The 60948-nt window shown below is 43.6% G+C and overlaps 1 protein-coding gene across 3 annotated transcripts; it reads left to right on the forward strand.

Moving 5' to 3' along the window:
- Nucleotides 1–13936: 13936 nt before the first annotated feature.
- Nucleotides 13937–59816, forward strand: LOC130307658 (tight junction protein ZO-2-like). 3 transcript variants are annotated; one of them, XM_056552186.1, is made up of 10 exons: nucleotides 13937–14057; nucleotides 14226–14321; nucleotides 38156–38209; nucleotides 43977–44101; nucleotides 45696–45798; nucleotides 46103–46784; nucleotides 46882–46985; nucleotides 53377–53530; nucleotides 54078–54141; nucleotides 59690–59816. In XM_056552186.1, the coding sequence occupies exons 2-9, from the start codon at nucleotides 14298–14300 to the stop codon at nucleotides 54128–54130; spliced, it is 1299 nt and encodes a 432-aa protein (XP_056408161.1). In that variant the 5' UTR covers nucleotides 13937–14057; nucleotides 14226–14297; the 3' UTR covers nucleotides 54131–54141; nucleotides 59690–59816. The 3 variants fall into 3 exon arrangements, with proteins under 3 accessions (XP_056408161.1, XP_056408160.1, XP_056408159.1); XM_056552185.1 differs by lacking the exon at nucleotides 13937–14057 and having other exon boundaries at nucleotides 14067–14321; XM_056552184.1 differs by lacking the exons at nucleotides 13937–14057; nucleotides 14226–14321 and adding an exon at nucleotides 28392–28530.
- Nucleotides 59817–60948: the final 1132 nt, after the last annotated feature.

Consider the following 60948-nt stretch of genomic DNA (forward strand, 5'->3'; position numbering starts at 1 on the left):
TGTTTGAATATATTTAGGGGGAGGGGGTCTGGTCTAGGATCTGATGCTAATATAGAAGGTCTAGATATATTCAGGGAGTCTGATACTTATATAGGGGGACTGGCCTAGGGTCGGATACTAATATAGGATGTATGGATATATTTAGGAGGTCTGAATATATTTAAGGGGTTTGGATATATTTAGAGGGTCAGATACATAATCTAATATAGGAGGTCTATATCTATTTAGGGGTCTGGATGTATTTAGAGGGTCAGATACATAATGTAATATAGGAGGTCTATATCTATTTAGGGGTCTTGATATATTTAGAGGGTCAGATACATAATCTAATATAGGAGGTGTATATCTATTTAGGGGTCTGGATGTATTTAGAGGGTCAGATATATAATCTAATTGTCACGATTCGGCTGGCAGGTGGTGGATCCTCTGTGCCAGAGAGGGATTGGCGTGGACCGTGCTGGTGGACCGGTTCTAAGTTGCTACTGGTATTCACCAGAGCCCGCCGCAAAGCGGGATGGTCTTGCAGCGGCGGTAGCAACCAGGTCGTATCCACCAGCAACGGCTCAACCTCTCTGACTGCTGAAGATAGGCGCGGTACAAGGGAGTAGACAAGAGCAAGGTCGGACGTAGCAGAAGGTCGGGGCAGGCAGCAAGGATCGTAGTCAGGGGCAACGGCAGGAGGTCTGGAACACAGGCTAGGAACACACAAGGAAACGCTTTCACTGGCACAATGGCAACAAGATCCGGCGAGGGAGTGCAGGGGAAGTGAGGTATAAATAGGGAGTGCACAGGTGAACACACTAATTAAGCTAACTGCGCCAATCAGTGGCGCAGTGGCCCTTTAAATTGCAGAGACCCGGCGCACGTGCGCCCTAGGGAGCGGGGCCGTGCGCGCCGGGACAAGACCGACGGAGAGCGAGTCAGGTACGGGAGCCGGGATGCGCATCGCGAGCGGGCGCCTCCCGCATCGCGAATCGCATCCCGGCTGGGAGAGGTATCGCAACGCACCCGGTCAGCAGGTCTGACCGGGGCGCTGCAATTGCGAGGATGTTGCGAGCGCTCCGGGGAGGAGCAGGGACCCGGAGCGCTCGGCGTAACAGTACCCCCCCCTTGGGTCTCCCCCTCTTCTTGGAGCCTGAGAACCTGAGGACAAGACTTTTGTCTAGGATGTTGTCCTCAGGTTCCCAGGATCTCTCTTCTGGACCACAGCCTTCCCAATCCACCAAGAAAAATTTTTTTCCTCTGACCGTCTTGGAGGCCAGAATCTCCTTCACGGAGAAGACGTCAGAAGAACCGGAAACAGGAGTGGGAGAAACAAGTTTGGGAGAAAAGCGGTTAATGATGAGTGGTTTAAGGAGAGAGACATGGAAGGCATTGGGAATACGGAGAGAAGGAGGAAGAAGGAGTTTGTAAGAGACAGGATTAATCTGGCACAAGACTTTGAAAGGACCAAGATAGCGTGGTCCCAGTTTGTAACTGGGGACACGAAAGCGGACATATTTAGCGGAGAGCCATACCTTGTCTCCAGGAGCAAAAATGGGGGGAGTTCTTCTTTTCTTATCGGCAAACCTTTTCATGCGGGATGAAGCCTGTAAAAGAGAATTTTGGGTCTCTTTCCATATGGTGGAAAGATCACGAGTCACTTCATCCACAGCGGGCAAACCAGAGGGCAAGGGAGTAGGGAGGGGGGGAAGAGGGTGACGGCCGTACACCACGAAAAATGGGGACTTAGCAGAAGATTCTGAGACTCTGAAGTTGTATGAGAATTCGGCCCATGGTAGAAGATCTGCCCAGTCATCCTGGCGGGAGGAAACAAAATGCCGTAAATAGTCACCCAGGACCTGGTTAATTCTTTCTACTTGCCCATTGGATTGGGGATGATAAGAAGAAGAGAAGTTTAATTTAATCTTGAGCTGTTTACAGAGGGCCCTCCAGAATTTAGACACGAATTGGACGCCTCTATCCGAGACGATCTGCGTGGGCAAACCGTGAAGACGAAAAATGTGTACAAAAAATTGTTTTGCCAACTGAGGCGCTGAAGGAAGACCAGGAAGAGGAATAAAATGTGCCATCTTGGAAAATCGATCAACGACCACCCAAACAACAGTGTTGCCACGGGATGGGGGTAAGTCTGTAATAAAGTCCATACCAATCAGTGACCAAGGCTGTTCGGGGACAGGCAGAGGATGAAGGAGACCAGCAGGTTTCTGGCGAGGAGTCTTATCCCAGGCACAGACCGTACAGGCCCGCACAAAATCAACAACATCCGTCTCCAGAGTCGGCCACCAATAGAAACGAGAGATGAGTTGCAAGGATTTTTTGATGCCCGCATGGCCTGCGAGGTGGGAGGAGTGTCCCCATTTGAGAATCCCGAGACGTTGGCGTGGAGAAACGAAGGTCTTCCCTGGAGGAGTTTGCCTGATGGAGGCTGGAGAAGTGGAGATCAGACAGTCAGGAGGAATGATGTGTTGCGGAGAGACCTCTACTTCCGAGGCATCCGAGGAACGAGAGAGGGCATCGGCCCTAATGTTCTTGTCGGCAGGGCGAAAGTGAATTTCAAAGTTAAAACGGGCAAAGAACAACGACCACCTGGCCTGGCGAGGGTTCAGCCGTTGGGCAGACTGGAGATAGGAGAGATTCTTGTGATCGGTGTATATGATAACAGGAAATTTTGATCCCTCCAGCAGATGCCTCCATTCCTCAAGCGCCAATTTAATGGCCAGTAATTCTCGATCCCCGATGGAGTAGTCTCTCTCCGCCGGAGAGAAGGTCCTAGAAAAAAACCCACAAGTAACAGCATGCCCGGAAGAATTTTTTTGTAGAAGGATAGCTCCAGCTCCCACTGAGGAGGCATCTACCTCCAATAGGAAGGGTTTGGATGGGTCAGGTCTGGAGAGCACGGGAGCAGAAGAAAAGGTAGACTTGAGACGTTTAAATGCGTCTTCCGCTTGGGAAGACCAGGACTTGGGATTGGCATTTTTCTTGGTTAAAGCCACGATGGGAGCCACAATAGTGGAAAAGTGTGGAATAAATTGTCTGTAATAATTGGCGAACCCCAAAAAACGTTGGATAGCACGGAGTCCGGAGGGGCGTGGCCAATCTAAGACGGCAGAGAGTTTATCTGGGTCCATTTGTAATCCCTGGCCAGAGACCAAGTGTCACGATGCCGGCTGGCAGGTAGTGGATCCTCTGTGCCGGAGAGGGATTGGCGTGGACCGTGCTAGTGGATCGGTTCTAAGTCACTACTGGTTTTCACCAGAGCCCGCCGCAAAGCGGGATGGTCTTGCTGCGGCGGTAGTGACCAGGTCGTATCCACTAGCAACGGCTCACCTCTCTGGCTGCTGAAGATAGGCGCGGTACAAGGGAGTAGACAGAAGCAAGGTCGGACGTAGCAGAAGGTCGGGGCAGGCAGCAAGGATCGTAGTCAGGGGCAACGGCAGGAGGTCTGGAACACAGGCTAGGAACACACAAGGAAACGCTTTCACTGGCACGATGGCAACAAGATCCGGCAAGGAAGTGCAAGGGAAGTGAGGTGATATAGGGAAGTGCACAGGTGATCAGACTAATTGGAACCACTGCGCCAATCAGCGGCGCAGTGGCCCTTTAAATCGCAAAGACCCGGCGCGCGCGCGCCCTAAGGAGCGGGGCCGCGCGCGCCGGGACAGGACCGACGGAGAGCGAGTCAGGTACGGGAGCCGGGGTGCGCATCGCGAGCGGGCGCTACCCGCATCGCGAATCGCATCCTGGCTGGAGGCAGTATCGCAGCGCCCCGGGTCAGTGGATCTGACCGGAGCGCTGCAGTGAGGAGAGTGTAGCGAGCGCTCCGGGGAGGAGCGGGGACCCGGAGCGCTCGGCGTAACAGTACCCCCCCCCTTGGGTCTCCCCCTCTTCTTAGAGCCTGAGAACCTGAGGAGCAGACTTTTGTCCAGGATATTGTCCTCAGGTTCCCAGGATCTCTCTTCTGGACCACAACCCTCCCAATCCACTAAAAAAAAGGTTTTCCCTCTGACCTTTTTAGATGCCAGAATCTCTTTGACGGAGAAGATGTCCGAGGAGCCGGAAACAGGAGTGGGAGGAACAGATTTGGGAGAGAAACGGTTGATGATGAGTGGTTTAAGAAGAGAAACGTGAAAGGCATTAGGAATACGAAGAGAAGGAGGAAGAAGAAGTTTGTAAGAGACAGGATTAATCTGGCACAAAATTTTGAAAGGACCAAGATAGCGTGGTCCCAACTTGTAGCTAGGGACACGGAAGCGGACATATTTAGCGGAGAGCCATACCTTGTCTCCAGGGGAAAAAATGGGAGGAGCTCTTCTTTTCTTATCCGCGAACTTCTTCATGCGTGATGAAGCCTGTAAGAGAGAATTTTGGGTCTCTCTCCATATGATGGAAAGGTCACGAGAAATTTCATCCACAGCGGGCAGACCAGAGGGCAAGGGGGTAGGGAGGGGGGGAAGAGGGTGACGGCCGTACACCACGAAAAATGGGGATTTGGAGGAAGATTCAGAGACTCTGAAGTTATACGAGAATTCGGCCCATGGAAGGAGATCTGCCCAGTCATCCTGGCGGGAGGAAACAAAATGTCGTAAATAATCACCCAAGACCTGGTTAATTCTTTCTACTTGTCCATTGGATTGGGGATGATATGCAGAAGAAAAATTTAATTTAATCTTGAGTTGTTTACAGAGAGCCCTCCAGAATTTAGACACGAATTGGACGCCTCTATCCGAGACGATCTGTGTAGGCAACCCGTGAAGACGAAAAATGTGTACAAAAAATTGTTTAGCCAACTGAGGCGCTGAAGGAAGACCAGGAAAAGGGATGAAATGTGCCATTTTGGAGAAACGATCAACGACCACCCAAATAACAGTGTTGCCACGGGAAGGGGGTAAATCAGTAATAAAATCCATACCAATCAGAGACCAAGGCTGTTCGGGGACAGGCAGGGGATGAAGAAAACCAGCGGGCTTCTGGCGAGGAGTCTTATCCCGGGCACAGATAGTGCAGGCTCGCACAAAGTCCACAACATCCGTCTCCAGAGTCGGCCACCAATAGAAGCGGGAGATGAGTTGCACAGATTTCTTGATGCCCACATGACCTGCGAGATGGGAGGAGTGACCCCATTTGAGGATTCCGAGGCGTTGGCGTGGAGAAACAAAGGTCTTTCCTGGAGGAGTTTGCCTGATGGAGGCTGGAGAGGTGGAAATCAGGCAGTCAGGAGGAATGATGTGTTGCGGAGAGAGTTCAACTTCCGAAGCATCCGAGGAACGAGAGAGAGCATCGGCCCTAATGTTCTTATCGGCAGGCCGAAAGTGAATTTCAAAATTAAATCGGGCAAAGAACAGAGACCACCGGGCCTGGCGAGGATTCAGCCGTTGGGCAGACTGGAGGTAGGAGAGGTTCTTGTGATCGGTGTAAATAATAACTGGAAATCTTGATCCCTCCAGCAGATGCCTCCATTCCTCAAGTGCTAATTTGATGGCTAGAAGCTCTCGATCCCCGATGGAGTAGTTCCTCTCCGCCGGAGAGAAGGTCCTAGAAAAAAAACCACAAGTGACAGCATGCCCGGAAGAATTTTTTTGTAGAAGAACAGCTCCAGCTCCCACTGAGGAGGCATCAACCTCCAATAGGAAGGGTTTGGAAGGGTCAGGTCTGGAGAGCACGGGAGCCGAAGAAAAGGCAGACTTGAGTCGTTTAAAGGCGTCTTCCGCTTGAGGAGGCCAAGACTTGGGATCGGCATTTTTTTTGGTTAAAGCCACGATAGGGGCCACAACGGTAGAAAAATGTGGAATAAATTGCCTGTAATAATTGGCGAACCCCAAAAAGCGTTGGATAGCACGGAGTCCGGAGGGGCGTGGCCAATCTAAGACGGCAGAGAGTTTGTCTGGATCCATTTGTAGTCCCTGGCCAGAGACCAAGTATCCTAGAAAAGGAAGAGATTGGCATTCAAACAGACATTTCTCAATTTTGGCATAGAGTTGATTGTCACGAAGTCTCTGAAGAACCATACGGACATGCTGGCGGTGTTCTTCTAGATTGGCAGAAAAAATCAGGATATCGTCCAGATATACAACAACACAGGAGTATAAAAGATCACGAAAAATTTCATTAACAAAGTCTTGAAAGACGGCAGGGGCGTTGCACAGGCCAAAGGGCATGACCAGATACTCAAAGTGTCCATCTCTGGTGTTAAATGCCGTTTTCCATTCATCCCCCTCTCTGATGCGGATGAGATTATAAGCACCTCTTCAGTCCAGTTTAGTAAAGATGTGGGCACCTTGGAGGCGATCAAAGAGTTCAGAGATGAGGGGTAGGGGGTAGCGGTTCTTAACCGTGATTTTATTAAGACCGCGGTAGTCAATGCAAGGACGTAGGGAGCCATCTTTTTTGGACACAAAGAAAAATCCGGCTCCGGCAGGAGAGGAGGATTTACGAATAAAGCCCTTTTTTAAATTTTCCTGGACGTATTCAGACATGGCAAGAGTCTCTGGGGCGGACAGAGGATAAATTCTGCCCCGGGGTGGAGTAGTGCCCGGGAGGAGGTCGATAGGACAATCATAAGGCCTGTGAGGAGGTAGAGTCTCAGCTTGTTTTTTGCAAAAAACATCCGCAAAGTCCATATAGGCCTTAGGGAGACCGGTTACTGGAGGAACCACAGAGTCACGGCAAGGGTTACTGGGAACCGGTTTTAGACAGTCCTTGGAACAAGAGGGCCCCCAACTCTTGATCTCCCCAGTGGACCAATCCAGGGTTGGGGAATGAAGTTGAAGCCAGGGAAGTCCAAGGAGAATTTCAGAAGTGCAATTGGGGAGGACCAAAAGTTCAATCCTCTCGTGATGAGATCCGATGCACATTAGAAGGGGCTCCGTGCGGAAACGTATGGTACAGTCCAATCTTTCATTGTTTACACAATTGATGTAAAGGGGTCTGGCGAGACTGGTCACTGGGATGTTGAACCTGTTGACGAGAGAGGCCAAAATAAAATTTCCTGCAGATCCAGAGTCCAAGAAGGCCATAGTAGAGAAGGAGAAGGCAGAGGCAGACATCCGCACAGGCACAGTAAGACGTGGAGAAGCAGAGTAGACATCAAGGACTGTCTCACCCTTGTGCGGAGTCAGCGTACGTCTTTCCAGGCGGGGAGGACGGATAGGACAATCCCTCAGGAAGTGTTCGGTACTAGCACAGTACAGGCAGAGATTCTCCATGCGGCGTCGTGTCCTCTCTTGAGGTGTCAGGCGAGACCGGTCGACCTGCATAGCCTCCACGGCGGGAGGCACAGGAACGGATTGCAGGGGATCAGAGGAGAGAGGAGCCGAGGAGAAGAAACGCCTCGTGCGAACAGAGTCCATATCTTGGCGGAGCTCCTGACGCCTTTCGGAAAAACGCATGTCAATGCGAGTGGCTAGGTGAATGAGTTCATGTAGATTAGCAGGGATTTCTCGTGCGGCCAGAACATCTTTAATGTTGCTGGATAGGCCTTTTTTAAAGGTCGCGCAGAGGGCCTCATTATTCCAGGATAATTCTGAAGCAAGAGTACGGAATTGTACGGCATACTCGCCAACGGAAGAATTACCCTGGACCAGGTTCAACAGGGCAGTCTCAGCAGAAGAGGCTCGGGCAGGTTCCTCAAAGACACTTCGGATTTCCGAGAAGAAGGAGTGTACAGAGGCAGTGACGGGGTCATTGCGGTCCCAGAGCGGTGTGGCCCAAGACAGGGCTTTTCCAGACAGAAGGCTGACTACGAAAGCCACCTTAGACCTTTCAGTGGGAAACTGGTCCGACATCATCTCCAGGTGCAGGGAACATTGGGAAAGAAAGCCACGGCAAAACTTAGAGTCCCCATCAAATTTATCCGGCAAGGATAGGCGTAGACCAGGAGCGGCCACTCGCTGCGGAGGGGGTGCAGGAGCTGGCGGAGGAGATGATTGCTGAAGCTGTGGTAGTAACTGCTGTAGCATAACGGTCAGTTGAGACAGCTGTTGGCCTTGTTGCGCTATCTGTTGTGACTGCTGGGCGACCACCGTGGTGAGGTCAGCGACAACTGGCAGAGGAACTTCAGCGGGATCCATGGCCGGATCTACTGTCACGATGCCGGCTGGCAGGTAGTGGATCCTCTGTGCCGGAGAGGGATTGGCGTGGACCGTGCTAGTGGATCGGTTCTAAGTCACTACTGGTTTTCACCAGAGCCCGCCGCAAAGCGGGATGGTCTTGCTGCGGCGGTAGTGACCAGGTCGTATCCACTAGCAACGGCTCACCTCTCTGGCTGCTGAAGATAGGCGCGGTACAAGGGAGTAGACAGAAGCAAGGTCGGACGTAGCAGAAGGTCGGGGCAGGCAGCAAGGATCGTAGTCAGGGGCAACAGCAGGAGGTCTGGAACACAGGCTAGGAACACACAAGGAAACGCTTTCACTGGCACGATGGCAACAAGATCCGGCAAGGAAGTGCAAGGGAAGTGAGGTGATATAGGGAAGTGCACAGGTGATCAGACTAATTGGAACCACTGCGCCAATCAGCAGCGCAGTGGCCCTTTAAATCGCAAAGACCCGGCGCGCGCGCGCCCTAAGGAGCGGGGCCGCACGCGCCGGGACAGGACCGACGGAGAGCGAGTCAGGTACGGGAGCCGGGGTGCGCATCGCGAGCGGGCGCTACCCGCATCGCGAATCGCATCCCGGCTGGAGGCAGTATCGCAGCGCCCCGGGTCAGTGGATCTGACCGGAGCGCTGCAGTGAGGAGAGTGTAGCGAGCGCTCCGGGGAGGAGCGGGGACCCGGAGCGCTCGGCGTAACACCAAGTATCCTAGGAAAGGAAGAGATTGACATTCAAACAGACATTTCTCCATTTTGGCATAAAGTTGATTGTCTCGCAGTCTCTGAAGAACCATGCGGACATGCTGGCGGTGTTCTTCTAAGTTGGCAGAAAAAATCAGAATATCGTCCAGATAAACCACAACACAAGAATATAAGAGATCACGAAAAATTTCATTAACAAAGTCTTGGAAGACGGCAGGGGCGTTGCACAGGCCAAAGGGCATGACCAGATACTCAAAGTGTCCATCTCTGGTGTTAAATGCAGTCTTCCATTCGTCCCCCTTCCTGATGCGGATGAGATTATAAGCACCTCTTAAGTCCAGTTTGGTAAAGATGTGGGCACCTTGAAGGCGATCAAAGAGTTCTGAGATAAGAGGTAGGGGGTAGCGGTTCTTTACCGTGATTTTATTAAGTCCGCGGTAATCAATGCAAGGACGTAGGGAGCCATCTTTTTTGGACACAAAGAAAAATCCAGCTCCGGCAGGAGAGGAGGATTTGCGGATAAACCCCTTTTTTAAATTTTCCTGGATGTATTCAGACATAGCACGAGTCTCTGGAGCAGACAGAGGATAAATTCTGCCCCGGGGTGGAGTAGTACCCGGGAGGAGGTCAATAGGACAGTCATAAGGCCTGTGAGGAGGTAAAGTCTCAGCTTGCTTTTTGCAAAATACGTCAGCATAGTCCATATAAGCCTTAGGGAGACCGGTTACAGAGGGAACCACAGGGTCACGGCAGGGAGTACTGGGAACCGGTTTAAGACAGTCCTTGAAACAAGAAGTACCCCAGCTCTTGATTTCTCCTGTGGACCAATCAAGGGTTGGGGAATGGCGTTGAAGCCACGGTAATCCAAGAAGAATTTCGGAAGTGCAGTTGGAGAGGACCAAAAACTCAATTTTTTCGTGATGAGGTCCGATGCACATTAGGAGAGGTTCCGTGCGGTAACGCACGGTACAGTCCAATCTTTCATTGTTAACACAATTGATGTAGAGGGGTCTGGCGAGACTGGTCACCGGGATGTTGAACCTGTTGATGAGAGAGGCCAAAATAAAATTTCCTGCAGATCCGGAATCCAAGAAGGCCATAGTAGAGAAGGAGAAGGTAGAGGAAGATATCCGCACAAGCACAGTAAGGCGTGGAGAAGCAGAGTTGACATCAAGAACTGTCTCACCTTTGTGCGGAGTCAGCGTACGTCTTTCCAGGCAGGGAGGACGGATAGGACAATCCTTCAGGAAGTGTTCGGTACCGGCACAGTACAGGCACAGATTCTCCATGCGGCGTCGTGTCCTCTCTTGAGGTGTCAAGCGAGACTGGTCAACTTGCATAGCCTCCACGGCGGGAGGCACAGGAACGGATTGCAGAGGACCAGAGGAGAGAGGAGCCGGGGAGAAAAAACGCCTAGTGCGAACAAAGTCCATATCCTGGCGGAGCTCCTGACGCCTTTCGGAAAAACGCATGTCAATGCGGGTGGCCAGATGAATAAGTTCATGCAGGTTAGCAGGAATTTCTCGTGCGGCCAGAACATCTTTAATGTTGCTGGATAGGCCTTTTTTAAAGGTCGCGCAGAGGGCCTCATTATTCCAGGATAATTCGGAGGCAAGAGTACGGAATTGGATGGCGTACTCGCCAACAGAAGAATTACCCTGGACCAGGTTCAGCAGGGCAGTCTCAGCAGAAGAGGCTCGGGCAGGTTCCTCAAAGACACTTCGAATCTCCGTGAAGAAGGAGTGTACAGAGGCAGTGACGGGGTCATTGCGGTCCCAGAGCGGTGTGGCCCATGACAGAGCTTTCCCAGACAGAAGGCTGACTACGAAAGCCACCTTAGACCTTTCAGTAGGAAACTGGTCCGACATCATCTCCAAGTGCAGGGAACATTGTGAAAGAAAGCCGCGGCAAAACTTAGAGTCCCCATCAAATTTATCCGGCAAGGATAATCGTAGGCCGGAAGCGGCCACTCGCTGCGGAGGAGGTGCAGGAGCTGGCGGAGGAGATGATTGCTGAAGCTGTGGTAGTAGCTGCTGTAGCATCACGGTCAGTTGAGACAGCTGGTGGCCTTGTTGCGCTATCTGTTGCGACTGCTGGGCGACCACCGTGGTGAGGTCGGCGACAACTGGCAGTGGGACTTCAGCGGGATCCATGGCCGGATCTACTGTCACGATTCGGCTGGCAGGTGGTGGATCCTCTGTGCCAGAGAGGGATTGGCGTGGACCGTGCTGGTGGACCGGTTCTAAGTTGCTACTGGTATTCACCAGAGCCCGCCGCAAAGCAGGATGGTCTTGCAGCGGCGGTAGCAAACCAGGTCGTATCCACCAGCAACGGCTCAACCTCTCTGACTGCTGAAGATAGGCGCGGTACAAGGGAGTAGACAAGAGCAAGGTCGGACGTAGCAGAAGGTCGGGGCAGGCAGCAAGGATCGTAGTCAGGGGCAACGCCAGGAGGTCTGGAACACAGGCTAGGAACACACAAGGAAACGCTTTCACTGGCACAATGGCAACAAGATCCGGCGAGGGAGTGCAGGGGAAGTGAGGTATAAATAGGGAGTGCACAGGTGAACACACTAATTAAACTAACTGCGCCAATCAGTGGCGCAGTGGCCCTTTAAATTGCAGAGACCCGGCGCGCGCGCGCCCTAGGGAGCGGGGCCGCGCGCGCCGGGACAAGACCGACGGAGAGCGAGTCAGGTACGGGAGCCGGGATGCGCATCGCGAGCGGGCGCCTCCCGCATCGCGAATCGCATCCCGGCTGGGAGAGGTATCGCAGCGCACCCGGTCAGCAGGTCTGACCGGGGCGCTGCAATTGCGAGGATGTTGCAAGCGCTCCGGGGAGGAGCGGGGACCCGGAGCGCTCGGCGTAACACTAATATAGGAGGTCTATATCTATTTAGGTTCTGGATGTATTTAGAGGGTCAGATACATAATCTAATATAGGAGGTCTATATCTATTTAGGGGTCTGGATGTATTTAGAGGGTCAGATATATAATCTAATATAGGAGGTCTATATCTATTTAGGGGTCTGGATGTATTTAGAGGGTCAGATACATAATATAATATAGAAGGTCTATATCTATTTAGGGTCTGGATGTATTTAGAGGGTCAGATACATAATCTAATATAGGATGTCTATATCTATTTAGGGGTCTGAATATATTTATAGGGTCAGTTACATAATCTAATATAGGAGGTCTATATCTATTTAGGGGTCTGAATATATTTAGAGGGTCAGATACATAATGTAATATAGGATGTCTATATCTATTTAGGGTCTGGATGTATTTAGAGGGTCAGATACATAATGTAATATAGGAGGTCTATATCTATTTAGGGGTCTGAATATATTTAGAGGGTCAGATACATAATGTAATATAGGATGTCTATATCTATTTAGGGTCTGGATGTATTTAGAAGGTCAGATACATAATGTAATATAGGAGGTCTATATCTATTTAGGGGTCTGGATGTATTTAGAGGGTCAGATACATAATGTAATATAGGATCTCTAGATCTATTTAGGGTCTGGAGGCATTTAGAAGGTCAGATACATAATCTAATATAGGATGTCTATATCTATTTAGGGTCTGGACATATTTAGAGGGTCAGATACATAATCTAATATAGGAGGTCTATATCTATTTAGGGTCTGGATGTATTTAGAGGGTCAGATACATAATCTAATATAGGAGGTCTATATCTATTTAGGGTCTGGACATATTTAGAGGGTCAGATACATAATCTAATATAGGAGGTCTATATCTATTTAGGGTCTGGACATATTTAGAGGGTCAGATACATAATCTAATATAGGAGGTGTATATCTATTTAGGGGTCTGAACATATTTAGAGGGTCAGATGCATAATCTAATATAGGAGGTCTATATCTATTTAGGGTCTGGATGTATTTAGAGGGTGAGATACATAATCTAATATAGGATGTCTATATCTATTTAGGGGTCTGAACATATTTAGAGGGTCAGATACATAATCTAATATAGGATGTCTATATCTATTTAGGGGTCTGGACATATTTAGAGGGTCAGATACATAATCTAATATAGGAGGTCTATATCTATTTAGGGTCTGGATGTATTTAGAGGGTCAGATACATAATCTAATATAGGATGTCTATATCTATTTAGGGTCTGGATGTATTTAGAGGGTCAGATACATAATCTAATATAGGAGGTCTATATCTATTTAGGGTCTGGATGTATTTAGAGGGTCAGATACATAATCTAATATAGGATGTCTATATCTATTTAGGGTCTGGATGTATTTAGAGGGTCAGATACATAATCTAATATAGGAGGTCTATATCTATTTAGGGTCTGGACATATTTAGAAGGTCAGATACATAATCTAATATAGGATGTCTATATCTATTTAGGGTCTGGATGTATTTAGAGGGTCAGATACATAATCTAATATAGGAGGTCTATATCTATTTAGGGTCTGGATGTATTTAGAGGGTCAGATACATAATGTAATATAGGATGTCTATATCTATTTAGGGTCTGGACATATTTAGAAGGTCAGATACATAATCTAATATAGGATGTCTATATCTATTTAGGGTCTGGATGTATTTAGAGGGTCAGATACATAATCTAATATAGGAGGTCTATATCTATTTAGGGTCTGGATGTATTTAGAGGGTCAGATACATAATCTAATATAGAAGGTCTATATCTATTTAGGGTCTGGATGTATTTAGAGGGTCAGATACATAATCTAATATAGAAGGTCTATATCTATTTAGGGTCTGGATGTATTTAGAGGGTCAGATACATAATGTAATATAGGAGGTCTATATCTATTTAGGGTCTGGATGTATTTAGAGGGTCAGATACATAATGTAATATAGAAGGTCTATATCTATTTAGGGTCTGGATGTATTTAGAAGGTCAGATACATAATCTAATATAGGAGGTCTATATCTATTTAGGGTCTGAATATATTTAGAAGGTCAGATACATAATGTAATATAGGAGGTCTATATCTATTTAGGGTCTGGAGTCCGATACACCCTGTGTGTAGGGCTCAGCCTGGAGACATATCAGGGGTAGGAAAGTAATAGGACGGAGTTATGAGGAAAGTTGTGTGGATGAGACGAGGAAAGTTGTGTGAATGAGACTCTTTGCTGTGGGCTGTGCACCCGTCCCCTCCTCCTCCGCCCCGCAGCCTGACTTCCCACACTCTCCCTTGGGTTGTTGCCGCCTGTGAGTGAGCGCTGGAACTCGGATCGTATTACAGAGCTGAGGTGAGCACGTCAGACCTGGCGGAGAGCTGGGCAGGGCAGGTGGGTGGCAGCTCCACAAGGAGCAAAGGGCTGCCCGCTCCAGCCTTCCTGCTCTCCGATAGGACAGGGGCGGCGCCGAGCTTCCTTCCCTCCACACCCTTGGCTGAGTCCTCTCTCCTGTACACACAGGTGCCGGACAAGGAGTTGTTCTGAGGGTGGAACTGGATTGTACCGAGCCCCGCCGGATCCCCTGCTTCTAAAATGGCTGTCAGATCTCACTTCCAGGTAAGGCACAATCTGGGTCACCATCGTGGTATTCCTGCTGATCGCTGTGCCTCTACCTGGCCACATGACAGGTCCCGAGCCCCAGGCACAGCATTATAGACGGGGCGAAATACCCGACCTCCGGGGCTGGTGTTCAGGTACTAGGACCTCCGGGGCTGGTGTTCAGGTTCTAGGACCTCTTATGGCCAGTCTTAAGGTAGGAGGACCTCTTATGGCAGGTCTTCAGGTACCAGGACCCCTTATGGCTGGTTTTCAGGTACCAGGACCTCTTATGGCTAGCCTTCAGGTACCAGGACCTCTTATGGCTGGCCTTCAGGTACCAGGACCTCCTATGGCTGGCCTTCAGGTACCAGGACCTCCTATGGCTGGCCTTCAGGTACCAGGACCTCCTATGGCTGGCCTTCAGGTACCAGGACCTCCTATGCCTGGTCTTCAGGTACCAGGACCTCCTATGGCTGGCCTTCAGGTACTAGGACCTTTTATATGGCCGGTCTTCAGGCACCTCTTATGGCCAGTCTTAAGGTACGAGGACCTCTTATGGCAGGTCTTCAGGTACCAGGACCTCCTATGGCTGGCCTTCAGGTACCAGGACCTCCTATGGCTGGTTTTCAGGTACCAGGACCTCTTATGGCTAGCCTTCAGGTACCAGGACCTCTTATGGCTGATCTTCAGGTACCAGGACCTCCTATGGCTGGCCTTCAGGTACCAGGACCTCCTATGGCTGGCCTTCAGGTACCAGGACCTCCTATGGCTGGCCTTCAGGTACCAGGACCTCCTATGGCTGGCCTTCAGGTACCAGGACCTCCTATGGCTGGCCTTCAGGTACCAGGACCTCCTATGGCTGGCCTTCAGGTACCAGGACCTCCTATGGCTGGTCATCAGGTACCAGGACCTCCTATGGCTGGTCATCCAGGTACCAGGACCTCCTATGGCTGGTCATCCAGGTACCAGGACCTCCTATGGCTGGTCATCCAGGTACCAGGACCTCCTATGGCTGGTCATCCAGGTACCAGGACCTCCTATGGCTGGTCATCCAGGTACCAGGACCTCCTATGGCTGGTCATCCAGGTACCAGGACCTCCTATGGCTGGTCATCCAGGTACCAGGACCTCCTATGGCTGGTCATCCAGGTACCAGGACCTCCTATGGCTGGTCATCCAGGTACCAGGACCTCCTATGGCTGGTCATCCAGGTACCAGGACCTCCTATGGCTGGTCATCCAGGTACCAGGACCTCCTATGGCTGGTCATCCAGGTACCAGGACCTCCTATGGCTGGTCATCCAGGTACCAGGACCTCCTATGGCTGGTCATCCAGGTACCAGGACCTCCTATGGCTGGTCATCAGGTACCAGGACCTCCTATGGCTGGTCATCAGGTACCAGGACCTCCTATGGCTGGTCATCAGGTACCAGGACCTCCTATGGCTGGCCATCAGGTACCAGGACCTCCTATGGCTGGCCATCAGGTACCAGGACCTCCTATGGCTGGCCTTCAGGTACCAGGACCTCCTATGGCTGGCCTTCAGGTACCAGGACCTCCTATGGCTGGCCTTCAGGTACCAGGACCTCCTATGGCTGGCCTTCAGGTACCATCACCTCCTATGGCTGGCCTTCAGGTACCAGGACCTCCTATGGCTGGCCATCAGGTACCAGGACCTCCTATGGCTGGCCTTCAGGTACCAGGACCTCCTATGGCTGGCCTTCAGGTACCAGGACCTCCTATGGCTGGCCTTCAGGTACCAGGACCTCCTATGGCTGGCCTTCAGGTACCAGGACCTCCTATGGCTGGCCTTCAGGTACCAGGACCTCCTATGGCTGGCCTTCAGGTACCAGGACCTCCTATGGCTGGCCTTCAGGTACCAGGACCTCCTATGGCTGGCCTTCAGGTACCAGGACCTCCTATGGCTGGCCTTCAGGTACCAGGACCTCCTATGGCTGGCCTTCAGGTACCAGGACCTCCTATGGCTGGCCTTCAGGTACCAGGACCTCCTATGGCTGGCCTTCAGGTACCAGGACCTCCTATGGCTGGCCTTCAGGTACCAGGACCTCCTATGCCTGGCCTTCAGGTACCAGGACCTCCTATGGCTGGCCTTCAGGTACTAGGACCTTTTATATGGCCGGTCTTCAGGCACCTCTTATGGCCGGTCTTAAGGTACGAGGACCTCTTATGGCAGGTCTTCAGGTACCAGGACCTCCTATGGCTGGCCATCAGGTACCAGGACCTCCTATGGCTGGCCATCAGGTACCAGGACCTCCTATGGCTGGTCATCAGGTACCAGGACCTCCTATGGCTGGTCATCAGGTACCAGGACCTCCTATGGCTGGTCATCAGGTACCAGGACCTCCTATGGCTGGTCATCAGGTACCAGGACCTCCTATGGCTGGTCATCAGGTACCAGGACCTCCTATGGCTGGTCATCAGGTACCAGGACCTCCTATGGCTGGTCATCAGGTACCAGGACCTCCTATGGCTGGTCATCAGGTACCAGGACCTCCTATGGCTGGCCATCAGGTACCAGGACCTCCTATGGCTGGCCTTCAGGTACCAGGACCTCCTATGGCTGGCCTTCAGGTACCATCACCTCCTATGGCTGGCCTTCAGGTACCAGGACCTCCTATGGCTGGCCTTCAGGTACCAGGACCTCCTATGGCTGGCCTTCAGGTACCAGGACCTCTTATGGCTGGCCTTCAGGTACCAGGACCTCTTATGGCTGGCCTTCAGGTACCAGGACCTCCTATGGCTGGCCTTCAGGTACCAGGACCTCCTATGGCTGGCCTTCAGGTACCAGGACCTCCTATGGCTGGCCTTCAGGTACCAGGACCTCCTATGGCTGGCCTTCAGGTACCAGGACCTCCTATGGCTGGCCTTCAGGTACCAGGACCTCCTATGCCTGGCCTTCAGGTACCAGGACCTCCTATGGCTGGCCTTCAGGTACTAGGACCTTTTATATGGCCGGTCTTCAGGCACCTCTTATGGCCAGTCTTAAGGTACGAGGACCTCTTATGGCCGGTCTTAAGGTACGAGGACCTCTTATGGCCGGTCTTAAGGTACGAGGACCTCTTATGGCCGGTCTTAAGGTACGAGGACCTCTTATGGCTGGCCATCAGGTACCAGGACCTCCTATGGCTGGCCATCAGGTACCAGGACCTCCTATGGCTGGCCATCAGGTACCAGGACCTCCTATGGCTGGCCTTCAGGTACCAGGACCTCCTATGGCTGGCCTTCAGGTACCAGGACCTCCTATGGCTGGCCTTCAGGTACCAGGACCTCCTATGGCTGGCCTTCAGGTACCAGGACCTCCTATGGCTGGCCTTCAGGTACCAGTGTCTTCTGCCAGGAAACAGGACCCTGCACTCCTGTCACCCCTTCAAGGTGTAGCACTCTTCATAGGTTAAAGTTAAAGATATAGAAGGAGATTTATCAAGCTCCGTGGTAGATTTATTTATTTTTGCGTAAAAAAAAAGTTGCACATACTTGCGCATGTGTGACTTTTGTACACATGCTGCAACTTCTAGATTTTTGCTTATTCCAAAGCACATTTCTGAAATCTGGTCACATAGTTTTTTTTTGTGTGTTTTTTTAGAGTTATTAATTTGCAGTGGTCGTGTATTTATCAAATGCAATAGTCGCTATTTATGGAGAGAAAAAGTCGCATCTCAACATTGCAACACTAGCTGTCACGCCCCCTCCCATAGGCTTGCTTTGAGGGGGCGGAGCGTGATGTTAAAAAATGCTTAAGCTGGTTTCCCGGGTTTTGCTTACGTGCGATTTATTTATCAAGGTTATGCGACTATTTGATAAATAGGTCTCATGTAAGCAAAAGTGACTTAAAAATTTTTTTTTTCATATGAAAGCCATACGTTAGAAAAGAATGATAAATCTCCTTCATAGAGTTTCTGTTCCTGTTTTGTGTTATAACTTTTGCTTTTAGATTCCTGAAGTTTTAGTTTGAAGTTTTGTAGATAAAGTATAAAAAGAGAAAAATCTGTAGAATATGTGGATGTTCCCGTCAAGTTATTTGTACAGATAATACCTGGTACCTGTCACAGGTCTATGGTATCATCCCACACCTGTGAAGCTGTTTGGACTGCACTCCTCACTAGTGTGTCAATGCTGATATCATAATATGCACTACAAGCCTCAGCACACCCTAAAGAACCAGAGGTTGTCCAGAGACACACTCAGCGATAGGCATGTCCCATGCCATCATCCTACATGACTGTTTATTCCCCCACAAGCTGTGCTCTGTGGTTTAATGTCCAATGGACCATAGCGCCCCCCAATTCAGAGGTTTGTCAGAAGCTGTAATATGCATGTGATTGATATTGGTCGTACCTGCATATTGCAGATTAGATTACACTGATGTGTATTGGGGCAGTTTGACTGTCCCTTGAGCAATAAGTCCGATCTTTTGGTCCATTAGAAGAGGAGACAGCTGGCAGTAGAATGAGAATATCGCCATAATATAACATCCAATAAGTTTATAGACATTACAGCTAGAGATGAGCAAATTTACAGTAAATTCGATTCGTCACAAACTTCTCGGCTCGGCAGTTGATGCCTTTTCCTGCATAAATTAGTTCAGCGTTCAGGTGCTCCCGTGGGCTGGAAAAGGTGGATACAGTCCTAGAAGACTCTTTCCTAGGAATGTATCCACCTTTTCCAGCCCACCGGAGCACCTGAAGGCTGAACTAATTTACGCAGGATAAGTCATCAACTGCCGAGCCGAGAAGTTCGTGACGAATCGAATTTACTTTAAGTTCGCTCCTCTCTAATTACAGCGCGTGCACCATATTTAGGACCACGTGACATACAGTCATGGCCGTAAATGTTGGCACCCCTGAAATTTCTCAGGGGGGAAAGAATTGCAAGAAAGAATTGCAGTAACACGAGTTTTGCTATACACATGTTTATTCCCTTTGTGTGTATTGGAACTAAACCGAAAAAGGGAGGGAAAAAAAGCAAATTGGACATAATGTCACACCAAACTCCAAAAATGGGCTGGACAAAATTATCAGCATCCTTTCAAAATTGTGTAAAAATAAGATTGTTTCAAGCATGTGATGCTCCTTTAAACTCGCCTGGGGCAAGTAACAGGTGTGGGCAATATAAAAATCACACCTTAAAGCAGATAAAAAGGAGAGAAGTTCACTTAGTCTTTGCATTGTGTGTCTGTGTGCGCCATACTAAGCATGGACAACAGAAAGAGAAGAAGAGAACTGTCTGAGGACTTGAGAACCAAAATTGTGGAAAAATATCAACAATCTCAAGGTCCATCTCCAGGATCTAGATTTGCCTTTGTCCACAGTGCACAAAATTATCAAGAAGTTTGCAACCCTTGGCAATGTAGCTAATCTCCCTGGGCGTGGATGGAAGAGAAAAATCGATGAAAGATGTTAATGCAGGATAGTCGGTATGGTAGATAAGCAGCCCCAAACAAGTTCCAAATATATTCAAGCTGTCCTGCAGGCTCAGGGAGCATCAGTGTCAATGCAAACTATCCGTCGACATTTAAATGAAATGAAATGAAATGCTATGGCAGGAGACCCAGGAGGACCCCACTGCTGACACAAAGACATAAAAAAGCAAGACTACATTTTGCCAAAATGAACTTGAAGGGAACCAATCATCAGATTTTACCCTATAGAACGCTTGGTAAAGCGTTATGTAGGGTAAAATCTTTATTTTCACCATTCCCGGGGGACGCTCCTGCCCCCAGGGATGGTGAAGATATGAAGTTATAAACTAGTCACCGCCGCCGCCGTAAGTAGTCACCTGGGCGGGGAGCTCTTCTCATCTACTCCCGTTCTTCGTCCGGCAGCGACGCCCCCTCCGCTTGATTGATGGGCCGCGTCATCACTCTGCTCTGTCTGTTCAGTGAGCGGAACGATGACGCGGCCCATCAATCAAGCAGAGGGGGCGTCGCTGCCGGCCGAAGAACGGGAGTAGGTGAGAAGAGCTCCCCGCCCAGGTGACTACTTATGGCGGCGGCGGTGACTAGTTTATAACTTCATATCTTCACCATCCCTGGGGGCAGGAGCATCCCCCGGGAATGGTGAGGACAACAATTTTACCCTATATAACGCTTTGCCAAGCATTATATAGGGTAAAATCTGATGATTGGTTCCCTTTGAGTAAGCCAAAATCCTTCTGGGAAAATGTCTTGTGGACAGATGAGACCAAGATAGAGTTTTTTGGTAAAACACATCATTCTACTGTTTACTGAAAATAGAATGAGGCCTACAAAGAAAAGAACACATTACCTACAGTGAAATATGATGGAGGTTCAATGATGTTTTGGAGTTGTTCTGCTGAATCTGGCACTGGGTGCCTTGAATGTGTGCAAGGCATCATGAAATCTGAGGATTACCAATGGATTTTGGGTTGCACTGTACAGCCCAGTGTCAGAAAGCTGGGTTTTCATCCGAGATCTTCCAGCAGGACAATGACCCCAAACATACGTCACAAAACACCCAGAAATGGATGGCAACAAAGCGCTGGAGAGTTCTGAAGTGGCCAGCAATGAGTCCAGATCTAAATCCCATTAAACACCTGTGGAGAGATCTTAAAATTGCTGTTTGGAAAAGGTGCCCTTTCAATAATAGAGAACTGGAGCAGTTTGCAAAGGAAGAATGGTCCAACATTCCGGCTGAGAGGTGTAAGAAGCTTATTGATGGTTATAGGAAGCGACTGATTTCAGTTATTTTTTCCAAAGGGTGTGCAACCAAATATTAAGTTAAGGGTGCCAATAATTTTGTCCAGACCATTTTTGGAGTTTGGTGTGACATTATGTCCAATTTGCACACAAAGGGAATAAACAAAGAAATACTTAATTTTCTTGAAAATTTTCATGGGTGCCAACATTTACGACTATGACTGTAGTAGCCAATAGAAATAACTGTTGTCCGAAAAAGCGTTTGCTGGACATCTGCTTTAGGTATGGCCAGTATAGAAGACAACATGTCACTGTTTCGGGACACCGAACCACCGGCAAGTCTTCATGCAGCTGGGGTTTAGTGTTCCAAAACTGCCTCTATGAAGTTGTGTTCGGGCAATCTTATTTATTTTAAACATTTTATCAGAGATGACTCATACACAACATCTCCAGGCACGTGCTGAGAAGAGTGCACTTCATTTCATTACTCATGCGCTATGAATGAAGCGAGTTGTACTGTCCATTTCTTCAGTACTAAAATGTAGTGACCAGTTCCCTTTTAAATAGGGACTACCTAACAATATTTTGTTTTCCACCACAAATATTGAAGTTGCTTTGCTATAATCCCACAGTTTTTAGCACAACTGGCATTCCATTATGTAGTCCTTACCCATTCTGGACATAAAGATGGGAAGGACCGGCCAATTACCCCCCCCTTTTCTGTCTGGTATCAGCTTTATTATCTCAGTAGCTGCTGCTCATGGATGACTTTGCTGAAAAACTGGCAAGCATAAAGATCTGACCAACTTTTGACAAGTGCCAAATTATGGCTAGCTGAGTATCTTCAAAGCATAAGACCTTGTGCTGCGAGAAGCGAAGGCTAGCCCATATGGTCCAATTTCACAGAAGAGCTAGTTATTCCGGCTATAACGGAAAGGTGCCAACACACACAGGTTGCTGCATATGGAGCTGCGTAGCCAAAGACTGGTCACTGTGCCCATACTAATATATGTCCACTCGGGGAATTGCCTATAATAGTTATGTGAGAATCTGGACTAGATCATAAAGCAATGGAAGAAGGTGAAGGACTGGTCTGATTAATGTTTATATGTTTAATGTTTTCTTATACGTTATGTGGATGATGTCACTTTTCTGGGGAAAAGGTAGCGCCAGGATGCAATTTGAGAAAAAGGCAAGCTGGCGGAGGCAGCAAATCCAATTTATGAAGACAATATTCTCCAACTTATTGGACATAAAAGATCTGCTGCTAATATATTGGTGCCAGATACCACAGGACACTCACATATGTCGTGTGGAGTCCAGTGGGTCAGAGCTGTGTTGGTGGCACAAGGGGGGGCATTCACAGTATTAGGCAGGTGGTGTGACTGTTGACTTGTTATACAGGGGTGCTTGAAAGCTTGTGAACCCTTCAGAATTTTTTAAAGGGGAACTTCAGTGGAAAACAGTTTTTTTTTTTTTTTTTTTCTTTTTTCTACAGATCAGCGCATCGGTAGATCACGGCATCTGAGGGGTTAATGGCGGACATCAGCGCGATCGCTGATGTCCGCCATTACCGGCGGGTCCGGTCATGCATGACGCGAGCACCGCTCCGACGCTCGCTGTCATGTACAGGACATAAATGTACGTCCTGGTGCCCGAAGTACCTCCGCACTAGGACATACATATACGTCTGTGGTCATTAAGGGGTTAAATAAAACAGGTTGTTCACCCTCACCTGACTCTAAAGTCACCTTCAAATTATCTGGCGTTCCTAAGGGTGTGTTCACACATTCAGGTTTTTAATTGCAATTATTAAATACAAAGCCAGAAATGGATTTGATAAGAGGAGGCTCCCTCTTTCCCTTTATACATGTCCTCCATGTCTGATCTGTTCCTGGCTTTGTATTCAATAATTGCAATTAAATGCCTTAACGTGTGAACACAGCCTAAAGGTTTCCTACTTTTGCCACTGATATTGAATCATTTTCCTAAATAAATAAATAAATAAATAAATAAATACAAAATATTTTTTACTTTTTTTTTTCTTTTTTTGTTTTTTTATCTACTTTTTAGGACTTTTGAAAACCTGTATAAAGTGTAAATAGAGAATGAAGGGTTCATAAACTTTCTAGCATCACTGTACAACCAAATGTGTCAGTGAACTAATATAACATCTCTTACCTTTTTGGTTATATATAACTGGCTGAGGTTATTGACAAGGTTCAGACTCCAGCAGATGTTGATACTTGTTTCTACTGAGACCCTCAGGGTATGTTCGCACAGAATGGAAGTAGTGCATCAAAAAGTCACACCACTTTGAAACTGCAAAACCCTTGTGTAAAATGCATTAAATCTAGTAATAGGTAAAAAATAATACAAGCAAATCTGTAACTTCAACTATAGGAAAAAGAACAATGCAATATGCAAGGATTACGAGGAGTTGGATGGACAAAATGTCTGACCTGTTAGTTTGGCTTCAGATGAATTTTTGGCCTCGTGGCTGAATGATGACAAATGAAGTCCCACAAGCCTCAGTTAGGTGCAATGCTTTATGGCATGTAACCAATAAAGCACAAAACCTCCTTGTCATACATGGGTACAATAAAGGCCCTATGCACTTATGTAGGTGCCCAGGTGCATCAAGCCTAATATTCACCATTAGGTACCTGTATGCCATGGATTTCATTACATAACAGCTCTTTGTACACACACATCTCCCGGGCACAGAAGCTCTGATCCCGGCCAATAACTGTGTGAATCACAACATAAGGACTTTACAGAGGCAGTGGGCTCCCTTTGCTGTCCCTTGGGGCTCTTGAATGGAAAGGGTTACAATGCAATTAGAGGCATGCCAAAGACCCTCAGGACTGCTATCGGTATAAGGCTGTATGCCCACACAGGATTTTGGCATGTTTTTATGTCTGTTTTAGGCACAAAAGGAAGCTGTCAACTGTATACTTGTTGGGCCAACTTCTCTCTTTGCCAACCCCTTACACATGCATGCTTTACTGAGTGGAAGTGGGTTCTGAATAGGGGTAGAGGAGATATCTGCTGCCAGACAGCATAGTGGTGGCCACTTATCCCAAGAACTAAATAGATTGGGCAGTTAAAATCATTTGCCATCGATGAAGAATTGGGTGCTCATATACACATTATATGGTTGGCTGACACTGCTATTATGTATAGCCAGCTTAAAGGGGTATTCCAGGAAAAAACTTTTTTATATATATATCAACTGGCTCCAGAAAGTTAAACAGATTTGTAAATTACTTCTATTAAAAAATCTTAATCCTTTCAGTACTTATGAGCTTCTGAAGTTAAGGTTGTTCTTTTCTGTCTAAATCCTCTCTGATGACACCTGTCTTGGGAAACGCCCAGTTTAGAAGAGGTTTGCTATGGGGATTTGCTTCTAAACTGGGCATTTCCCGAGACAGGTGTCATCAGAGAGGATTTAGACAGAAAAGGACAACCTTAACTACAGAAGCTCATAAGTACTGAAAGGATTAAGATTTTTTAATATAAGTAATTTACAAATCTGTTTAACTTTCTGGAGCCAGTTTTTTCCTGGAATACCCCTTTAAGACTGGTGTTTAAACTCCAGCCTTAGTAAATCTGTCTCCTGGTATATTAGAAAGTTTCTGAATGTTTCCTTTTCCCGCTCATGTATATGACATTTATAGCCTCCGCCTTTGTCAAACTATTTCTCAACATAGATAAATCAACAGATTGTGTCATATTCTCATCTAAAGAAATGTTTCTGCTGGGTGAACATATTAATGACAAAATCCCAAGCCACAGTAGCTGTATGTATTTTAGTGCGACTTTTACTGTGGCATTGCCATGGATTTCTTCTGAACATAGGAGTGGTATCCATGACTTGTAAAGTGGAATCGGATGAAATATTGCCTTTGTAGTGCAGTATAAAGCTGCAGTTTTCTACAAGTCCTCACCAGCTGGACTCATTTTATGGAAAGGTCCAATGCAGTACAACACAGTACTGTTGTCTTGGTCCTTGCAAGCAGTTTTGTCTTTTTGGCCTGGAATTCAGCTCAGAGGCTCATTGTGGTCTTGAAGAGTCACTTTTGAAGAGTTTTCAAGAGTGACTTGAAAAAAATGCATAAAGAGCCAGTCCCGTTTCCTCCATTGGTTTCAATAGGATTTTTTTTGCTTGTTTCGCTCACTAGTGCTTCTGGAAGGAAATGAGGAACTACATTTGATTTATGATGTGGAATATTGCCAGAGCACAGCAATACTGCTTAAATAAAATGGTTAATCCTGAAGAGAGAACAGATTTGGAAGATATTTCTAGCACTGGTGTACATCAGAGTGGTACTCCAACATGTAGCTTTAGCATAGTGTGCCCTAACAGGGTGCCCTATTGTGTTGGTAGAATGGCCATTCTACAGTCCAAACTGAGATCACCAAAGAATCATACAGTTAAGTTTATTACAAAGAAAGAGAAGAACTCCAGCTCAGCTCAGGAAGATACGGCTTTATTCACATCAACGAGGCAACAGGTACAGGGAGGAAGTGACGCGTTTCGGCCAGGTGCTGGCCTTAGTCAGCCTTAGTTAAGTTTATTTGTTTATTTGAACCACAAGGGCTTGGGTAGTAGAAATACTAAAATGCGGCAGCTTAGCACCCATCTGTGGCTTTTAAGTATAACTGTCACTTCAGAGACATGTTGGGGATCTGAGTGCTGAGAGCCTTTCGTTGCTAAATTGAACTGGTAGAAGTGCACGAGTGCTGCTTCTCTTCACCCTGCTGTTTGCAAGCTCCATAGATTTACTTTAGAGTCTGTACACATCAGGGCAGACAGTGGGGAGAAACAGTGCTCAAACATGCCGGGTCTCGGCACATGGACCCTCACAGATGAAAACATCTGGCATGTCTCTAATGCAGTTTTCTTTAAACTTGTTACACAGGAACTTAAAGGGGTTATCCACCATAGGGTGATTTTTAGTACGTACCTGGCAGACAGTACACTTGTCTTGGGGCTAAATGGCTATGTTGTGAGATTACCATAACACTGTGGCTAGCTTTTTGGTGAACTGATATTTCCTTTTTGAGTTTTCTTGAGTTTTCCCATAATTCTATTTTTCTCCCTCCCACACCTCAGCCACCACACACATTGAAACATAAATGAGCTGCATCCATTCAAAAGACCTGTGGTTTTCAATCAGGGTGCCAACAGCTGTTGCATTAGTTGGAGATTAATCTCTCTCCCACCAAGCGATTTCCTCCACCCATTGAAGCATACAGGCTCCCTGTCATCAGCTGACTAGTGAGTCAGGTCTCAGCCGCATTGCAACCTGGGAAAAAATCTGAGACAGCAGTCATTTTGTATGCTGTTTAAAATAAATATTGGGGTGAAAATCACATAAGAATTGTGAGAAAACCATCACACACAGGTACAGACACCTATATTATGAACTACACTTTACAGCCCCTGTAGCACAGTCAAATAAAAAAAAAAAAATTACTGGAATACCCCTTTTAATTGATCTGCATTACTTCTGCAAAAACCTGACCCTTTGTGGCTTTATTGAACAGAACTTAGAATCCCCATATAACCTTATAATAATGTACCCATAAACATTGGATAAAAGGGGTATTCTGGGTAGATACATGTTTTAATATGTTGCTGGGACCACTAAGAAAAAAATGCATACTCTCTCTGTGATGTCGTCTTGATCCCTGCTCATTGCTTTGCTTGCCACTTCTGAGACAGGGACAGCTGCATCTTACAGTATATGCATAGTATGAACCTGCCTGCAGTATGTGTAAATCCTGAAAAGGCTGCAGAGTGTACACAATTGCCAAGGCCTCTTCACAAAGCTGATCGGTGGTGGTAGCTGACCTCCCCAATGGTCTAATATTGTGTAAGAGTTTTCTTTTTGCTATGTTTTTAGCACTTTAAAGGGAACCTGTCACTTTTATGTTGCCTGAACCACAAGTCATCAGAGTGGTCCCTGCCTCCCTGGCCCTGATTGATAGATATCTGTTTGGGTATAGGAAGAGAGCTATCATTTAAAGGGGTACTCCACCCCTGCACATCTAATCCCCTATCCAAAGGATAGGGGATAAGATGTCTGATCGCAGGGGTCCCGCCACTGGGGGGCCCCCACGATCTCCCTGCTGCACCCGACGTTCATTTAGAGCGTGAGGTGAAGCACCGGCGACTCATGACGTCACGACCGCGCCCTGCTCGTGACTTCACGGCCAAGCCCCCTCAATACAAGTCTATGGGAGGGGGCATGACAGCCGTAACGTCATGAGACTCTGCCCCGCATCGCCAGTCATCCGGCACAGAGCGAAGTTCGCTCCGTGCACCGGATGTCTAGGGTGCTGCAGCCGATATTGCGGGCGTCCCCAGCGGCGGGACCCCCACGATCAGACATATTATCCCCTATCCTTTGGACATGGAATAAGATGTCTAGGGGCGGAATACCCCTTTAAGGGTAGTGGGGCAGGCAGAAGCCGGTGTGGACTGCTTAGATGATTGTAGATCAGGCAGCATGAAAGTGATGACAGGTTCCCTTTTAAGTGCCAGGCTCAAGAAAAGATGTCTGCTGGGTAGCTCCCCTTCAGAAAAAATTATAAAAACATAACAAGATTCCGAGTTTACCAAATCACTCTGTATGTCCTGTATGAAATTGAAATTCTAGTAGAACACAATACACTTCCAGAGGTTCCAGTTTTATTAAATTAAAGGTTCTGTTGGTGCCGAACAGGTGATCGGCAGTGGTGTTGGCACCCCAACTATCAATGGGATATCCCTTTTAAAAACATCTTTAAAACTTTGTAACAGTGCTTTAAAGGGGTACTCCTGTGGAAAACTTTTTTTTTTTTTTTTTTTTTTTTTTTTTAAATCACCTGGTGCCAGAAAGTTAAACAGATTTGTAAATCACTTCTATTAAAAAAAATCTTAATCCTTTCACTACTTTTTAGGGGCTGTATACTAAAGAGAAATCCCAAAAAGAAATGCATTTCCTCTGACCACAGTGCTCTCTGCTGGCCTCTGCTGTCCATTTTAGGAACTGTCCAGAGCAGCATATGTTTGCTATGGGGATTTTCTCCTGCTCTGGACAGTTCCTAAAATGGACAGCAGAGGTCAGCAGAGAGCACTGTGGTCATGGCATCAGAGGAAATGCTTTGATGTCAGCTGTCAGCTTGCTCCCCCCGCACTAACCAGCGGTATTGGCTGGTAGTGCGGGGGACGCTGATCAGTTTGATGCTTACTGTGCCCAGATCCACCACGCCGTTTGGCCGTAATCTTCGATTTTCGGTATATGCTAATGAGGTGGTAACTGCCACAGGCCGGGCTAACTGGCACTCTGACTTCAGCGCCGCTCAGCTCATCAATATTCCTCCCTCTTCATTACAGAGTGGGGAGAAGAGGGAGGGGAGGAATATTGATGAGCTGGGCGGTGATGCGGCCAAAAACGCTGGCATCAGAGTACCAGTTAGCCCAGCCGGTGCCAGTTAGCACCTCATTAGCATATACCAAAAATCTAAGATTACATCCAAACGGTGCGGTGGATCCGGGCACGGTAAGCATCAAATTGATCAGTGTCCCCCACACTACCAGCCAGTATCGCTGGTTAGTGTGGGGGGAGCAAGCTAACAGTTTTCCTTTTTAAATCATGCAGCGATAGGTTCCCTTTAAGAGAGGTCAGCCCCATTCTCCAGGAGTAGGGAGTATTCATTAAAGGGGTACTCCAATGGAAAACATTTTATTTCTTAATCAACTGGTGCCAGAAAGTTAAACAGATTTGTAAATGACTTCTATTAAATATTTACCCTTATAGTACTTTTTAGCAGCTGTATGCTACAGAGGAAATTGTTTTCTTTTTGAATTTATTTTTTGTCTTGTCCACAGTGCTCTCTACTGACACCTGATGCCCATATCAGGAACTGTCCAGAGCAGGAGAAAATCCCCATTGCAAACCTATGCTGCTCTGGACAATTCCTGACACGGACAGAGGTGTCAGCAGAGAGCGCTGTGGACAAGACAAAAAGGAAATTAAAAAAGAAAAGAATTTCCTCTGTAGCACACAGCTGCTAATAATAAGTACTGGAAGGATTAAGATTTTTTTAAATAGAAGTCATTTACAAATCTGTTTCACTTTCTGGCACCAGTTCATTTAAAAAAAAAAAAAGTTTTCCACCGCAGTACCCCTTTAAGTTGTCTGTAGGATTCTGATACAAATCCATCTGACTGCTTCTTCAGTCACCACAGCTGCTTTCTTTGAAAACATAAGGCTTGGGAGTTTTACTGCGTCAGAGGGCATGCATCCCAGGAATTTGGAAATGAATTAGCATTTTACATTACTCTAGAGATCTAAGTATTTCATCTCAGCAACTAAGACTTATCTCACTTTTTACTTATCTTTTTTCTTGACCTTTTTAAACTCCACATCAAGAAGGTGATTTAAATGTAAAAGTGAAATATTTTCAATAACCACATTCTCTTTATACTAAGAAAATGTTCATAGTTTAACAGTGGGGGTGGGGACATAAACACTGAGGAGGCTTTTGGTTAAGTCTTTCCTGCATATACAGTTTTTTTGGGAGTTTGGAAATGTGTATTGCTTGATAGCAGAGGAAAGCAGGAGGTTGTGGTGGGGTTGGCTTTTTAGGAAACCACTACAGATGCCGGTGTAATCCTAGTCACAAAAGCAGTTATTTTATTTTTTTTTTATTTTTTTTTTAGAACAGAGAAGTCACATGTCTGCGTAAGGGTAGCTCCCACCATCCTATTTAATTTTTTTTGCTAGCCCATTCACATCCCCCCGGCCCCCCCCCCCCCCCCCCCCCAAGGGCACTAGCCCGTTCCCTCCTTCCCCCCCCCACCCCGCATACCCCGTTCCCTCATTACACTTGCAGTTACTGCAGAGTCCGGCAGCGGGCTTGCATGGACAGCGGCGGCAACGAGGCGGTGGCGGCGATGTGCGGGAGGAGTGGCCTCGCAGCCAGTGGCCGGAGAGCCAATGCGCTCGCTCCCGCCTGTCTGATTGACAGGCAGGGAGCGAGTGCAGCCTAACTGAAAAAGGACTGATTGCCACTCCAAAATCAGTCCTTTTTCAGTAGCCGGTTTTGAAATGTAAATTAAACCTTTTTAATGAAAAAAAAAAATAATAAAAGTATATTAGACATATGTTGTAGTACATAAGTACTACAACATATCAAAAAATAAAGTTGGTGACAGTGCCCATTTAAGGACCAGAGCATTTTTTGAACATCTGACCACTGTCACTTTAAACATTAATAACTCTGGAATGCTTTTAGTTATCATTCTGATTCCGAGATTGTTTTTTCGTGACATATTCTACTTTAACTTAGTGGTAAAATTTTATGGTAACTTGCATCCTTTCTTGGGGAAAAAATCCCAAAATTTGATGAAAAAAATGAAAATTTTGCATTTTTCTAACTTTGAAGCTCTCTGCTTGAAAGGAAAATGGATATTCAAAATAATTTTTTTTGGGTTCACATATACAATATGTCTACTTTATGTTTGCATCATAAAATTTATGAGTTTTTACTTTTGGAAGACACCAGAGGGCTTCAAAGTTCAGCAGCAATTTTGAAATTTTTTACAAAATTTTCAAACTCACTATTTTTTAGGGACCAGTTCAGTTTTGAAGTGGATTTGAAGGGTCTTCATATTAGAAATACCCCATTAATGGCCCCATTATAAAAACTGCACCCCCAAAGTATTCAAAATGACATTCAGTCAGCGTTTTAACCCTTTAGGTGTTTCACAGGAATAGCAGCAAAGTGAAGGAGAAATTCACAATCTTCATTTTTTACACTCGCATGTTCTTGTAGACCCAATTTTTGAATTTTTGCAAGGGGTAAAAAGGAGAAAATTTTTACTTGTATTTGAAACCCAATTTCTCTCGAGTAAGGACATACCTCATATGTCTATGTAAAGTTTTCGGCGGACGCAGTAGAGGGCACAGAAGGGAAGGAGTGACAAATGGTTTTTGGGGGGCATGTCACCTTTAGGAAGCCCCTATGGTGCCAGGACAGCAAAAAAAAAACACATAGCATACCATTTTGGAAATTAGACCCCTCAGGGAACGTAACAAGGGGTAAAGTGAACCTTAATAGCCTACAGGTGAGTCACGACTTTTGCATATGTAAAAAAAAAAATATGCTAAAATGCTTGGTTTCCCAAAAATTTCACATTTTTAAAAAGGGTAATAGCAGAAAATACCCCCCAAAATTTGAAGCCCAATTTCTCCCGATTCAGAAAACACCCCATATGGGGGTGAAAAGTGCTCTGCTGGCGCACTACAGGTCTCAGAAGAGAAGGAGTCACATTTGGCTTTTTGAAAGCAAATTTTGCTCTGTGGGCATGCCGCATTTAGGAAGCCCCTATGGTGCCAGGACAGCAAAAAAAAAAAACATGGCATACCATTTTGGAAACTAGACCCCTCGGGGAACATAACAAGGGGTTAAGTGAACCTTTATACCCCACAGGTGTTTCATGACTTTTGTATATGTAAAAAAAATTTTTTTTTTTTACCTAAAATGCTTGTTTTCCCAAAAATTTTACATCTTTAAAAAGGGTAATAGCAGAAAATACCCCCCAAAATTTTTAACACAATTTCTCCCGAGTACGGCGATACCCCATATGTGGCCCTAAACTGTTGCCTTGAAATACGACAGGGCTCCAAAGTGAGAGCGACATGCGCATTTAAGGCCTAAATTAGGGACTTGCATAGGGGTGGACATAGGGGTATTCTACGCCAGTGATTCCCAAACAGGGTGCCTCCAACTGTTGTAAAACTCCCAGCATGCCTAGACAGTCAATGGCTATCTGGCAATACTGGGAGTAGCTGTTTTGCAACAGCTGGAGGCTCCGTTCTGGAAACAGTGGCGTACCAGACGCTTTCATTTTTATTGGGTTGGGGAGGGGGGCTGTGTAGGGGTATGTGTATATGTAGTGTTTTTTACTTTTTATTTTATTGTGTGTTAGTGTAGTGTTTTTAGGGTACAGTCACATGGGTGGGGGTTCACAGTAGTTTCTCGCTGGCAGCTTGAGCTGCGGCAGAAAATTTGCCGCAGCTCAAACTTGCAGCCGGATACTTATTGTAATCCTCCGCCCATGTGAGTGTACCCTGTACGTTCACTTTGGGGGGGGAACATCCAGCTGTTGCAAAACTACAACTCCCAGCATGTACGGTCTATCAGTGCATGCTGGGAGTTGTAGTTTTGCAACAGCTGGAGGCTCCGTTTTGGAAACAGTGACGTACCAGACTTTTTTCATTTTTATTGGGGAGGGGAGGGGGGCTGTGTAGGGGTATGTGTATATGTAGTGTTTTTTTACTTTTTATTTTATTTTTTGGTAGTGTAGTGTTTTTAGGGTAAAGTCGCACGGGCGGGGGTTCACAGTAGTTTCTCGCTGGCAGTTTGAGCTACAGCAGAAAATTTGCCGCAGCTCAAACTTGCAGCCGGATGCTTACTGTAATCCTCCGCCCATGTGAGTGTACCCTGTACATTCACATTGGGGGGGGGAGAAACATCCAGCTGTTTCAAAACTACAACTCCCAGCATGTACGGTCTATCAGTGCATGCTGGGAGTTGTAGTTTTGCAACTCAGTGTTTTGTAACCAGGGTGCCTTCAGCTGTTGCAAAAGCTACAACCCCCAGCATGTACGGACAGCGGAAGGGCATGCTGGGTCTTGTAGTTATGCAACAGCCGGAGGCATACTACTTTGGCTGGGGATGCTGGGTCTTGTAGTTATGCAACAGCCGGAGGCATACTACTTTGGCTGGGGATGCTGGGGATTGTAGTTATGCAACAGCTGGAGACACACTGGTTTGCTACTTAACTCAGTGTGCCTTCAGCTGTTGCAAAACTACAACTCTCAGCAGTCACCGACAGCCAACGGGCATGCTGGGAGTTGTAGTTATGCATCCACCAGATGCACCAATACAACTCCCAGCATGCACTTTAGCTGATTGTGCAAGCTGGGAGTTGTAGTTATACAACAGCTGAAGGTACACTTTTCCATAGAAAAATGTGCCTCCAGCTGTTGCATAACTACAGCTCCCAGCATGTCCTTTTTGCATGCTGGGAGCTGTTGCTAAGCAACACCAGGAGGCTGTCACTCACCTCCTGCTGCTGCTCCACGATGCCGCCACACAGGTCAGTCCCTCGCCGCCGCCGTCGCTCCTGGGGCCCCGATCCCTACAGGGACGCCGGGGATGGGGTCCCCAGCACCCGGGGTCTTCTGCCCACACCCGCTCACGTCCTCCGGAAGAGGGGCGGAGCGGGTGCGGGAGTGACACCCGCAGCAGGTGCCCTGATTGGTCGGCCGGTAATCCGGCCGACGAATCAGGGCGATCGTGAGGTGGCACCAGTGCCACCTCACCCCTGCCGTCTCTGACGGCCCCGATCAGCCAGTAATTCCGGGTCATCGGATCACTGGAGACCCGATTGACCCGGAATCCGCCGCAGATCGCTAGACTGAATTGTCCAGCGATCTGCGGCAATCGCCGACATGGGGGGACATAATGACCCCCCTGGGCGATATGCCGGGATGCCTGCTGAACGATTTCAGCAAGCATCTGGCCCCGGCTCCCCTCCGGCTAGCGGCGGGGGCCGGAAATGCTCAGGGCGTATCCATACGCCCTCGGTCCTTAAGGACTTGGAAACGGGGGCGTATGGATACGCCCTATGTCCTTAAGGGGTTAATACTGATATGTGAATGCAGTCTTACATGCCTTTTAAAGTGTAGCATTCATTTTAGTGCATAAACCCAAGTGTCAAAGTCTATACAGTGGTCCCTCAAGTTACAATATTAAAGGGGTATTCCAGGCAAAAACTTTTTTTTATATATATATCAACTGGCTCCAGAAAGTTAAACAGATTTGTAAATTACTTCTATTAAAAAATCTTAATCCTTCCAATAGTTATTAGCTTCTGAAGTTTTCTGTCTAACTGCTCAATGATGATGTCACGTCCCGGGAGCTGTGCATGATGGGAGAATATCCCCATAGGAACTGCACAGCTCCCGGGACGTGAGTCATCATTGAGCAGTTAGACAGAAAACTTCAGAAGCTAATAACTATTGGAAGGATTAAGATTTTTTTAATCAAAGTAATTTACAAATCTGTTTAACTTTCCGGAGCAAGTTGATATTTAAAAAAAAATTTTGGCCTGGAATACCCCTTTACTTGGTTGCAGGACGACCATTGTATGTTGAAACCATTGTATGCTAAGACTATAACTCTATAGAAACCTGGTAATTGGTTCTGAAGCCACCAAAATGTCATCCAAAAATAGGAAAAGTGAGGATTAAAGAAAAATAAGTAGATAACTAATATAGATCAAGCAAATCCTTACATATAAAAGTAATAAAGATCTGCTGGGAGCTGTAAATTACTGTCTGTCAGTGTTTTCCAAGCAGGGAGCCTGCAGCTGTTGCAAAACTACAACTCCCAGCATGCCCGGACAGCCGAAGGCTGTCCGGGCATGCTAGGAGTTGTGGTTGTGCAACAGCTGGGGGCACCCTGCTTGGGAAGCACTGGTCTATGTAGAGGACAGGAGCTTCTTCAGGGTCCTGTACAGTCGCCCTTACCTGGTGTCCAAACCCTGGTACAGGTAAAGAGTACAGAACAGGTAATACCTCCCTGTACTGTAGAGGGCGCTACCAGATACCAGTCAGTGCATACGCTTCAGTAATACAGGTGTTTTACCAGTAAATTGTCCATTCTGATTGGTCGGTTCTTCCAGCCATTGAAATGTTTCACAGATCTGGACTGTCTGTACATTGTATGTTGAGTCTGGTTTCAACTTACGATGGTCCAGAAAAGACCATTATATGTTGAAACTATTGTATGTTGAGGCCATTGTAGGTTGAGGGATCACTGTATTTATCTGCATGAGAAGCTCTGATCTTAGATGTATAGTTTATTAATAAGCTATACAGTATAAAGCTATCGTGTACTCTGATCCAAATAATTGAAATCTTCAGAATTGTTCTACTGGGTGTAATCCTCTTGTAACCACAGAATGCAATGGTGTGTCCAGTAAGTGAATGTCTGGGAGATTATATTGCTAATGTGAATAACAACTTCTCAGTTTCTCTTATAACAGACTGTAAGTTTGTTTTTTTATAATAGTAGTCTGTGATGGTGGGATTGCAGAAGGCTGCAGAGATTGTAATTAGTTTCCTTACCATAATTAAACAATGAATGTTGTTCCTGACTCACACCCTCATCGATCAGCTGTCTGAAGAGGTCATGGCACTTCTTGTAGGCCACATGTCCCTCCAAATTGGCTCTGAGCCATCAAGGCATGGACTCCACAAGGTGCCTTGTGGTATCTGATACCAAAACATTTGCAGTAGATCTTTAACCACTTAACGACGCAGGACGTATATTTACGTCCTGCGCCGACTCCCGCGATATGAAGCAGGGTCGCGCTGCGACCCCGCATCACATCGCATCGGTCCCGGTGCTCATCAACGGCCGGGACCCGCGGCTAATACCACACATTGCCGATCGCGGCAATGTGCGGTATTAACCCTTTAGAAGCGGCTGTCAAAGCTGACCGCCGCTTCTAAAGTGAAAGGGAAACTATCCCGGCTAGTCAGTCGGGCTGTTCGGGACCGCCACGGTGTCCTGAACAGCTTACAGGACACTGGGAGGGCCCTTACCTGCCTCCTCGGTGTCCGGTCGACGAATGACTGCTCCGTGCCTGAGATCCAGGCAGGAGCAGTCAAGCGCCGATAACACTGATCACAGGCGTGTTAATACACGCCAGTGATCAGCATGAGAGATCAGTGTTATATGGGACCTATAACACTGCAAAAAAAAGTTAAAAAAAAGTGTTAATAAAGGTCATTTAACCCCTTCCCTAATAAAAGTTTGAATCACCCCCCTTTTCCCATAAAAAAAAGAAAACAGTGTAAATAAAAAAAAATAAATAAACATACGTGGTATCGCCGCGTGCGTAAATGTCTGAACTGTAAAAATATCTCATTAATTAAACCGCATGGTCAATGGCGTACGCGCAAAAAAATTCCAAAGTCCAAAAAAGCTTATTTTTGGTCACTTTTTATACCATTAAAAAATGAATAAAAAGTAATGAAAGTCAGATCAAAAATCGTACCAGTAAAAACTTGAAAAAATGAACTTGAAAAAATGAGTCCTCATACCGCCCTGTACATGGAAAAATAAAAAAGTTATAGGGGTCAGAAGATGACATTTTTAAACGTATACATTTTCCTGCATGTAGTTATGATTTTTCCAGAATTCTGACAACATCAAACCTATACAAGTAGGGTATCATTTTAACCGAATGGACCTACAGAATAATAAGGTGTCATTTTTACCGAAATGTGCACTGCGTAGAAACGGAAGCCCCCAAAAGTTACAAAATGCCGTTTTTTCTTCGATTTTGTTGCACAATGATTTTTTTTTTCAGTTTCGCCGTGAATTTTTGGGTAAAATGACTAATGTCACTGCAAAGAAGAATTGGCGACGCAAATAAGCCATAATATGGATTTTTAGGTGGAAAATTGAAAGGGTTATGATTTTTAAAAGGTAAGGAGGAAAAAACGAAAGTGCAAAAACTGTAAAACCCTGAGTCCTTAAAGGGTTAAAGTCCTGTAAATTGTGTGGTTTGGCCTCCATGGACCTGATATTTATTCATCACCTCCCCAGGTAAGTTATTATATTATGGGCCAAGTGAACACCTTGAAATTTGTCATGTTTTTGACACGCACGGGATTAGGCTTAGAGCTGGCCACAACCATCTTTAGTCTTCATACACTGCAAAACTATTCACAGTGCAGTGAAAAACAGTCTATCCTTATCCAGCCTGGGAGCATCCTCCGAGAGTCTGACAAGTACATTTTGTCCTGCCCATCACTCGCACTTTCGTATCCATATAGGCTTGTAGTGCATTATGCTGATGACTGGTATTTATTGTTTGCTAATGTGTGGCTGCATTATTCTATTTTCTTATTATGAAACGGTAAGTATATCGTTGTTACCAGCGTCACCTCCATTACAAGCCTATACCAATATGTTAGTGTGGGTGATGTGCAGGACAGAAGATCTCTCCTAGATGGCTTCTTATGAGAACAGGGTCCTGCATGGAGGGATGGAGTGTGATCTTCTATCCCAACCAGATGTTTCTCTAGGAAGACTGATTGTCTTCCTGCTCATAATTTACTGACAAAAAATACTGCAACACAGAGAACTCAATTCCCGATATTTAACTGCCCTCTGTCACCCCATTGGCATCCTGTGATGTGATTGCGGAGCAGCAATTGGTTGTCCTGCAGCTTGTTACTTTATTACAGAGTATACCTATGCAATCAACCACATTGTGAAGTCTCCTACCGTGTTTCTCCGAAAATAAAACCGGGTCTTATATTATTTTTAGTCACCAAAAACACACTAGGGCTTATTTTCAGGGTTTATTATTTACATGTGATGGGCGCAGCTCTGCCCCCCAACATCCCCCCCCGCCGGTTTATCACCCCAGCGCTGCACCCCACGTCGGGGGGCTAATCGTACCGTATGTCATCCGTGAGCGCAGCTTCTCTCCCCCCGCCAAATAGTTATCAGAAGGTAAGTTAAAGTTTGTTTTTAAATATTTGCATTGCCTAGATCAGTGGTCTTCTACCTGCGGACCTCCAGATGTTGCAAAACTACAATGTGCATACGGTTCTATCCGGTTTCTACCACACCGAAAGTTTTTTTTCTTAGAATTTCAATCAAACAAGTGAAGCTTTATTAATAATGGAGTGAAAACTTAAAAACATATACAGTTTTTTTTCTCAAACCGTATACAGGTTAAAATTTGTACACACGTTTTGATACAGTTTAGTCCGGTTTTGAGGAATCCGTTTTTCATCAAAAATCTGATACAGGAACTGTATTGCAAAAACGTGGTGAACCCAGCCTGATCTGGGTGGGTATAGAGACATGGTAGTTTCAGGTAAATTATCGCATGTGTGGCAGAGGTGACCATTCATGATGAGGCATGTATGACGCTCAAGTACATTAAGTTTTAGCTTTGTCTTTGGAATTCTGCATGTTGTCTTGCACTTAAAAAAAAAAAAAAATCCAAACCTGTTAATAGTGGCTCAGTAGAAAATACTGTGTATATTGCAATATTTTAACACTGAATTGTGAATTGTGTTCTAGGGGTTTGGAATGGAAGACATGATTTGGGAACAGTATACTGTGACATTACAAAAGGTGAGTCTTCATGTGGTTTACTTGGCCTGAATTAAATGTGTTCATCCAATGCTTGGGTCTTAACAATGTAGTGATGATTTCATCAAAACTCGTGGAAGCAAAGGAAGGAGCTTTGTTACTTTAAAGGTGTACTCTGCCCCTAGACATCTTATCCGCTATCCAAAGGATAGGGAATAAGATGTATGATGGCAGGCGTCATGCCGCTGGGGACCCCCGCGATCTCAGCTGCGGTAGTCCAGACATCCGGTGCACAAAGTGAACTTCGCTCTATGCCAGATGACTGGCGATACGGGGCAGAGACTCTTGACGTCTTGGCCCCGCCCTGCTTGTGACATTATGGCCACGCCCCCTCAATACAAGCCTATGGGAGGGGGCATGACGGCCATCACGCCCCCTCCCATAAACTTGCATTGAGGGGGCATGGCCGTGACATCATGAGCAGACCGTGACGTCACGAGCCTCTTGTACTGCACCTGACGCTCTAAATGAACGCAGGGTGCAGCAGGGAGATCATGTGGTCCTCAGCGGCAGGGTCCCCAGCGGCAGGACCCCCACAATCAGACCTCTTATCCCCTATCCTTTTGTTTACAATAAAATAATGTAAACAAAAAACAAACACATGGAATTGCCGCGTGGGTAAATGTCTGAACTAATAAAATATAACATTAATTAAATTTCACAGTGAAAGGTGAAAGCTTAAAAACATTCCAAGGTCCAGAAATGCGGCTTTTTGGTCACTTTATATACTAGAAAAAAAGTGGATAAAACGTGATCAAAAGGTGCTATCAAAACAAAAATGGCTCGATAAAAACTAAGGATCACAGCACAAAAAAGGAAGCACTTTATGCGGGAAAAAAAGTTATAGGGGTCAGAAGAGGACACTTTAAAAAAATTAGTATGCTTAAAAGTAGTAAAATAAAAATAAACTATATTAATTGGGTTTATTTTAATCGTATCAACCTACCGAATAAAGCTAAAGTGTCATTTTTACCAAAAAGTGTACTGCGTAAAAAACGGAGGCCCCGAAAAGTTGCAAAATAGTGTTGTTTTTAAAATTTTGCCCTACAAAAAAATGTTTTCAATGTACATTTGGAGGTAAAATGAGTGATGTCATTACAAAGTACAATTGGTGATGCAAAAAACAAGGCCACATATGGCTCTTTAGAAAAAAATAATAGTTACCGTATGTCTATTAGAAAGCAGGGAGAAAAAATGAAACCTCAAAAAAAAAAAAAAAGGCATCCTGAAAGGGTTAAAGAGCCGTTACATGACTCGACTCTTCAGCAGGCAGGGCTGCATGAATGATTGCTGAATTTTTTGTTTGGCCCTTTACTTTCAGTGTAAGAAACACATCCCATGTTACAAATTGATTTTATTTATTTATTTGTAACCCTGCTAAAACAATGTGATTTGCTGACAAATCATTACTTGGCTTGTTTGTTGATCATTGGACCTATTGCAATCAATGATGTGTTTGCATGTACATCATTCAATCCATTATATGATATACAGTGGGGATCAAAAGTTTGGGCACCCCAGGTAAAAATTTGTATTAATGTGCATTAAGAAGCCAAGGAAAGATGGAAAAAATCTCCAAAAGGCATCAAATTACAGATTAGACATTCTTATAATATGTCAACAAAAGTTAGATTTTATTTCCATCATTTACACTTTCAAAATAACAGAAAACTAAAAAAAAAAAGGCGTCTGCAAAAGTTTGGGCACCCTGCAGAATTTATAGCATGCACTGCCCCCTTTGCAAAGCTGAGACCTGCCGGTGTCATGGATTGTTCTCAATCATCATCTGGGAAGACCAGGTGATGTCAATCTCAAAGATTTTAAATGCCCAGACTCTTCTGACCTTGCCCCAACAATCAGCACCATGGGTTCTTCTAAGCAGTTGTCTAGAAATCTGAAACTGAAAATAGTTGACGCTCACAAAGCTGGAGAAGGCTATAAGAAGATAGCAAAATGTTTTCAGATGCCAATATCCTCTGTTCGGAATGTAATTAAGAAATGGCAGTCATTGGGAACAGTGGAAGTTAAAACAAGATCTGGAAGACCAAGAAAAATATCAGACAGAACAGGTTACAGGATTGTGAGAAAAACAATTCAAAACCCACGTTTGACTGCACAATCCCTCCAGAAAGATCTGGCAAACACTGGAGTTGTGGTACACTATTCCACTATAAAGAGATACTTGTACAAATATGGTCTTCATGGAAGAGTCATCAGAAGAAAACCTCTTCTACATCCTCACCACAAAAATCAGCGTTTGAGCTTTGCAAATGAACATATAGACAAGCCTGATGCATCTTGGAAACAAGTTCTGGGGACCGATGAGGTTAAAATTTAACTTTTTGGCCGGAATGAGCAAAGGTACATTTGGAGAAGGGGAACAGAATGTAATGAAAAGAACCTCTGTCCAATTGTTATGCATGGGGGGGTGAATCAATCATGCTTTGGGGTTGTATTGCAGCCAGTGGCACAGAGAACATCTCTCGAGTAGGAGGAGAAATGGATTCAATAAAATTTCAGCAAATTTTGGATGCTAACTTGATGCCATCTGTGAAAAAGCTGAAGTTGAAGAGAGGATGGCTTCTACAAATGGATAATGATCCTAAACACCCCTTGAAATCCACGGGGGATTACATCAAGAGGCATAAACTGAAGGTTTTGCCATGGCCTTCACAATCTCCTGACCTCAACATAATTGAAAATCTATGGATAGACCTTAAAAGAGCAGTGTGTGACAGACAGCCCAAAAATCTCAAAGAACTGGAAGACTTTTGTAAAGAAGAAATGGGCAAAGATACCTCAAACAAGAATTGAAAGCCTCTTGGCTGGCTACAAAAAGTGTTTACAAGCTGTGATACTTGCCAAAGGGGGCAGTACAAGATATTAACTCTGCAGGGTGCCCAAACTTTTGCAGATGCCATTTTTTTTCTGTTTTCTGTTATTTTGAAAGTGTAAATGATGGAAATAAAATCTTTTGTTGACATATTATAAGAATGTCTAATCTGTAATTTGATGCCTTTTGGAGATTTTTCCATCTTTCCTTGGCTTCTTTATGCACATTAATACAATTTTTTACCTGGGGTGCCCAAACTTTTGATCCCCACTGTAGTGTACCAGTTGGGTAGACTAAGCATAAACTAAAATCCAGGATGATTCTACACAGACACACAGTAAAAAAAAACTAGACACTCCTCTGGACCAAGACAGTATGACAGATTTAAAAGTCTTTAACCCCTTAAGGACCAAGGACGTACCGGTACGTCCTTGGTCCTGCTCTTCTGATATAACGCGGGGTTACACAGTAACCCCGCGTCATATCATGGCGGGCCCGGCGTCATAGTGAAGCCGGGACCCGCCTCTAATAGCGCGCAGCGCCGATCGTGGCGCCGCGCGCTATTAACCCTTTAGCCGCGCGCTCAAAGCTGAGCCGCGCGGCTAAAAGTGAAAGTGAAAGTTCCCGGCTAGCTCAGTCGGGCTGTTCGGGATAGCCGCGGCTAATCGCGGCATCCCGAACAGCTGACAGGACAGCGGGAGGGCCCCTTCCTGCCTCCTCGCTGTCCGATCGCCGAATGACTGCTCAGTGCCTGAGATCCAGGCATGAGCAGTCATGCGGCAGAATCGTTGATCACTGGTTTCTTATGAGAAACCAGTGATCAACATAGAAGATCAGTGTGTGCAGTGTTATAGGTCCCTATGGGACCTATAACACTGCACAAAAAAAGTGAAAAAAAAAAGTGAATAAAGATCATTTAACTCCTCCCCTATTAAAAGTTTGAATCACCCCCCTTTTCCAATAAAAAAAAAAACACAGTGTAAATAAAAATTAAAATAAACATATGTGGTATCACCGCGTGCAGAAATGTCCGAATTATAAAAATATATCATTAATTAAACCGCTCGGTCAATGGCGTGCGCGCAAAAAAATTCCAAAGTCCAAAATAGTACATTTTTGGTCACTTTTTATATCATTTAAAAATGAATAAAAAGTGATCAATAAGTCCTATCAATGCAAAAATGGTACCGTTAAAAACTTCAGATCACGGCGCAAAAAATGAGCCCTCATACCGCCCCATAAACGGAAAAATAAAAAAGTTATAGGGGTCAGAAGATGACAATTTTAAACGTATTAATTTTCCTGCATGTAGTTATGATTTTTTCCAGAAGTCCGACAAAATCAAACCTATATAAGTAGGGTATCATTTTAATCGTATGGACCTACAGAATACATATCAGGTGTCATTTTTACCGAAAAATGAACTATGTAGATACGGAAGCCCCCAAAAGTTACAAAACAGCGTTTTTTTTTCAATTTTGTCGCACAATGATTTTTTTTCCCGCTTCACCATAGATTTTTGGGCAAAATGACTGACGTCATTACAAAGTAGAATTGGTGGCGCAAAAAATAAGCCATCATATGGATTTTTAGGTGTAAATTTGAAAGAGTTATGATTTTTTAAAGGCAAGGAGCAAAAAACGAAAATGCAAAAACGGAAAAACCTCCGGTCCTTAAGGGGTTAAAGACAATGTGTCATCAGAAAATGAGCTGTTGTATCAATCAAGTTTTTATGTTAAATATATTTAATAATTTTTGGTGATGTTTTGTACTCCTTATCATCATAGACCAGATTACAGTAAAAGTATTTAGATAAAATGGGATTACACCTCTCACAACAGGTAAGAGCTGCAGATACCACTGGATAGCTGTATTAGGGTATAAAAGTGATATGTACCTGTGTCGATGGGGATTAACAGACTTATAAAAATCACATCTTTCTTTCTCGGCCAAGTTTTAAAGGGGCAGGGCCAAGCCAGCCTTCGGTTTACAATTATTGGGCTGGAAGGTAAGGGCAAGCAGCTCAACCCTGCCTCCTTAACACTTGGCTGAGAAATAAAAAGGTGATATATCTAATTTTGGCAACCACCATCAGCTCCAGGAAAGGTACAGTTTTCTTTACACCCCAGAATCTGTCCAATGTTGTCTGCAGCTCTTAGCAGAAAACAGATTAGAAACTGACTGGATCAGCACTTGTATCGGAGTGTCCTCTCTGAACTCCTAGGTCACCGCCTCATATTGCCCTTTCATTTTGTAAAAAAAAAAAAGGTTATTTTTATAACTTTGGCTTATCTTCTGGAGGGATGCATTTTTTTTTTTTTTTTAAAAGGGGCAAACTGGTATAACAAAATAATGGAAACAGCTGCCCAGTCAGTCATTGGTGGCTGTGGTGACCCACCTCATGCAGGGGTTTGCTGAGCAGGATTTGGAAGTGGAGATCATCTGCTATGTATCTTGCTGGAAACACTTCAGGGAGGTTTTATCCACAGCTTTTTGTGGCATTTTTTATTTTTTGTATTTTTTTTTTGGAGCCAAAATCAAAAGTGGGTTCAGCAGCGAGGGAAAATCCTTTTCATTATATTTCTTTTTATTCTATAGTTTAAATATCTGAATGAAAGCTGTCACAAAAAGCTGTGTGTGAAACACTCTGTAATAAGGCATCAATGTTGTGCTCCGCTGTCATTCATTTGCATACCTGCCTGGTGAAGGCTCCTGGGTGCTCGAAACGTCAACAAATATAGTGTAGTTTAGCTGGATAGCCAATAAAGATATCGCAGCCTGCATAGCATGTTCTCTTTTAAAAAGGCATATAAGATAGTTCTTATACAGAGTAATAAAAAAATGAAGTATACTTGGTAAACATTTGAGACTGCTGGTTTTAACTTTAAAATCTGCTCCTTATTACATGTGTATTAGGATCCAAAGAAAGGATTTGGCATTGCTGTTTCGGGAGGAAGAGACAACCCACATTTTAACAACGGTGACAACTCCATTGTGATTTCAGATGTCCTTATAGGAGGGCCTGCAGATGGTCGCTTACAGTATGTCTATTTTTTTCCCTTTTAAAGAATACATTTGACAATTTTTAAAAGTTAAAGGGGTATTCCAGGCCAAAACTTTTTTTTATATATCAACTGACTCTGGAAAGTTAAACAGATTTGTAAATTACTTCTATGAAAAAATCTTAATCCTTCCAATAGTTATTAGCTTCTGAAGTTGAGTTGTTGTTTTCTGTCTAACTACTCTCTGATGACTCACGTCCCGGGAACTGTGCAGTTCCTATGGGGATATTCTCCCATCATGCACAGCTCCCGGGACGTGACATCATCATTGAGCAGTTAGACAGAAAACTTCAGAAGCGAATAACTATTGGAAGGATTAAGATTTTTAAATAGAAGTAATTTACAAATCTGTTTAACTTTCCGGAGCCAGTTGAGATATATATATATATATATATATATATATATATATATATATATATATATATATTATATATTATTTATATATATATATATATATATATATATATATATATATATATATATATATATATATATATATATATAAGGTTTTGCCTGGAATACCCCTTTAACATTTTTATAAGAATCCCTATTGTGTCCAGGTTTAGTCAGTCTAGTTTCAGAGAGTTGTTCATAATTTTGCTTCCCGTCTAACAACTTTCAATGTAATAGAAAAAGCCTTCAGGCACCAGAAGTTGTAGTCTACAGAGCTACTTCTCCCAGAGTCCTTGAGTTGTTCTTTTGTCAAGTTATAAATTCAGTACATGGTGAAGTTGTGGGTCATCCAGTATAGGATCACACCCAGGTATTCCAATTGGCCTGAATAATAAATCTGCCTGGTAATGCTGTGATATAAGGGTCTTTGCTCAACCAAGGATTTTTGTTTTTGTTAAAGTTATTAGTTAAAAAAAAAAGATTCTTTTCAGCTGCTCACATGTCAACATGCTTTGTTTCATCATTATGTTTTCTTTGCCATATAAACAGTAGACTAGGCAAAAGTCCTAGGTCCACTGGATTTGCTTTTGTTGGTCAATTATACAGTAATATTTATCCTTAAAGGGGTACTCCGGTGGAAAACTTTTTTTTTTTTTTTTTTTATGAACTGGTGCCAGAAAATTAAACAGATTTGTAAATTACTTCTATTAAAAAATCTTTATTCTTCCAGTACTTATTAGTAGCTGTATGCTACAGAGGAAATTCTTTGCTTGTTGAATTTATTTTTTGTCTTGTCCACAGTGCTCTCTGCTGACACCTCTGTCAGTGTCAGGAACTGTCCAGAGCAGCATAGGTTTGCTATGAGGATTTTCTCCTCGTCTGGACAGTTCCTGATACGGGCATCAGGTGTCAGCAGAGAACACTGTGGAAAAGACAAAAAGAGATTAAAAAAGAAAAGAATTTCCTCTGTAGCATACAGCTGCTAAAAAGTACTGAAAGGGTAAAGATGTTTTAATAGAAGTAATTTACAAATCTGTTTAATTTTCTGGCACCAGTTGACTTAAAAAAAAAAATTTCCACCAGAGTACCCCTTTAAAGAAAACCGTGTGCTAAAGACAGTATCCTGCAGCATGACAATATAAATGAAGTAATACATTTTCTTTTCTGGTTTTCTTTAAAGAGAGAATGATCGTGTTGTTATGGTTAATGGAACTCTCCTGGAAAATGTGCCACATTCATTTGCAGTTCAGCAGCTAAGAAAATGTGGGAAAACTGCTGTCCTGGTAAACATAGCTATCTTTTTGTCTTTCTGTGCAAAATAATGTGGTAATTTTGTTAGTTTCAAAATTCCAGCATATGCTGATGCAAATATTTTTTTAGATTGTGTTTCGAGACTTAGGAAAATTATGTATTTTTGAAAACGTTTTAAAACTTTGGGTACAATACTATATTACATCATCTGTACAATCTTCTATTACACCATACCTATTAGAGTGTTTTCTGAGCGGATTATTCAGCCAAGATTAAACAGATAAACAGAATAAAAACCAAAAACTCTTTTTAAAAGCTACTTTTAAAATATTGCAGATGGTGAGAAGGCCACGAAGGGTACAGATGGGTGCTCCAAGCAAATCAGAACCTGCCCTAGATATGATGGATGACTATGCAGAATTTGAGAGCCAAACTGGTTATAGTGCACACAGTGAGAGGAGCGGATATGGGGGATCTCGAAGCAGAGACCCTAGTCCAGGCTTCCGAAGGGACCAAGAAAGAGGACCATATTATGAACGAGATCAAAGAGGCTATGGAACCAGAGCAAAAAGTGTTGACCAAGATCTAAATATGGGTTATGGACTTAGGCAAGATATCAGCCGTGGCAGAAGTATAGATCGTGGGCTTGATGATGACCAGATATATAAAAAAGATCACAGTCGTGGCAGAAGTATAGACCGTGGTCTGGATGAAGACCGTGGGTACAGAAGGGAGCGAAGTCGTGGCAGAAGCCTTGATCGTGACTTAGATGACCCTCGTAGTTATGGAAGAGATAGCAGTCGTGGAAGGACCTTAGATAGAGATGACACTTATGATAGATATGCACAGTATAGCCCAGATCGTCAGCATGGAAGATCTTCAGCAGAACGTAGATATGACCGCAATATTCAGAAAAGCCGTAGTCGAGATAGACTTCAATCCCGCAGTCCATCCCCTCTAGGGCATGGAGATTCAGACACTACCAGTGTCCTGCTAACCAAGAAAAAATCTAATGAAGGTAAAAATTGCATTTTTATATTTTACATTTTTTTCAGTAAAAGAAAAACATATTTTGGGTCATATTTTACTTATTCTTTTCTATGTTCATCTTTCAGAATATGGTCTTCGTCTTGGCAGCCAGATCTACATTAAAGGACTATCCAACACTGGTTTAGCAGCAAAAGATGGGAATTTGCATGAAGGAGATATAGTTCTCAAGGTAGACAGGTTTCAAATTTTTTAATTTTTTGGGTCTAAAATGACCAGTTTGTTCTATAGTTAGTTATTAAAATGCTTTTCCAGTTAAAAGGGGTTATCCAGGAATAGAAAAATAGAGCTAATTTTCTCCCAAAAACAGCCCCATGTCTCTCCACAGAGATCTTATAACTTGGCTCCATTCACTTCAATGGAACTGAGCTGCAGAAACACACCCAACCTGGAGACAAATGGGGATTGTTTTTGAAAGAAATTGGCTCTGTTTTTTTATTCCTGGATAACCCCTTTAACTTTTCTTGAACCATTAATTTGGTGATTTATTTTTTATTTTATTTTTTTTCACATTTTTTAAGCTTGAAATTTTTACATGAATGCATTTAGTGACTAACAAGACCATATGGAATATGTAGAAAAAAGAAAATCTACAACCAACACCCAAAGTGTTGCCTACCCCTCCTTGTTAATTTCCTTTATCTCTCACCAAAAGTGCTTTGGAAAGCTCTTTGTTAATCATTTACCAAGTTTGCTCAGAGGCAGCAAATTACAGAAAAATTACAGAAAGAAAAACATCTGTTCAGCCATGTGAAAACTGTCAGGTCAATCTGCACATGGCTCTTTTTGATCCAATATAGTCCAGTGTATTGAAGGGCTGAAATTTGTGTATTTTTTTAATTTTAATTTTTTGCATAGCTACACTATAAAATGGTATTTGAAGAATAGAGATAAAATACTATACTAGAAACAAAAGACCTCATGGGTCATCTAGTCTACCCTTATATTATTTTATTTATAAAAAAAAAAATTGTTAGGATAGATACATATTTTGATTCCAGACATGTTTACATTAACTTACTGTGGATTTACCAATCACATCTGTTAGAAATTAGTCACTTAGTTACTTGTAAAGTAAAATGTGAACCCCACCTGTCTTTTTAGAGTTATCTAGAAAAATGTTGGCTGAACCCACCAATTTCATTTGTGGCCAGCTGACTGTCTCCTGACTTTTTCCAGACAGACGGGCCAGTATTCCTGGACAAAAAGTGGGGCCCTGAGTGCAGTATCCTTTATACAAAAAACTGATTGAAAACCCATTAACGGTGACAGGACAACCTACCCCAAGGCTGGAGGACCAGAGTGTCCATAACACTGATTAATGCTATGCTATGGCCCCTTTGAGGACTGAAAAATAGTGAATAAAATAAGTAAAAAATTGTGTTAATAAATGTAAGTCCCTCCCCTTATAAAAGTTTAAATCACTCCCTCTTTACCATTTTTCAAATAAACTTATGCAGACAAAAATAAACATGAACATATGTGGTATTTCCGCGTACATTAAAACAAAATATAATGTCAATAAAACCAATATATATTGGTTATCTTTGTAAGTATGATTTTAACTGTATAGTGCACTGCTTAGAATTGAAACCGCCAAAACCATTAAAAATGTCTTTATTTTTTTTGTTGCTGTTTTTTTATTCGACCCACAAATCTGGCTCACATTAAACAAGCCCTCAAATGGGTCTGTAGTTGAAATAGTAATGGCTATTAAAAAGTAAAGAGAAAAAAGAAAAAACGCAAAAATGAAAAAAGGCTGCATTCTTAAATGGAATCTGACAGCTTGTTCACTCGCACTTAATCTCATACAAATAGTTATAGTGCAGGTGAACATGAGTAAAATGATGTTTTACTCACTCCGAATAGTGGTCATTTTAGCGAGATAAGGGAGTATGCAAAATACCTCTTTCGCGCAATAAAATAGGTAGCTGGCATTGCGAGCATCCCTGCCTCAGTCCCCTCTTCTCCCCTATTTCCACCGCCACCATTGTGTGAAAGGGCTCATTTGCATATTAGTAACAAGGGCTCTTATCTCCCTAACAGGACCACCAATTGTTTTAATCATGTTCACTTACACTATAACCCTATGTATGGGGTTTAGTGTGGTGAACAAGCTGTCAGGTTCCCTGTAAGGGTTAAAGCTGATCACAATCCATGAAACTGGGGACACTGTAAGTGAGGGCCGACAACTGGAACCCCCATTGATCAAAAGAACACATGATTGCCCACCGCTGTACTCATTTTTTATGGACTCTGTGAACTTTGACTTGTTCAGTGCTTAGCAATGTTCATAAGTCCCACAGAGAATGTATGGAGCAGCTGGCATTCATGTGCACTGATGCTTCATTCACCCAGGGGACAGGGTGGGTCCTAGTGGTTAGAGTCCTTAAGGACACATGACGTATGAGAACGTCATGTGTTTTACCAGCCCCCCGCAACCGTCTGGAGCGGAGCCGGTGCCCGATGCCTGCTGAAATCGTTCAGCAGGCATCGGGGCATATCGCCCAGGGGGGTCATGATGACCCCCCCATGTCGGCGATGGCCACAGATCGCTGGATAATTCAGTCCAGCGATCTGCGGCGAATTCCGGGTCAATCGGGTCTCCAATGACCCGGTGACCCGGAATTATTAACAGCCATAGCCAGCAGGGGTGAGGTGGCACTGGTGCCACCTCACGATCGCCCTGATTCGTTGGCCGGATTACCGGCCGACCAATCAGGGCGCCTGCTGCGGGTGTCACTCCCGCAACCCGCTCTGCCCCTCTTCCGGAGGACGTGAGCGGGTGCGGGACGTGCACCCCGGGTGCTGGGGACCCCGATCCCCGGTGTGAATGTTGGGATCGGGGCCCCAGGAGCAGCGGCGAGGGACTGACCTGATGCGGCTGGATCGTTGGAGGTGAGTGACAGCCTCCTGCTGTTGCTTAGCAACAGCTCCCAGCATGCAAAAAGGGCATGCTGGGAGCTGTAGTTATGCAACAGCAGCAGGCAGACCACCACAACTCCCAGCATTCCCTTATGGGCATGCTGGGACTTGTAGTTTTGCAACAGCTGGAGGCACATTCTTTCTATGGAAAAGTGTACCTTCAGCTGTTGTATAACTACAACTCCCAGCTTGCACAATCAGCTAAAGTGCATGCTTGGAGTTATAGTGGTGCATCTGGTGGTTGCATAACTACAACTCCCAGCATGCCCGTTGGCTGTCTGACTGCTGAGAGTTGTAGTTTTGCAACAGCTGAAGGCACACTGAGTTAAGTAGCAAACCAGTGTGTCTCCAGCTGTTGCATAACTACAATCCCCAGCATCCCCAGCCAAAGTAGTATGCCTCCAGCTGTTGCATAACTACAAGACCCAGCATGCCCTTCCGCTGTCCGTACATGCTGGGGGTTGTAGCTTTTGCAACAGCTGAAGGCACACTAGTTGCAAAACACTGAGTTTGTTACCAAACTCGGTGTTTCACAACCAGTGTGCCTCCAGCTGTTGCAAAACTACAACTCCCAGCATGCACTGATATACCGTACATGCTGGGAGTTGTAGTTTTGAAACAGCTGGATGTACCCCCCCCAATGTGAATGTACAGGGTACACTCACATGGGCGGAGGATTACAGTAAGTATCCGGCTGCAAGTTTGAGCTGCGTCAAATTTTCTGCCGCAGCTCAAACTGCCAGCGAGAAACTACTGTGAACCCCCGCCCGTGCGACTGTACCCTAAAAACACTACACTACACTAACACACAATCAAATAAAAAGTAAAAAACACTATGTATACACATACCCCTACACAGCCCCCCTCCCCTCCCCAATAAAAATGAAAAACGTCTGGTACGCCACTGTTTCCAAAACGGAGCCTACTGCGGTTGCAAAACTACAACTCCCAGCATGCACTGATAGACCGTACATGCTGGGAGTTGTAGTTTTGCAACAGCCGGATGTCGTCCCCCCCCCCCCCCCCAATGTGAACGTACAGGGTACACTCACATGGGCGGAGGATTACAGTAAGTATCCGGCTGCAAGTTTGAGCTGCGTCAAATTTTCTGACGCAGCTCAAACTGCCAGCGAGAAACTACTGTGAACCCCCGCCCGTGTGACTGTACCCTAAAAACACTACACTAACACAAAATAAAATAAAGTAAAAAACACTACATATACACATACCCCTATACAACCCCCCTCCCCTCCCCAATAAAAATGAAAAACGTCTGGTACGCCACTGTTTCCAAAACGGAGCCTCCAGCTGTTGCAAAACAACTACTCCCAGTATTGCCAGATAGCCGTTGACTGTCTAGGCATGCTGAGAGTTTTACAAAAGCTGGAGGCACCCTGTTTGGGAATCACTGGCGTAGAATACCCCTATGTCCACCCCTATGCAAGTCCCTAAAAAGCGCATGGCGCTCTCACTTTGGAGCCCTGTCGTATTTCAAGGCAACAGTTTAGGGTCACATATGGGGTATCGCCGTACTCGTGAGAAATTGTGTTAAAAATTTTGGGGGGTATTTTCCGCTATTACCCTTTTTAAAAATGTAAAAATTTTGGGAAAACAAGCATTTTAGGTAAAAAAATATATATATTTTTTTACATATGCAAAAGTCGTGAAACACCTGTAAGGTATCAAGGTTCAAATTACCCCTTGTTACGTTCCCCGAGGGGTCTAGTTTCCAAAATGGTATGCCATGTGTTTTTTTTTTTTTGCTGTCCTGGCACCATAGGGGCTTCCTAAATGCGGCATGCCCGCAGAGCAAAATTTGCTTTCAAAAAGCCAAATGGGACTCCTTCTCTTCTGAGACCTGTAGTGCGCCAGCAGAGCACTTTTCACCCCCATATGGGGTGTTTTCTGAATCAGGAGAAATTGGGCTTCAAATTTTGGGGGGTATTTTCTGCTATTACCCTTTTTTAAAAATGTAAAATTTTTGGGAAACCAAGCATTTTAGGTAAAAAATATATATATTTTTTTACATATGCAAAAGTCATGAATCACCTGTGGGGTATTAAGGTTCACTTTACCCCTTGTTACGTTCCCTGAGGGTTCTAGTTTCCAAAATGGTATGCCATGTATTTTTTTTTTCTGTCCTGGCACCATAGGGGCTTCCTAAAGGTGACATGCCCCCCAAAAACCATTTGTCGCTCCTTCACTTCTGAGCCCTCTACTGTGCCCGCCGAACAATTAACATAGACATATGAGGTATGTCGTTACTCGAGAGAAATTGGGTTTCAAATACAAGTAAAAATTTTCTCCTTTTTACCCCTTGCAAAAAATAAAAAAATTGGGTCTACAAGAACATGCGAGTGTAAAAAATGAAGATTGTGAATTTTCTCCTTCACTTTGCTGCTATTCCTGTGAAACACCTAAAGGGTTAATACACTTACTGAATGTCATTTTGAATACTTTGGGGGGTGCAGTTTTTGTAATGGGGTCATTTGTGGGGTATTTCTAATATGAAGACCCTTCAAATCCACTTCAAAACTGAACTGGTCCCTGAAAAATAGTGAGTTTGAAAATTTTGTGAAAAATTTCAAAATTGCTGCTGAACTTTGAAGCCCTCTGGTCTCTTCCAAAAGTAAAAACTCATAAATTTTATGATACAAACATAAAGTAGACATATTGGAAATGTGAACCCAAAAAATATATATTTTGAATATCCATTTTCCTTACAAGCAGAGAGCTTCAAAGTTAGAAAAATGCAAAATTTTCATTTTTTTCATCAAATTTTGGGATTTTTCACCAAGAAAGGATGCAAGTTACCATAAAATTTTACCACTAAGTTAAAGTAGAATATGTCACGAAAAAACAATCTCTGAATCAGAATGATAACTAAAAGAATTCCAGAGTTATTAATGTTTAAAGTGACAGTGGTCAGATTTGAAAAAAAATGCTCTGGTCCTTAAGGGGTAAAATAGCCTGGTCCTTAAGGGGTTAATATAGTTAGTCTGTAAGCTAGTTGGTCACTTATTGTACCGAAAGCCTAGATCCACATAACAACATCTGTCTGGCCAAAGTGTGCTCTCATTGTGGCTGTAAACTGCATTGGTGTGCGGATTTAATTTAGATCAGTGCAGTTTTTAAATAGTTGTAAAGGCCAGCTGTTTTTCACACAGAACTTATTTTTAAAAGCAAAGGAAAATAAAAATTGCACACTAATGCAAATATATAAGCCCAAACTTTGCTTAGTTTTATGGTGTATGTGAAGAGTAAAATTTCAGAAAATGCTCTGCAACCATTTAATACATTTGGTTCTCCTACACATTACCAGCACACAAAAAAAAGTGTAGAAAAATGCTTCACTTACACCTACAATCATAAATGCCCCCTCCCCCCATGGGTATATTTATGGTGGATGGAGGGTTACGGTAGAGTGTACTAGGAGAGCTGTCAAATTACAGTACACTTTAAAATAGAAGTACTGCAGTGTATTCCGACTGAAATTAACGATCGCATGGGGGGGGGGGGTCCGACTGCTGGGACCCCCTATAATCTCCAGATGAGCTTCCCAATGAAAAAAGTTGTATGTCGTATAAAAGTTGTAAAATGTCATATGTTCTATCCCTTGACATTCTGTTTCTTTTCAGATAAATGGTATATTGACAGAAAACATGTCTTTAACTGAAGCCCAGGCATTGATAGAAAAATCTAGAGGGAAGTTGCAGCTGGTTGTCCTAAGGGACAAACGACAGACCCTGATAAACTTGCCATATGTGGAAGACAGTGATTCGGAAATGGAAGGTGAGATAAGTTTTGTAGTCATTCCTTGTCATAATATTTCATTTATGTGAAAATCTATTTCCGCCTCTTTCCTTTTGTGGTTTATTCACTAATAGCATTTGCCTTCTAGGTTTTGGCAGGATATCCATTGTACGTTATGATTGTATATCGTGTTTTTCCCCTGCATTTCAAAGTTCAAACCGGAGACAAAAATATGCTCTGTACTAAACCAAACAGACCTCACGAGAATCTGCAGACATGTCCTTTAACCAGTCCCTAACAGGTTTAACAGGAATCTCTTCATATGTGAGGTCCAGTGTGGTTGTGTGTGTGTGTTGTTGTCTTTTTTATCTGATTACTTTGGAACTTTTAGTTGTTCTTACTGACCTATCAGTGCAGACAGGAGACTGCAAATTGTATTGATTCTAGTAATCGGCTTTACCCAAAATTTAGTTTACCAGGGTAGTCATTTTACTGAATAGTAGCGATAACCTTGGTGCCTTTTTAATTTTTTTTGTTGTTGTTAGTTTGATATCTCCATGTTAACATTTAATGTGTTTACTTTTAGATGATCCACCATATGCAAACAAGAGGAGAAATCCAAGATCAAAGGAGCAGTGAACAAAATAAAGGTTTGTTGTCTCATGGTTTTATTTTGTATCTACGATCCATTACATAGTGGACTACAACAGGAGTGGAAAAATAGGTCTCCCTCTTCTGCTTGTCACCAATCCAGTTCCTACACGTGTAATTTACAGTTCAGTTAAAGATTTTTATTTGATGAAAATTTTTGAAGGACTAGGTTTATCAAGATACTGCCCGAACTCACACGAAGTATAAAAGTGGTGGTGAATATTTTTTTTCTAAGTTGCCTAACCCCTTAATGAATAGTGTTGAGCGGCATAGGCCATATTCGAATTCGCGAATATATGGACGAATATTCGTCATATTTGCGAATATTCGCATATTCGTAATGTTCTCGTTTTATTTTCGCATATGCGAATATTCGCATGTGCGAAAATTACCATATGCGAAAATTTGCATATACAAAAATTAACACAGGCTAAAATTCGCATATGCGAAAAATATCATATGCAAATTTTCACATATGCGAAAATTTGCACACCAGTCTCACACAGTAGTATTAGAGCCTTCTTACACCACATAAGCTGGAAGCAGAGAGGGATGATCACTGTGATGTGTACTGTGAAAAAAAAAAATATTCGTAATTACGAATATATAGCGCTATATTCGCGAATTCGCGAATATGTGATATTCGCAAATAAAATTCGAATTGCGAATATTCGCGAGCAACACTATTAATGAACCATGACTTTTATACACTTAAAGGGGTACTCCACCCATAGACAACTGTTCCTGTATCCAAAGGACCCGCCACTGGGAACCCCCGCGATCTCTGTGCAGCACCCAGCATTGTGTGCCAGGCTGCTTTTCTAATCTTGTAAACCTCTTGTGATGTCACGCCACACCCCATCCATTAATGTCTATGGGAGAGGGAGTGAGGGGATAAGATGTCTATGGGCAGAATACCTCTATAATAGTGCCTGAATGATTTCAGTAGCTGGGGGGGCACTGCTAATAGCTGGCATGTGGTTATCTCCGCAGCCAGGTATTTACCCTTAAGGTTGCTGCTGTCAAAGCTGACAGCGTTTTCTAGAGGGTCATTCAAACGTTCCCTGGTAGTGTGGTGGTGTGGATCTGATCTATTTAAAATATGATGTTATCTGTCTTGTCTTTTGAATGGTGTAAGCATTAAAAAAAAAAAAGGAATTGCATTTTTTATTACATCATATCCCGGAAAAAATTTAGTAAAAAGCAATTGTTTGATGAATATCAAAATGGAACTGTATACGTAAATATGTCCCAGAAAAAATTGAGTAACAAGCGATCGTTTGATCAATACCAAAATGAACATGAAACAGAAATTTTTTTAAATTATTATTTGGGTCAGAAAATGACAATTTAACACCTTGAGGATTCACCTCAAAATCTACGGCGAAACCCCAAAAAAATTGTTGGGCGAAATAAAAAAAATAAAAAACATTGTAACTTTTGGGGGCTTCCTGCACTATACAGTGCACTTTTCGGTAAAAATGACACATTGGCCCTGATTTACTAAGAGTAAAGTGTAGTTTTCTTTGTGGGTTTTTATTCCCTACTTGTATTTTGCCACAGTTTTCCTACGTTTTGCACTTTTCCCTACATTTTGCTTTTTTTTTTTTTTTTTACTTATGCTCTGATCTGTGTGGATTTCCTCAGCTCAAATCCACCACATTTTCTGAGGAAATCATAGTAAATTTGTTGAGATTTTTTTGAAAATGTCAGGAACATGCCCCCTTTCCATGAGGTCACGCCCACTTTTCTCTCTCAGTAAATTGGATAGCTGTTTTTTTTTTTTCTTTAATTCTGGCGCAAATTCTGGCACACGACCCAACAAAACTGTTTTGGTTTACAATAGTAAATCAGGGCCATTATCTTTATTCTGTAGGTCCATACAGTTACGATACCCAAAATATATGTAGGGTTTCTTTTGTTTTACTTCTTTAAAAATTATTACTTTTTGTACGAAAATCAGTATGTTTAAAAATATCCTGTTCCAACCTCTATAACCTTTCTAATTTTCCATATATGGGGATGTGTGATGTGTTTTTTGCTCTGTGATCTGTAGTTTTTATCGGTACCATTTTTTTTTTTGATGGTACACTTTGATCGCTTTTTATCCTTTTTTTTTTTTTTTTTTTTTTTTTTTTTGTATAAAGTGAACAAAAATACGCAATTATGGACTTTGATATTTTCTTAAGTATAAGCTGGTTTAATTTAACATATTTTTATAGTTCAGGCAATTACGCACGTGGCGATACCACATATGTTTTTGTTTCCTTTTTTATTTTTTATCGGAAAAGTGGGGTGATTTAAACTTTTATTAGGGAAGGGATTAATTCACATTTATCAAAACCTTTTTTTTTTTACACTATTTTTTGTCCCCATAGGGGACAATTACATGCATTCCTTAGAACAATGCTATGCCATAGCACTTCATTGATCAGTGTTATTGGGGCTTTATTGCTCCAGCCTGTCGTGGCTGACTAGAGCATTGGAGCACTGTTCATGTGGTGAGGAGGCAGGTAAGGGCCCTCTCGCTGTCCTCTTAGCTGATCAGGACACCACAATTTCACTGTGTCTAAAGGGTTAATGCCGGGAATCTCCGTAATTAGTTATGTCCGGCATTATCTCCTGAGTGCACGTCATAGAATGGGAGCAGGTCCCCTTTGGGTTAAACAAACATAAAATATAAAAAAAATTATTATTCTTCTAAAAAGTTTTTAGAATTTTTAAAAAGTAGTAAAACATGACAAAAACGATACAAATTGTTGTAATTGTGCCGACCTAAGATAATCAAGGTAACATGTTAGATTAACTTGTGGTCCTGCCACTGCTCAGCATTTAATCCTTTAGATGCCATGATCAATGTTGATCATGGCATCTAAATTGGAAATGAAAGTTCCTGGTAACTCAGTGGAGCTAACAGAATACCACAACGTGATCACAGGGATGCGGTGAGCTAATATGGCCACTGGAGTAGGGTCCCCTTTCCCGTCTCCTGCTGCTGATCTAATGATGTAGCCTGGACTTAGCTGATCTTGCTGTGTAATGCTATGCATAGGCATAGCATTATGCAGTGAATGCAATCTAATAATCATATATATATATACTCAACGTGTGTGTGTGTGTATGTATGTGTGTATGTTCCAGCATCACGTCCAAACGGCTAAAGATATTAACATGAAACTTGGCACACATGTTACTTATATGTCAACAACAAACATAGGATAGGTGATTTAACCCTTACTCGCCCCCATTTGCCAGGGGCGGGGTTTATGTTTAAAGTCCCATACAAGTCAATGGGAAATATGTTACTGCATAACTTCCAAACGGCTGGAGATATTTCGATAATACTTGGACACGTTACTTATATTTCAACTTAAAATATAGGATAGTTAATTTAACCCTTAACTACCCCTATTTGTGAGGGTCAGGGTTTTTGTTTAAAGTCCCATGCAAATCAATGGGAAATGTATGTTCCCACATAACTTCTGTATGGCTGGAGATATTTCAATACCTGGTACACATATTACAGGTCGGGATGGGAGGTCGAGATGGGAGGTCGAGATGGGAGGTTGATATAGGAGGACGGGAAAGCAGGACGGGATAGGAGGACGGGATATGACAACAATATAAGAGGACGGGATATGAACTCAAAAGCTTTCTCCTTTTGTTTATTTTCCTCTCCAACAAGGATTAGGAAGGAAAAACCGGGCAACGCTGGGTACTCAGCTAGTTGCATATAAAAATCCCCCCGTGGGGACTTAAAAAGGGTAAAATATATATATATATATATATATATATATATATATATATATATATAATTTTTTTTTTTTTTTTTTTTTGAAAAGGTTGTAAAATGATAAAAAAAAATGAAATCATCATTATTTTACCATTTTATAATAAAAAAAAATGTTTTACATATTTGGTAACCCTGCATGTGTAATTGTCCAAACTATTAAAATATAATTTTTTATCATCCCGAACGGTAAACGGTGTAAACGTAAAAAAAATAGCAAACACCAAAAATACTGATTTTTAATCGCATCGTTTATCAAAATTTTTTTTTAAATCAATAAGTCCCATCAAACCAAAATTGTACCGATAAAAACTACAGATCAAGACTCAAAAAATTAGCCCTCATACATCCCCGTATACGGAAAAAAAAAAAAAGTCATAGAGGTCAGAAAGACAATTTTTTGCATACCAATTTTGTTCAAGTTTGAAGTAGTACAATAATAGAAAATCTATATAAATGGTATTGTTTTAATCTCTTAAGGACACAGGGTTTTTTCATTTTTGCACTTCTGTATTTTCCCCATCACCTTCTAAAAATAATAATCCTTTTCATTTTGAACCTACAGACCCATATGTGGGCTTGTTTTTTGTGCCAGCAATTATACTTTGTAATTAGAGATGAGCGAACTTACAGTAAATTCGATTCGTCACGAACTTCTCCGCTCGGCAGTTGAGGACTTTTCCTGCATAAATTGGTTCAGCTTTCCGGTGCTCCGGTGGGCTGGAAAAGGTGGATACAGTCCTAGGAGACTCTTTCCTAGGACTGTATCCACCTTTTCCAGCCCACCGGAGCACCTGAAGGCTGAACTAATTTACGCAGGATGAGGCATCAACTGCCGAGCAGAGATGTTCGTGACAAATCTTTATTCTGTAGGTCCATACGGTTACAAAGATACCTCATTTTATGTAGGTTTTGTTTTCTATTACTACTAAAAAAATTATAATTAAATGCACCAAAATTAGCATGTTTAAAATTGTCATCTTCTGACCCCCATAACTTTATTTTTCCGCATACGGGGAGGTATGAGGGCTAATTTTTTGCGCCGTGATCTGAAGATTTTATCGGTACCATTTTTTGTTTTGATGGGACTTTTTGATCGCATTTTATAAATTTTTTTAGGGTATGCAAAGTGACCAAAAATACGCAATTTTGGACTTTGGTATTTTTTTACACATACGCCATTGACCGTGCAGTATAATAAACATCATATTTTTATAGTTTGGACATTTACGCATGCGGCGATACAACATATGTTTATTTTTTATGATTATATATTTTTTTTATATGGAATTTAGGAAAAGGGGGGTGATTTAAAATTTGAATAAGGAAGGGGTTAATGTGTTTTTGTTTTTTTTTTACTTAAACTTTTTTTATTTATTTTTTTACACCGTTAAAAAAACGCCACGTTTCTGCTATTAACGCTGGCCCTTAGCTACAAGAATCAGCTGGTGTCCGGCAGTTAACGGTTAACGGCACACATCCTTGGTGGTTAACCAGTTAAGCGCATTGAGCTACAGAATAAAAATAATGTATTATTGTTACCATAAAATGCAGAAGTGCAATACGTAAAAAACAACCCTTCGTTCCCTCCCAAACACGTTTTCAGGGTTTAGCACTGAACTTTGCGGCTACTTGGTATCAAGCTAAATGTATATGGATCTGTGAAAATTGATTGTTTGACAACTCTATGTGAAAGGTCTCTATGGTGAACATAGTAAATAATCTCAAATAATGGTTATATTGTTGTTTCATTATAGGTCCATGTGATGGGTCTTCAAATGCCAGAACAACTTTCTCTTTCTCTAACCAAAGATATAAATATACATACACATAAAAGCCATTGCATTTGTATTTTGTATTCAATTAAAGGCAAATTCGTAACAATGCTGTGTTTTCCATTATTAAAGGAATCATACTTTATATTTTTTTTGTACATGGTTCAAGTAATATATTCTCCGGTACATTTACTTCCATTTAAATGCAGTATACTGGATTCTGACACTACTGATGCCTGCTGTTTTTATTACTTATGGCTCAAAAGTGGAAAATATGAGAATTTTCAAAAATAGTTTGAGATATATTATATACACACACACACATTAGAAATAGTCAGTTTACATTTTAAATAACACAATTGACCTTCTGTATTAAAAGCAACATTTTTGCCCTAAGCTGTAATGTTAAAATAAAGTCATAGGTAACAGTAGAACATTAATTATGCATGAAATCTTGAAGTCTATTTATACATTACCCTTAATCCATTATGTTTCTGAGACTAAAGTGGCTGTTATTGGCTCTCTGCTTTGGTTCATAGGTGGACTCAATGTTGGGGGGGGGGGGGGGGGTTACCTCTGTCAACCATATGTCTGAATAGGACAAATGGAAAGAGACGGTTCTTACAAGAAAGTGCCCTTTAGAGAGAAACTATCCTTATGCACATTATACAGATTTGCATTAAAAGCTTTAAAGAGTAAAAGTCATGATCTTTTTAAAATGTTATAATCCTCCCAGGTCACTGCCCCCATCGTGATAAACCACCCCCTGCCTTTATTTTAATATTTTCTAGTTTTTTTACCTTGATATTGCTCTGTGTTTTCTGCTCAATCTGTCAGATTCGCAGACTGGGAAGGGGTGTTACCCAGAAGGCGTGACATCATCTGAAGCCATACAGAGGAGAACTTGCTCCCTTACTCTGCAACCAACGGCAAACGGCAGTTAAGTGTGAGAGGAGCTATGATTGGCTAGGGCTGCACACACCTCCCCTCAGCACTCAAGACTGCATTTCCTGATTTTGGACTTCTGCCAGGCCAGCAGGAGTCTAAAGTCTGTGCAAGAGATGGGGGGGGGGGGGGGGTCGTGTGCTCTGGACAAGTAGGGAGACACCTAGTGGCAGCTTTTTTTTACACCTTTATGTGAAAAAGAGACAATTTGTCATGGAAGAAAATCACTTCTACAGATGTAACCAAATGGGACTGTTTCAGTCTCTGCTCTGTCCCTTTCTGCACATCTATTCAGT

This window comes from Hyla sarda, chromosome 1, assembly GCF_029499605.1.
Source record: "Hyla sarda isolate aHylSar1 chromosome 1, aHylSar1.hap1, whole genome shotgun sequence".
Taxonomy (NCBI): Eukaryota; Metazoa; Chordata; class Amphibia; order Anura; family Hylidae; genus Hyla; species Hyla sarda.

Excerpts from the sequence above, each read along its gene's own strand:
- LOC130307658 (XM_056552184.1), top strand. The coding sequence starts at position 28,396 with ATGAGCTGGGCGGTGATGCGGCCAAAAACGCTGGCATCAGAGTACCAG. Across the intron at positions 38,210-43,976 it reads ATACTGTGACATTACAAAAG|GATCCAAAGAAAGGATTTGG; the intron begins GTGAGTCTTCAT and ends CATGTGTATTAG. Across the intron at positions 46,785-46,881 it reads CAAGAAAAAATCTAATGAAG|AATATGGTCTTCGTCTTGGC; the intron begins GTAAAAATTGCA and ends TTCATCTTTCAG.